This window comes from Nyctereutes procyonoides, unplaced genomic scaffold (assembly GCF_905146905.1).
Source record: "Nyctereutes procyonoides isolate TBG_1078 unplaced genomic scaffold, NYPRO_anot_genome, whole genome shotgun sequence".
NCBI classification, from domain to species: Eukaryota; Metazoa; Chordata; class Mammalia; order Carnivora; family Canidae; genus Nyctereutes; species Nyctereutes procyonoides.
The window spans coordinates 17,847,567-17,919,655 of record NW_026575021.1 but is presented as its reverse complement, the minus strand read 5'-3'; the positions used below and the strand labels follow the sequence as shown (position 1 = coordinate 17,919,655).

The 72,089-nt window shown below is 37.9% G+C and overlaps 3 protein-coding genes across 3 annotated transcripts in view; all 3 read left to right on the top strand.

Moving 5' to 3' along the window:
• Positions 1-3,243, top strand: part of ALB (albumin) — a 16,132-nt gene extending 12,889 nt beyond the window's left edge. Inside the window, exons 13-15 of the mRNA XM_055341879.1 lie at positions 1,093-1,225; positions 1,835-1,901; positions 3,074-3,243. Of these exons, the coding sequence (XP_055197854.1) occupies positions 1,093-1,225; positions 1,835-1,876 (175 nt within the window). The 3' untranslated portion in view covers positions 1,877-1,901; positions 3,074-3,243. The remainder of the gene's footprint in view (positions 1-1,092; positions 1,226-1,834; positions 1,902-3,073) is intronic.
• Positions 3,244-14,403: 11,160 nt separating this feature from the next.
• On the top strand, positions 14,404-35,389 carry LOC129520522 (alpha-fetoprotein). The gene is made up of 15 exons (XM_055341550.1): positions 14,404-14,518; positions 15,399-15,450; positions 16,604-16,736; positions 18,554-18,765; positions 19,883-20,015; positions 21,083-21,180; positions 23,827-23,956; positions 25,870-26,084; positions 27,671-27,803; positions 28,332-28,429; positions 29,011-29,149; positions 31,602-31,825; positions 33,287-33,419; positions 34,690-34,744; positions 35,256-35,389. Exons 1-14 carry the CDS (start codon positions 14,434-14,436, stop codon positions 34,732-34,734), a joined length of 1,830 nt encoding a protein of 609 aa, XP_055197525.1. The 5' UTR covers positions 14,404-14,433; the 3' UTR covers positions 34,735-34,744; positions 35,256-35,389.
• An 8,952-nt stretch (positions 35,390-44,341) lies between these two features.
• On the top strand, positions 44,342-69,198 carry AFM (afamin). Its single transcript, XM_055341437.1, has 15 exons — positions 44,342-44,515; positions 48,308-48,356; positions 48,665-48,797; positions 49,500-49,711; positions 50,679-50,811; positions 51,615-51,712; positions 52,502-52,631; positions 55,191-55,405; positions 58,995-59,127; positions 61,710-61,807; positions 62,835-62,967; positions 63,750-63,973; positions 64,809-64,941; positions 66,117-66,178; positions 66,770-69,198. Exons 1-14 carry the CDS (start codon positions 44,428-44,430, stop codon positions 66,150-66,152), a joined length of 1,815 nt encoding a protein of 604 aa, XP_055197412.1. The 5' UTR covers positions 44,342-44,427; the 3' UTR covers positions 66,153-66,178; positions 66,770-69,198.
• The last annotated feature ends 2,891 nt before the right edge of the window (positions 69,199-72,089 follow it).

Sequence of the window (72,089 nt, the reverse complement as noted above, 5' to 3'; positions counted from 1 at the left end):
TAAGTTTGTTCCATGGCAACCCACAGGCAAGGCAAATCCTCAACATATAACTTTTGAGAATTGGACTTGAGTGAAAAATATCTAGGAAAATGAGTTCTGAGGCTTGAAACCCTATTGCTGTCACAGGAGTTGGAAATGCATGAAATTTAGCACCATAAAGTTGTTATCTTGGTGCATATTAGTAAATGTTTATAGTGTTATCTTGGGGGTTCTAATCATGGCCACAGACTTATGGGTAATATTGCAAAACCCCCAACCTCTCTCTAGCACTATTATCCTTGTGGATGTCAATGAAAGAGAACCACTACCAGCTTCTGTCAGTTTGGATAGTTTTATTATCTATGGCCTCTCCCATATTAACTGAATGGGGTAAATTTTGCAGACCAAATATAAAGACTCTCAGATCATAAACTTTTAAGATGGAGTCCAACAGGATAATTAAGCTTTTAAGGATCAGTTTTAGTTCCTAAATCACGAGAAAATTCCATTCAATATGGTATAACTGCTTTTGTTCTATTTAATATTGTATAACTACTAAAATCTGAATAATGTATAAATGCAATGACATCCTTTCCAGAGACTTACTGAAAAGAGATCTATTGATTTATTAATACTACAGATGTTGAGCAATTTACATTGATTATCTCTTTTGATCCTTCCACCAACTCTGGGAGGGTGGACTTTATTCTCATTATGCAAGCGAGACTATTATGCAAGCTTAGAGTGGTAAGCCTGGGCCTCAAGCTCAGAGTTGCCAGGCTCCACGACTTATAATCTTAAACAATAATGCAACTGTCTCTACCATCTCTATTTTTCTTTTTCCCTTTTTAGAAAATTGAAGTGTAATTGACACACAAGGTCACATTAGCTTCAGGTGTACAGCATAGTGATTTGACAAGTCTATACATTATACTGTGCTCGCCACAAGTATAGCGACCATCCTTCACCGTACAACACTATTACAGTATCATTGGCGATATTCCCTCTGCTGTGCCTTTTAATCCTACGATTTACTCATTCCATTACTTTCTATACGTAGGCAAACTTTTTTCCCCTGATTTTTGCTGTTGTTTTCTTTTCATTCTAATGCAGTGCACTTGTTGAACTGCTGAAACACAAGCCCAAGGCAACAGATGAACAACTGAAAACTGTTATGGGAGATTTTGGAGCCTTTGTAGAGAAGTGCTGCGCAGCTGAAAATAAAGAGGGCTGCTTTTCTGAAGAGGTACTGGAGTTCTTCATTGCGACATGACTAATTTCCTTTCTTGTTGCATTTGATCTGGCCAGGACTTAGGGTTTTGTATGTCTGAAGGACACTGTATATTCAAGACCAGAATCTTATTCCACATACAATTATCTGACAAAATTTCTTCAATAGTTCTAATTTTTTATCTCCTGCTGCACTTGGAGCATATTAGTAAACATTTATAGTGTTTGTTCTGTTTCCAAAGTTGTGGTGTTTATAAATACAGATAGAAATATTTGTAAGGCTCAAGTTTTTGAGATGATACATTAATTTATTTAAACATATTTTTGAAAAAATGCTGGTTTGTGATTTGGTTGAATTTGAGTTTGATTTTCTAGGTTAATGGGGGAACTTTATATTTAAATGTCTGAATCATTTACTATTCCCCCTATGACTTGAGGGTAATGTTTTTATTCCTTTGGGAACAATGGATGCCAGTAACCTTCCTTGTAGAGATTCTACTACCAAAGTGGAATTAAAGAATGTGATTCGTGTAAAATTAGCTTGTAATTACAGATGGCTGTATAATTTTTTATCCTAATAGTGATGCTAATATTTTTCCCTAATCTGTCATCTCTCTGTATTCAGGGTCCAAAACTCGTTGCTGCTGCTCAAGCTGCCTTAGTCTGAAAGAACACAATAACAAACATCTCAGGTAACTATACTTCGGATTTTGGTTTTTAAAAAGTAATTATAATAGTTACTATTAAAATAGCAAAGATTGACCAATCATTTACCAAGAGCCATATAGACCAGTGCCAGTCACCGTTCTAAGACCTTTATATGTATTAACTTATTTAATTCTCAAAATAGTAGCCTGAATTGAGTGCCATTAGTTTTCCCATTTTTCAGATGAGAAAATGAAGGCACAGATAGACATAGGTTCCATAATTTACCCAAGGACCATCCGGCTCATGAGGGGTGGAGCCCCAATTCAAAATTCAGACCAATGCTTGAGAGTTAACCAGTTTCCTATTCTGACCTAATGTGACACAGTAGATAGAATCATTCAACTAAGCAATGGTTTAACAGTGGGGTGTTTAGATAGTAGGCTGGACCATATGAAAGTTTTAAGGTAAAAAACAGTTTAATAGCAATAATTTCACACGGTTCAATCTAACAGCCCAGTAACAAAGTAATTTTATTGGAGAATGTGATAGATCTACCTTATGTAAATTTGTACTTTATAGTGAGTAACTTGCTGCTAAGCCCACTTTAAAATTTAAATGCTTGAACATAAACATATTCATCCATTTTGGTTGTAATATTCTGGGGGAAATTAAAAAAATAGTATCAGCTTTCTTTTTAAAAACAAACTGTCCAACTATTTTCTAGCATGAATTATTTTCTGTCCCTACTACTAGGTTTTCACTTACTCTTTGCCCACCTGATAATACCTACATATTGTGCATTCAAGGGAGGAAGCAACTTTGTATCTTTGTAAATTCAATCTTCTTAAAATGTGATTTGTTTTCATCCTAAATGGCAAGATTTTCTTCGGAAAGTTCTAACTTTGAGAAGACACTTGTTTTGTTGGTAATTAATTTAGATAAGAAGTAGATATTAAGTAAGTGATGATGACAAGCTTGGGATTTTGAAGCCTGAGGAACTGATGACATCAGAGACAAAGAGAGGACTTTACAATACTTATTGGTGTGTCCTCTGCCCCAGCCCAATAGAAGAATTCAGAGTCTAGGACAGGCTGAATGATTTTCTTTTGTGGAAATTGCAGGAAGACAATCTAAGCAATTCAACATTGATTTGAATAGATTTCAAAGCTCAGACCATTTTACAAACAATACTTATATTTGTCTTTTTGTCTTTTAGCCTTCCCTGAGAATAAGAGAAAAAAAGAGAAATGAAGACCTAGAGCTTATTCATCTGTTTTTCTTTTCTGTTGGTGTAAAACCAACCCTCTGTCTTAAGAACACAAATTCTTTTAAACATTTTGCCTCTTTTCTCTGTGCTGCAATTAATAAAAAATGAAAAGAATCTAACATTATTGTCCAGGAGTGTTATTATTTTTCACAGATGTATTGCCGTCCTGAAAATTGTGTAAGATCTGTGAATATCCCACTGTTCTCTCTTTTCCCACTTCAGTCTAGTTCTTTAGGGGCTAACTGATGAAAAGAAGCATTAATAATCTTCTGAGTTATGGATCATAAACATTCAAATAAATATTTTAACATTATGATAACTCTGAATAAAAGAATGAAAGCTGGTATAGGCTTTTCCTTACTACCAGGACTAAGGTATGTGACAGACAAAGAGGATAGAGATGATTGTAAGAGTGGTTAATTGAACTGGAAAAAAAAACTGAAAAAAAAAAAAAAAACCTGAGCCTCAAAAAAAAAAAAAAAAAAGGTAAGGCAGTTTAAGATGACAATACATGAACAGGTGTAAGAAGTTTAAGTTCACCACCTGTTTGGAGGAGCTTTGTTGGAGGGGGGATCAAAAGATCTGAACACGGGGGCAATAGAAGAGTGAGAAAGACATATAGGACTGAGAGAGTGCAAGAGTTGAAAGGTGAAATGTAAGAATTGAGATGTTACACTCAAAATTGAGCCTCTTGTCCCTGTTCCCAGAGGTAACCACTGATATAAGACAGTTATCTATGACTTTACATGCATAATAGTCATTTATAACCTTATTAGGTTGTGTACTTTAGAATTTTTTATAGAATAGATCTCATATGTACCTGCCATCCACAATTTATCTTTTTCCCTAATGATGTTTTATAGTTTCATTTTAAGTATGATGCTTGCAAAAGATTTTTGTACCAAGTTTAGAAAGTCTCCTTTCATTTCTGGAATGTTGCATCCCACAGCCTCCCCCCCTCCATCCCTCTATCTCCACCCATTTCCACACACCACCTACGTTGGCCTCACCACTGACTATATCAAATACTTTTCCACATTGGACACAATCATCACAAAGTTGAGAGAGATCCTAGAAGGGGAAAAGTGGAGATGGTAGGCACTGGCTCATCAAAGACCCTGGAGACAGATCTAGAAAATTTTGAATAAGATGTTTTCACACAAATGGGCCCACACAGGATCAGGTCTGGGTGCCCTACCTGGATGGCATTGTCACTTGGTCAGTGAAGGAGGACTTAAAACTTTTGGAGGAAGAAGCTCCAAAACACAGAACTCCCAGAGTTCAGCTTCCCTGCTTCCTAAGGGGTAAGATTCCCCTGGGGAGCTCGGACATTTGAGGCTGAGTGATTCAGGAGCCCAAGGCCTGCTCTACTTCTGACAGGGCAGCCTAGTAAGTGCCACTTTATGCTAGTATGAATTCATGTATATTTACTTTGTACTTTGGGTTATAATTCAATGCTACGTATTTTTTTGTTGTTGTTGTTGCTCAAATTATTTCAGCTTTGGCCTTTGTGAGTTCTTTCAGTTTGGCTTCTGAGTCCCTCTTACTTGCCCCCATACTTGACTTTTTGAGCATTTCTTTACTCTCTGGCACTCGGAGATACTCCAGGCTCATTTGTTACTTTCCTTTCCTCAGACCTGGAAACAGTCATTTCTTCAAGGATCTCTGGTTCTGTTGAATACATAGTGGTGTTTAAACAATAATCTGAGCATGGGTTGTACTTGTTAATGAGGTCTCACTGCTTCTAGACTCTTTCAGGGAAGAGAGCTAAGAAATGTGGGTTTGCATATTAGCTCATTTACAAACACACCTGTAATTATTTCTGTATTATCTATCATCTATCTATCATTTATCTAGCTGTCTATCATCATCTACCTAGCTATCTACATAGATAGATAGGGTTCATACTGATGTCTCTGACTATTCCCAGAACCACAAAGTTCATTCAGACCTTCCTTTCTTGCATATTTATTACTTAGCTCTTTCATAGAAGCTTGGCTCCCATTACTTACCATGAATTTACTTATTTGTTCAACCCCAGGATACATATGAAAAGTTTCAAAATTATTGACCCATACCTCCATAGGAAACAAATTTACTGACTAGAGTACAGTGACTATATACCTTATAACCCTATTTTTCAGTTACTGAGCTCCATTTTTCTTCTACCCTCTTTAGTGAGGTTGTGACTGGTGAGTTTTGGGTGACTCACTCACATTGGACACAAGATGAACTTAGGGTTTGGGAGGTTGACTGAGTTTTGGCTTGAACTGCATCCGTGGGTCCATCCAGCAGTTTTTTTTCCTGTCTGTGTTCCAATAAGACAGCCTCTGTCTTCCGTATGCAAAGGTGGGAAGTGGTGACAGGTGTCCTTTGTGTACTTCCTTCCATTGGCACCCAGGATGGTCGTTCTAATCCTTCCACAAACTCCACATCAAGTGTCATGTAGTCTTCAGGGGTTTACATGTCTATCTATTCCAAGGGCTTTGTAGACAATTGCTTTGCAATGCCACTGGGCCTTTCCAGCTGAGGTCCTCTCTTGCTTCTGTCAGTTTGGTTATGTCACGCTCCTCTGCCAAGTATCTTAAACCCTGCCAAATACCCCTTGTTGGAATGGAATCACTCTTGCGTCATCACAGGGCCCTCACCTATCATCCCTGTTGGTGGCTGTGTGTGGAAACTAGGAGTGGAGTTAACATTGAAAGAGTTTGTATTCTAGAAATGCAGTGATTATGACCTAAAAGTTCAGTAGAAATATGGGTGGAAGATGTGCTGATCTATGTTTATGCTAAGAAAGTCATAATGATAAATTTAAAAAGACCGGAGACATTTGTGGTTATCATCAATGAGGCACAAGGATAACATTCAAGAGAATCATCGGAAGCCAGAATTTATGGTGACATGATGGTCTCCATCCTCCAATGATGTGTCATTGTGAAGAATGATGTAACCAGTGCTACTTTAAATAGGTGATAATTGAGAACCATAGAGGTAAGAAGGGATATTCTTTTGTTTCAATACAAATGCGATCACGCCATGAATAACAACAGCACTGCTACCTTGAGATTATAGATAGAAAATTAGCCAGAAATGAGATCCATTTGACAATAAAGAGGACAGTGCCGACAAAGAGAGTATTGGGACCTGAATAGGAGGATATGCTGTCTGGACATTAGGATGCATCTTCATGTGCACTTACTGGACAATAAAGCACGTAAGTATCACTTCTCTCTCTATCCATTATTTTAAATCTTAAGTAATAAATTAATGAATCTCACATGGGCCCATGCTGGTGTTGCATAAATCCAGAGGACATTATTAATATGGAATAAAATGTGAAGAGTGCCACCTGGAGTTGAACAACAGGGGCCCAGTTATTTTATTACCATTGTTAACATTTTAGGGATTTGGTTTCCAAAGGTTGTGGTTGACAGTGTGATGAACATGGTTTTATACCGGATGTGTGGGCTATGTGGACATTACGCATGGAATCACACAGTTTCCACCCTTGCTTCTCACCTGACAACTCTCTTTGCTCCTCTTCAGTCACTTTATAAAGTGATTACCTTTCTCATCTCTTTTTTCACCTCCCCTTCAAGATTCTAAGCAGTTTGAACTTCATACTATTCCTTAATACACCGTGCTTTTTTGTGCTTTCTTTTTTTTTTAAGATTTTATTTTTTGTTCACAAGGGACACACAGAGAGAGGCAGAGACACAGGCAGAGGAAGATGCAGGCTTCCTGCGGGGAGCCTGATGGGGCACTCGATCCCAGGACCCTGGGATCACGGCCTGAGCCAAAGGTGGACGCTCGACCATTGAGCCACCCAGGCGTCCCTTTTTGTGCATACGTTCTTCTTCTACTTGGAATGTCTGTCTGTCTGTCTCTTCTTCACCTACTTAATTCAACTGAAAGGTCACCTTCTTTGAGGAAATTTCCATGCATTGTTAGTCACTTCCTTCCCTGATGCCCCTTCACTTTTGAACTTGAATTATTGTGGCATTCACCCTTAATTGTAATTATGGGAGATTTTATATCCACTTTAAACATGTTAAATCCAGTTCTAGACCTGAAATTTAAACACACATGGTGCTGACTCTTGAGAGCAAGCTCATTTAATGGTATCAGTTCATTTATATATCTCTCTTCTACTAACCAGTATTACTCATCAGAAGGGACATGGAGTGGAAGCCCATGTGTCTGCACTTATCATAACCTGGTACCTGGTGCATATTCAATAAAAATTAGAGGAATAAATTTATTTATACTAAGGGCTATAAATATTCTAAACTAAAAATCACAGAATCCTGGCTTATAATAATTTCTAGAACTTCCAAAACAGTAAATATAGTAAAGGGAATTTTATGCAGATTTGTATCATGCAAGTTTATGCTTTAAGGTAATAATAATGATACATTTTATTTAAAAATGTGAAATAATGAAGATGACTTCAAATTACAATGTCTCAAGAACTGAATGTTTAAAGCTGATTGACCGAGTAATGTTCCATTTGGTGGTGTCGCTTTTGCACCAGCTCAATTGATCTAAAATTATCCAAATTATCTCTCATGTGAGTAACTGACAAGTATATGAATACTTTTTAAAAAAAGTATATGAATACTTATATGACACCAAAGAAAGTGCTTTAGTATTTTGAGATATATCTTTTGGGAAAAGTAGAATCTTTTTCTAATAAATTTTTTTTGTTTATAAAATATTACATATGATGGTTGACATATAGATAAACAGCATTTTGTCCACTTAATTCATGTGAACCTCGTGTAATTTTTTTAGCACTGGGGGATCCCTGGGGGGCGCAGCGGTTTGGCGCCTGCCTTTGGCCCAGGGCACGATCCTGGAGACCCGGGATCGAATCCCATGTCGGGCTCCCGGTGCATGGAGCCTGCTTCTCCCTCTGCCTGTGTCTCTGCCTCTCTCTCTCTCTCTCTCTCTCTCTCTCTCTCTCTCTGTGACTATCATAAATAAAAAAAAAAGAAAAGAAGCTGGGACATAGAAGTCTATTAAAAAAAATTCTTTAGCACTGGACTATTAGCAGTTGCCAGGACATCTGAGAAATACTGCGTGCAAACGAACAGATCATTTTCCCATATTTACTTTTTGTCTCCACTTAGGTCTTACTCAGTTCTGTCTGTTGCATATTTCTTCCTTTATTCACTTAGTCAATTGATATATGCACCCAAAGAGCTGGTTCCTTAAAAAGCTGATCTTAAGAATCTGGAGGGAGGGGGCACCTGGGTGGCTCAGTCAGTTAAGCATCTGCCTTCAGCTCAGGTCATGATCCTGCAGTTCTGGGATAGAGCCCTAAGTTGGGGGTCTTTGCTTGGTGGGGAACCTGCTTCTCCCTCTCCCTCTGCCTGCCACTCCACCTGCTTGTGCTCTCTCTCAGTCATATAAATAAAATGAAATCTTGAAAAAAAATCTCAAGGGAGGAATTGAATTAAAGATAGTGTCACTGGAAACTAAGGAGCAGCATCACTGGGGGTACAGTAAATGGCAGAGAGAGGAAGTCCGTCCTGTTTGGGTGAGTGGAGGCTGTCATCCACCCCTGGTAAAGTAATTGGTTTGGTGATGTGAGGAGACACACATCTGAGTATCAAGATCCACAAGGATTTCCAGTGATGGATGGAGACATCAACAAGGTGGAAGAACTCTCTGAAGTTTCAGATATGGCTAGCCCATACCTTTGGGCTTGATACTTGGGCATAAGAGCAGAGGCCACGAGGGAGCAGAGCATAGAGTTGGCTCCAGTGGCTATCAAACAGACCATGTGCCCAAATTAAGAAGACTCTGCATTCCTGGAAAGACGATCCCTTGGTTTCTATTTTTTTAAACTGCAATAAGAAAAAAATGTAGACCACCACCAAAAATATCCAGATATTTGATTCACTGCTTTCTTTTCAGTGCTGAAAGATCGTGTCTTCTGTATTCCAAATGGTCTCAGATGAGAGAGCTAGCTAGCCTCTCCAACTTTGTGATTGGGGTGGCCCACAGATTCATTGCTTGAGACAAAAAGGATTCAATGCAAGGATAATTGTGAGGTATTGAGGATGGAGATGGAGGGATACTTATTATTTTTTTTTCATGACAGAAATTTCAGGACCACAGTACAATCCACTCACAAACTCCTTGTCTCCTACACAATACTGGAAACACAGATGTTCTTATTCTGTTTTTAGGAACATCAAAAGCAAGCAGCATTGCCCTAAATAAGAGGTCTTATTTAGAAATACAACGTCGATGTTCTGGGAAGCAGCACAATTTACTTAAGAACAATAGATAATAATTCTAGGTTTTGTATTCCATATATTTTCTACGAGAAGACTATATATTTACAGGGATGTGTGTGTGTGTGTGTGTGTGTGTGTGTGTGTGTGCGCGCGTATGAGTGTGTGTGAATCTGCTTGGGCTGCCACACAAAATGCCATAACTTGGGTGGCTTAAACAGGAATTTATTTTGCTGTAGTTTTATAAAGTCCAAGATTCAGTTTCAGGTGAGCGCTTGCTTCCTGGCTTGCAGATGGCTGCCTTCTTGCAACGTCCTCACACGGCAGGAGAGAGAGAGAGAGAGAGAGAGAGAGAGAGCTCTCTTGTGTCTTTTCTTATAAATATAATCAAGCCATGGCAAATGTCCTACTCTCGTGACCTTATCTAAATCTAATTACCCCCCAAAGGCCCCATCTCCAAATACCATACATTGGGGTATGGGACTTCCACATATGAATTTCGAGAGGGCACAAACATTTAGTCTATAACAGTTATATGAAATCTCTGGACCACTTAGGGGATTGTTCTAAATTTCCTATGACGATGAGCCATTTCTCAACCTTGGCAAGGAAAGGGAGTATCCAGCAATTGCGCCAATGATGGCGTAAAGCCAAAGACTCCCTTTACTATTTTTCATAACATGCCATTGCTACAGTAGCTAGGAAGAGAGGGGTCATGAGTATTTCCTCATCAGAGAAAGTGTATGCCATGCAAAAAAAATATGTAGAAAGTGCTTTTTATGTACAAGTTATCGTTCTAAGACTTTTTGGAGATGGTCTCAAAGCATGATTGTTTCCCTCAAGTAGTTTATCATCTGTCTGAATATGTGGGCCAGTTCGGCTGTTTCAAGGACTCATAACTAGCCTAGCAGGAGCAGCAGACCCATGTAAGGAGAAATGCTCTTAATGGAACGTAGGTTTTTGTGAAATGTATTTCCAATTTACCCTTAACGGACTTTGCTCTATCTCTGCTTGACTCACACTGATGTCTTACTTCACCTTGCTGACCTTGTGACACTGTGATCCTTTCAAGTCTGGCAGGCAGATTGCCAGCCTTTTCTGACTCTGATCCCTCTCACTTTGTTCTCCGTCTAGAAGGGAAGAAAAACATGTTTTTCCCCCTTGAAAACCAGAGGCAAAATCCCTTTGATGAAGGAATGAAGGAAAATACTTTGATAGCTTCTTGGAGTGGGGGGTGGGGAGTAGGGGATGGGAGGAAGCAAATGTGAAAGGTGGCCTCCTCCTTCCAAAGCATGATTTAGACAGGCTCAAATGAAACAAAGGGAGAGATGCTATGTTCTGCCTGAAAACAGTAATAAGAAGGGGAGTAGGAGACACAAGTAGATGAGAAAAGATAAGAAAGGAGGCGGGGAGAGAGCACAAGAAAGGAGAAGGTTGGTCAGAGCTCCGTGAGGAGTCAGGGGGTATTGATACAGCTGAAAAGTCAATTTCGTGTTTGATTTCAAGTTCTTTAATACGAACTTGTGTTGGGGGCTTTTTGAAAAAGCGATTGGTGGATATGCAGCATGAGGTTTAGGGCAGGGAAGAGAGAGCATGTATAAGAGAGAAGATGAAGCACATGGAAAGAGAATTTAGCAGCACTAGAGAATAAGAACCAGAGGAGTCAGGATAAATGCATGCCATCCTCTCCTACTCTTGGATTCTTAGAAAACTGGGGAGGGTAATGGTGGTAATTCTGGTTGCTCTCTATACGTGGGATCAGCATGGGGCTAAATGCAATTAAATGTGTAGGGACAAGAGGACCTAACTGGGTGGAAGCACTTTGAAGACATTCATCCTACTGGAATGTTGGTTATGTCTGGTGTGTGGAGTTTGACTTAAGCTACAGGACTTGCAAACAGACTCATCAGCTTCCTCCCAAGACCCCAGGTATTGTCCTCTCCTCAGATCTGTCCCAGGGCCTCTAGACTCCAAATATCAGAGAAAGTAGAAATGTCAACATGAATAGGGTATTTGAGTCAAACGAAGGAGTGAGGGCAACTAGTGCATAGACCCCGACCATAACAGTCTAACTCAGTGCTATGCATTTCCTACTTACAAAGGTCCCACTTTGTGCCAGCCAGTGTGCTGGGCACTGTAGGAGTGCTGAGAGGAGTCTTTGAATCCAAGAAGTCAGCTATCTAAAAAAAAAAAAAAAAAAAAAAAAAAAAGTCAGCTATCTGGGAAGAATCGCATAAGCTTACAAACATGATATAAGCTCGAAGAAGTCTCGTGTGAAAACAGTCTAAAGGGGGTTATAAGTTGTCAAAAGGGAGAGGGTTCTTTCCTAGTTAGGGAGTAACCAGACATAATTCATGGAAAATTATTTTATACAGACTTTAAAGGACAGATAAAGTTTTTACAAGCATTGATGAGGAGGAAGAGGAAGTGACATAAAAGATAAAAATCAAACTTTCAAACAACTAGCCACTCAAAGCAACAAAGATCAAAATAGATCTCAGAAGAATAAATCATCTGGTATTGTCTGCGGTGAAGGCATTTTTCTAGAAGTCACATGGACAGCCAAACGGATTGGAATTAGAGTACATCTCACTGATAGCAATGATACTCGTGATCATAATTATTGTCATTGAAAAAAAAATGTCTTTTAGGTGTTAGATACTTTAAGTATAGTATTTCATCTATATATAAAAAACCCAGGGGAATTATTATCATTTCATTATATAGGTAAGAAAATTAAGAACCAGAGAAATCAAGTTCTTTGCCTACTCTTATACAGCTAATTATTGGCACAGCCAAGATTAGAATCTGTCCGATACCCAAATCCAGTTTACCGTGCTCTGTTGCTTTGGAGCAGTTTCATAGATTTATGAAAAAGCAAACAGAATCAGCAATGGAAAAGCGTTTGATGTGAACTGTGTACTTAGGGCTACACTTTGAGCAATGACATATGGATCAAGGGTTGTTTGTAGTGAGTAGGCAAACTGTGGGTCAAAGCTCTCCTTTTTGTTGTCTTGTAAAATCTCATGTCCCTCAGGGTACCTCTCCTCACCATGGTCTCTCTTTCTCCTCCAATCACGTGGCTACAATGACCCTCTACAAGTTGATGATTCCTGAATCTCCAACTCCAGCCTTGATCTTGTCCCAAAGGACAAGGAGCACTATTTTACTTCTCCACTTGGAGATCTTAAAGATACTTCAACATGCAAAACTGGGGTGTTCTGCTTAATAATTACACTAAGTCAACAGGCTAAAACCCTGACTGTCTGAACACACTGGCCACTGTGTCTTAAGCTCAGTATATCCCACACTGAACATGTGGTCAGTAAGTCCCTGTGGTTTCGTGTCCCTCATATCGCTTGACTCTACATACAACTCTCATTTTCCATTAGCACTACTCTCATTCAGGCCACTTCCTGGACCACTTTATTGCAAAAAACTTCCTAAGTGGCCTTCTTCACGATCTTGTTCCCTTTTATAACAAGAGAGATGGTTTCTAAACACAAATGTGATTTTTATCAGTTCCCTCTTTGGTCTGCCGTTCTCTTAGGATGAGGTGTAAACCTGATTGAAAAGGTCTCTGAGATGTAACCCTGCTAACTATGCCAGAAATTCCCTTTACAGAGTAAGTTTTCTCATGTTTGAACTTTGTATTTCATTGAAATTACATTTCTTTTAGTTCTGTAAATATGCCATCAACCTTTCATTGACCAAGTTTTGAAAGAGAAAGAGTGAGGAAGAGGAATTCACTGGTAATTTTTACTATCTAAACAGTGTTAAAACCTGGTGATCTACTATTCCTGTCATATATATATATATATGACATATATATATATATATACATATATACATATATACATATATATACATATATATACATATATATATATATATATAATTTTTTTTTTTGAGCAGAGGGAAGGACCAGAGAATTACAAAAAATGGGGTTATTTGATAACTTTTCTCCTGTTTTTTACTTAGGGACATACTATGAGCATATTTTCATATTATCAAATATTCTTCCACAAAATTATTTTAATGGCTGTATATTACCTCACTCAATGAATGCACCATGTTATTTACTTTTGCCTGTGGTTCATTTTTTTTTTTAAATCTTAACTTTGGAAGAGTGAATAATCTGACACATGGATCTCACCTCCAAAGCTTATGATTTAACAGATGTGGGGTACAGTCTAGGCAATGGGGATTTCAAAAGTTCCTCTAGCGGCTTAAGTGTGCAGCTGAAATTGAGAGCCCTTACAGGAAAGATATGAGGTGAACTGCTCCTAGAATCAGGCAGTGTTTGTAAGTGCTTCTTAGTATTAACATAATCATTTGAGTTGCTGAATGAACAGTGCAGCTGATCCATTTCAGTTTGCCATACATGTAAAATTATTTTTTACAAAATTATTATAGGGCTTGGTTCATCAAAGTTTGTACTCAAAGTTTTCTGTTAAGCCATATGCAGTATACTAAATACTTAAAAATGGATTTTATTGACATAAAATCAGATGAAGAGGATTTTTAAGCTAAACAACATAACAATCAAACAATGAATTCTTCAGTGAAGTCTGAGTTGGTCAAATACTATGTCCAGTGCCTGGCATATGATAAACATTCAATTAGTATTTTTTAAATGACCTCATGCATTTAGTTGAATTTCATAGAAAGTCTGAAGTCTTCAACTTTATGGAGCCTTTAACTTTTTAATTTGAAAGGAGTTAATTATTGTGCAATTTAGGGAAAAATATTTCTTTGAGAATACTGTAGATTGAGAAGAGTATTTGGTATATTTGCAAAATGAGATAAATTTGAAGTTTCCTCCCTCTTCCTCCAAAAGAAGTCTGTGTCCTTGAACATAAAATGCAAATAATCCCTGTGCTGTTAATTATTGACAAGTTGTCCCATTTACAACCTAAGGAAATCAAGTAACAGATAGCCCCATACACTAACAAAAGATTACTAATTAACAAGCATTGCTTGAGGAGGATATAAAAGAATTACAGCATGATTTTCAATATTCTCCCCCCCCCATCATTGCCAACAACAAAATAACTAGCAACCATGAAGTGGGTGGTATCATTTTTTTCCATTTTCCTGCTAAATTTTTCTGAATCTGGGACAATGCATAGAAATGCATATGGAATAGGTAAGATATTTTGTATTTTCTTTTTTGTCTTTTCTGTATATGAGAGTTCTTAAATTTGGATTTTTTTCATTTGTCCTGATTTATTTATACTTCCTGTTCCACATAGAGGAAAAACACTTAACGGTGAATATCTTTAAATGAATGATAAACTTGTGACTCTACAAGAGGTTTACAAAATCATGGCGGTGCTTAACATTACCTATGAATGGCTTATATATTCCACATTGAATCAATGTTTTGTACTTTATTTATTTAGTTGATATACTTATTAACTTTGAAATATCTAAATCTTTGATATATATCTATCTCTATCTATGAGGCTATAATTCTTCCTTCACATATAAAATCCTCTCAGACTGGTAAAATAAGTAATATCTTTATTCTTTACTTCAGAAAAATAAGTCATTATTTAACTAAAGAAGAAATGGTGTGACCGGGATAGAAATAGGCAAGTGAACTGTGGTATAATCATGTTCAAAAGGAGGACTGAAATGTATTTTTAATCCTTTGATTTCCAAGCCAATTAGAACATCACAGTACAAGGGGGGATCCAAACAACTGGATTTTAGTGCTAGCTCTTCCATAAATTATTCTTGTTAAATTAGCTATTCTTCAGTTTCCTAGTTTTCTCAAGTACAAAATTAAGATGTTTTGATAGATGTTCCCTAACATCTTCTCAGTTGTATGGTTCTAAAATTGTATAGTTATACCTTAAATACAAAGTTGTACAGTTCTAAATTGTTCTAAAATTATATAGTTCTAACATTAACACAAACATTTATGTATAACAATGATGATAACAGTTGAAAACAGTTATCAGTTGAAAACATCAGTTGCAGTTGAAAACATCATTTCTCATGGAGTTTATTTTGCTTTCCAGCTTCCATCTTGGATTCTTCCCAATGTTCTGCAGAAATGAATTTAGTTGACCTGTAAGTTTTGTTCATATAAATGCACTTCAAATATGAAGTAGTGATAATTTAGTTAGGTAATTAAATAGACCTGAATAGCTCTTTGAGTTCTGAAAAGTGCAAAAGCAAATTGAAGAAGTTACTCATATTGATATTGAAGAGGTTGAACTGTTGGTCATGCCTTAGATATTAAACTCTTGATTCCTTGAAATTCCATGGGAAAAACCACATCAGATTTTAGAAACTCAAGATTAATATTGGATCAACGGTAACCACCATACATAAATACAGGAATTTTCCACATCATTACCAATAGGATGATACTACAATATTCTCTTTTCTGAATACTATATAAATCCTAGTAACAGATAATAGGACGTAAAATATTCTACCTTCTATTATTTGTAGAGAGTGCATTTTTCTTTTGATGCTATTCCACACCCCTGAAGTTTCTAATAAGGAAGTTAAGGGAAGCCTGGGTAGTTCAGCAGTTGAGCATCTGCCTTTGGCTCAGGGCGTAATCCCAGGATCTGGAATGGAGTCCCACAATGGGCTCTTTGCCAAGAGCCTGCTTCTCCCTCTGCCTGCCTCTGCCTCTCTCTCTCTTTCTGTGTCTCTCATGAATAAATAAATAAAATCTTTAAAAAAAAAAGACTGTGTCAAAAAAAAAAAAAAAAGGAAGGAAGTTAAAGTAGTGGGTTACTGCTACTACTTGCACCCAGAAACCTGTTAAAACAATTATTTGGGTCCATCCATGAACACCATCTTGGATTAAATCTTTTTTTTTTTTTTTTTTTTTGGATTCAATCTTGATCAGGCTGAGAGTAGCTACAGGTAGAGGTCTAATGACTAATTCTTTGCTTAAATTTATAAGGAACCATAGAATATAGCTATAGATACACTGTAGTGGGTAAGTGACCACAAAAGCAGGAACCACTCTTATGGGAAATCTAATCTGAGTTTTTAATAGATATATGTATATTTGGAGCGGGGAGTGGCAAGGTGACTGACATTTCTTTCTGGATGGCTAGAATCTATTTTTACATAAATTTTTAGCAAAAGTCACCCCCTAAACAGGTCACATAACAGAAAACCGAAACAAACAAAAGGTACACTTTAGAACATGCAGCTTGACATGTCTGATGCTGAGCATTGGTATGTATTTTTGTTTCAGAGCTACCATATTTTTTGCTCAGTTTGTCCAAGAAGCCACTTACAAAGAAGTAAGCAAAATGGTGAAAGATATATTGACCGTAATTGAGAAATCTACTGGCAGCGAGCAGCCCGGAGGATGTTTAGAAAACCAGGTGAGTGAATAATAATAATAATAATAATAATAATGCAATCCTACTGGGGTATTTAACCAGGTTTCCCAGGCAGAAGAGCAGATACAGGCACAGCATGAGAGATACATTTAAATATTTGAAGAGCAGTTGCATGAAAGGGGAATTAGATTAATTCTGAATTGCTGAAGAAGGCGGAGAAGAGTGGGTGCCTGTTATAAAGAAACAATATATACGCGCGCGTGACGACTAAGAGCTAAGTTTCTGAAGTTAGAGTATCTGGGTGACCACGAATATGTTATTTAACTTCTCTGAAATTTAGTTTCTGTATCTGTAAAATAAGGAATAATAATAGCTTCCATCTCCATTTCAGGGTTGTTGTTCATAAAGACAGATATAATAACAGTAATAGAAGTTACTTTTTACTAATCATGCAGTGTGACAGGCATTATTCTTGGGAGTGTTCTATACCCATCGATAATAAAAATATTTTATGACACAGAACATAGCCCTGATGAATCAGATGGATGTCCAGGGAGCCAAGAGACCCTCTCTGGGGCAGAATATCCTCTTTGCCTACAATATAAATTTATTAGATCTTTACAATAATCTTAGCAGATAAATGCTATTCTCCCTGTTGAGGAAGCTGAGGCACAGAGAGGTTAAATAACTTTTTAAAGGGAGCCCAGAATTCAAACTAGGCCATCAGGCTCCAGGGCTAACACCCTGAGTGGCTTCATTACACTGTACTCTACACTACGGTGACCCTGAGGGGTGTAGCACATGCTGAGGCTGCCAGAATTAGCAAATGGGCAATAACAAAATATGAAATTCACTTAAATTTGAATTTCAGTTAAACGACAAATAGGTTTTCTTTTAGTACAAGCATATCTTAATGTAGAAGATCAATAAATGAGAGTTATTGTTGTTTATTTTATCTCAATAGGAAAAAACTAGGAACTTTATAATGATTAGAGCTGCCCAATTATAGAACGAAAGATCCAAAAAATCTTCTGTCATGGTGGGATTGATGAGTGGCCAAAAGTCAATATATCTGGAATATTGTAGAGAAGATGCCTTTTTAAAGATATAAAATACTTTCCAACTCTGAAATTGGTGATTTAATAAAACTCCATGTTTTGCATCTCTATTTTTGGCTTGTCTTGCTAATTTAAAAACATGTATAAATTAAGCAAAATACTTTCCATGTTGCAACTTTACATCCAATGAGAGGTTCACAGTAATCTTACAGGTTGGTGATTTATCATTGTAAACTTAAAGGCATGATTTTTATGTGGATTGGGAATTGAAAGTCTTACTTAAAATTTCTAGGGTTCTCTAAATTTTAGCAGTAATAAAAACTAAATAAAAATTTCCAGAGAAGAATGAAACATGTGTATTTCTTGGAGGCATTCTTAAACTATTGGTGTCATCATCCGATTTTGGTAAAATTAGGGCAATATAAATAGTGGTTTATGTATTTTTCAAAAAGCTTATAGACATCACGGGGCCAAACTGCTGATAATATAAAAGGGAAAAATAAAATATTTCAAACATTTTGGTGGAGAATTACAATATTGCATGGCTCTCTTCCCTTTAAGATAAAGTAATCTTGTCTAACAGTCATGTGTATGTCTCAAGGTGGTAAACTAAAATTCCATTGCCCAAAAGTCAGGAAAGAAAGCTCTCATCAGGCTGAAATTAAAGATATTGGGATTTGTATAGGGGATTGTTTTTTAATCTGTAGTTCTAATTTGGAATAATAGAAAACTCTTCATGTGTTTTACAGAATCTCAAAGTAAACTTAATTGTCTTTCATTAAAAACAAATCTTTCTTATAGCTACCTGCCTTTCTGGAAGAAATTTGCCATGAGAAGGAAATTTCCGAAAAGTATGGACTTGCAGATTGCTGCAGCCAAAGAGAAGAGGAAAGACATAACTGTTTCCTAGCACACAAAAAGGCAGCTCCACCATCCATCCCACCCTTCCAAGTTGCAGAACCCGTCACCAGTTGTAAGGCTTATGAAGAAAACAGGGATATGTTCATGAACAGGTAAAGATCCAATTTAAAGGTAGATTAAAACCCCCAAAGGAGAGCAGTATCAAGCAGAATCTAGTATTGCTGAGACTTACAGATGTACTCTAAAACACGGAGAAGTGGCAATAAGGTTGCACCTGCTGAGGTCCTACCTTGGAAAGTTAGGTGAGCCATGTTAAGCGCAACTTTGTGCCTGGTCGATGTGGTACAGACCAGATGTCAGACCCACCGGTTCTTCCTTTAGTCTCTTGAGATATACTTTTGTTTTTCCCCCTTTTAATCTCTCCATTTTAGCTTGCCCAAGAATATTTCAGTACCACACAAAGTGATTCCTTCCAGAGCCAAATAGTTGGTGTGTCATGTTCACCAAATTGCCTGGAAATGAAAAATTTTTTAGAAAACCAAGAAAGCTTGAGGTACATAAGCATGGCCACCAGGTACTGAGCATTCGGGATGTTGTAGGACCGTGTGTGCTTGGCACTTCTGATCAGATTAATGCTCATTACCTGCCTTTAAAGTCTCCTGTCCTCTTTCACTTCATTCTTCTTCCCGTTTTGCAGATGAGGAAACTGAAGTTTAGAAGGTTAAGATAATTCAAACTGAGGGCTGAGGGCACAGTGCTAGTACATTCCCAAGCAGGGACTTGGACTCAGGCTCTCTGTTGGGGAATCCTGTGTCTGACTCTCAGTCACGTGGGTCTGGCATGCTGCTGTCTTGCACGCCTGAGCCAGAGAAATAGAGGGCCTGTCCTCACACCATCTCTGCTATGGAGACCGGCAAGGTGGATGATTCCATTCTGTACTGATGAGGAAAAAAAGACTCCACCGTTCTGATTTACTTAGTGGAGGTCCGGATTTACTGACCCTCCAAACACGTCTGAGTGTGCTTATTGAAAAGGACACCTTGATGAGAACCATAGTCTGCATTTCTGCCTATTTGGCTCTCATGATAACACGTGGTATTGGTGGTCAGATTGTTTCTCCCCCTGCGGATCTGTAGTCAGTACAATTTTGGTCGGCACGTGGAAAAAATATGACTGTTTTCTGACTCTTTAAGCAAACTCGAGTCCAGTTCTAGTAGTAGTCCTATTTTTATATGTTTGCAACTCTTACAGCTCCTTTTCGTTTCATAGGTACATCTATGAGATAGCAAGAAGGCACCCGTTTCTGTATGCACCCACGATTCTTTCTTTGGCTGCCCACTATGGCAAAATAATTCCACCTTGCTGCAAAGCTGAAAATGCGGTCGAATGCTTCCAAACAAAGGTATTCTATTTGCACAGATATCTGAACCAATACTTTAATCTGGCTATGACTCATTAAGGCCAAATGAAGTTAAAAATGGAAATATGCTTTGCATGCAGAATACCATGTTCAGGATTGAGCGTATTTCAGCAGTCTGATATTCTTTGGGCTAAAATAGCTAGACTTGCTGTTCTGTGTTCATTTCTTTGGCCAGAACATTTTTATGACTAAGGATGTGAGTTTGGGAGGAGAGGGGATAAAAGAAGACAGGGGTATGGGTGATAACATAAAGGAAAGAGAGAGGAATAGAAGGTGAAAGAAGATGGGGTAGAAGGAGCAGGAGGAGAAAAGGAGGCATAAGGAAGAAAGAAAAAAAGAGAAAGAAACTACGACAAATACTTTATGCTTTTGATCCTTAGAACAAATGTGAGGTGTAAACATTATCTAACAAAAGGAAACTTGGGTTCAGAGAAATGAGTAGCTTTCTTCGGTTCGGAGAGCTAGAATAACATCCAGAATTAATCACTTGCCACTGGAAGTCCTTCAAGAAAAGTTTCCTAGAAACTGTGACTATTCCCACAATGTCGGACTGTGGCATTCTGCTTTTGTGACCGAGCAGACATTTAAGAAATTATCAGGTTTCAATTAATTATTTTTAAGATTTTATTTATTTATTCATGAGAAACACACAGAGAGGCAGAAACACAGGCAGAGGGGGAAGCAGGCTCCATGCGGGAAGCCCGATGTGGGACTCGATCCCGGGACCCTGGGATCATGCTCTGAGTTGAAGGCAGATGCTCAACCACTGAGCCACCCAGGTGGCCAGGTTTCAGTTAGTTTAAAAGTACAGTTGTTTACTTGTTATCCCTAGAAGAAAGTTATAATGTTCTTGTTTGAAGGTATTTTAAATAAATCTGTCTGGCATAGATATATGTATAAACCAGCCTAAAAGAGAGAACGAATGAATAAAGTTTTGTAAAAATATAACCCACTTATAATTTTAGTAAAATTTTTTATGGTTTCATGTTATACCTGTATCTGTTTTTTTATTGCATCCTCTCCTAATACCTTGTTTCTTCTGGATCTAGACATCATTGATTACAAAAGAATTAAGAGAAAGCAGTTTGTTAAATCAACATATATGTGCGGTAATGAGAAACTTTGGACCTCGCACCTTCCGAGCCATGTAAGTTTAAACTGTGTCTAGGGAAGAAGGTGAGATGTGTAAAACTCCCATTTTGCAGTTTGAGCTCATTCTCATTGTCACTGTCATAGAGGATGAAGAAGGTTCCTTTGCTGAGAGCTAACGCAATTTAGATCACGAAATCTCAGGACTGGAAGGAAGCTCACCGATAGTCTGCTGCTAAAGCACTTTTTAAAGCCTACCTAATTCACCTCTGTCTTACATTCTATCTTTGTTGTTAGGATACAGAATAACAATAATAATTTAAAAACCCAGTTAATCATCTAGTTCAACCTCTTCATTTTTGACATGTGAATAACCTGAGACCCAGAGAAATTAAAAACCATTTACTCAGGATGCCTGGGTGGCTCAGCAGTTAAGCGTCTGCCTTTGGCCCAGAGTGTGATCCTGGAGTCCCAGGATCGAGTCCCGCATCAGGCTCCCTGCACGGAGCCTGCTTCTCCCTCTGCCTGTGTTTCTGCCTCTCTGTGTGTCTCTCATGAATAAATGAATAAAATCTTAAAACAAAACCAAAAAACAACGATTTACTCAAGACCACACTGCCAGTTATCAGAGCCCAGTGTTCTAGGTTCTGATCATAATTTATTTTCCTTATACCCAGGTGCTAGGTCAGTGGTCTTGAATTGTCTGTATCCTGACAGTTGAGACTTTGGCTTTGGATGTAAAGAATCAGAATCACCAATGGTTTCAGGCCGTGCTACACGGCATGGCTACCACTAGCCACATGCAGCTCCTGAGCATTTGAAATCAGGCTGATGTGAATGCAGAATTGTGCTCCAAGTGTAAAATATACACCAGATTCTACAGACTTTGTATGAAAAAGAGACCATACCATATCTTCTTAATAGGCTTCTATGTTATTTGCACATTGAAATAATTTTTTAAAAGAATTTCTTAATTTGTGTATGGTTGACACACAATGTTATGTTAGTTTCAGGGGCACAACACAGTGATTCGACTTCTTTACACCGCACGCTGTGCTCATCACAAATGTAGCTACCGCCTGTCGACACAGGATGCTGTTACAATACCGTTGACTATCCCCCTATGCTGGCCTTTGATTCCCATGGTTTATTCATTCCAGAACCAGATGCTCATATCGTCCACTCCCCTACACCCATTTTGCTCATGCTCCAACCCCCTTTTTCTCTAGCAACCATCAGTTTGTTCTCTGTATTAATAGGTCTGATTCTGTTTTCTGTTTGTCTATTCATTTGTTTTATTTTTTTAGATTCCACATATGAATGAAGTCATATGTTGAAATGGTATTATTTTTGATATGTTGGGGGCCAAAAATACTATTAAGGTGAATTTAACTTTTTCCTTTTTACCTTGTAATGTGGCTACTAGAAAATGTTAAACTATGTAACTGGTTTAAAATGCTTTTCAACTTTTATGATGAGACATTTCTAGTGTAGGAAAATATCGGAAATGCTAATTGAAGAGTGTTAAGTACATGCACCCAAGGTTCATTTATTTGTTTGTTTGTTAAATTACACATTTAAAAATATTTTACACAGTGGAGATCTAGGTTAAGGTTTTTAATCATTAACTTAGTTTTCAAGACTGAATTTTCTTTCTTGGAATAGGTCAGATTTTGCTTTAACTACCTTACAACTCTATTAGAAACTTAGATTGAAGGCAGCCTGGGTGGCTCAGTGGTTTAGCGCTGCCTTTAGCCCAGGGCCTGATCCTGGAGACCTGGGATCGAGTCCCACATCGGGCTCCTTGCATGGAGCCTGCTTCTCCCTCTGCCTGTCTCTCTCTCTCTCTCTCTCTCTCTCTCTCTCTCTCTTTGTCTGTCTCTTATGAATGAATAAATAAAATCTTTTAAAAAAAAAAAAAGAAACTTAGATTGATTCATGAGCTGCTTTGAGTTTATCTTGCTAATAAAATATAAATTAAAATATTATAATAATGACCGTATTTATCATTTACTATACATAAGTGATTAAACTTAAATGTTAGAAATTCATAAAGAAAATCTACCCTTATCAGGAATAGTAACAATACCAGTTGCTCTAGGGAGTAGTGATCTCATCTAGACATCTCTTAAAATTTAAGGAAACAGGTAGAAGATACAAGAATTTTTACTTCTTATTTCCATTTTGGGCCACACTACATGGCTTGGCATGCTGACCAAGATGTTTAGTCTGCTCTACTCTCTTGCCTCACCTCATTTGATTTGCACATACACACCCCTCCCTGTATTCCCAGAAGTATTTTTTTTCTCCCAAGTAAGAAATGATTATTATTCTCATGAAATTTTCTATTTCTTAATTGCTTGTCCTTTTAATTTTTTCCCACCCACTCACTACGGTGTTTCCAAACACCCAGCATCACGGATGAGCAGCCAAAAAGATAGATTTTATCCCAACTCACAGGAAAGGTTTTGAAGACAAATCAATCATGTCCAACCTATTTGTGGGGACAGGTCAATCTGGAGAGCTGTTGCCTTCAAAGATTGGGCTGGAATTCACAAGACTTATAACTTTCTCTTTTTAGACAGTAAGAGCACTTCAGTTCTTTCTCTTGGGAGCAGCAACTATACTAATACCTCTAAATATTATTTAATGTTGGTAGGTAACCAGGACTGACTTCTATTTCCTCCCCCCCCCCCCCCTTTAGAACGGTTACCAAACTGAGTCAGAAGTTCTCCAAAGCCAATTTTACTGAAATTCAGAAACTGGTCCTGGATGTGGCCCACATCCATGAGGAATGTTGCAGAGGAAATGTGCTGGAGTGTCTGCAGGATGGGGTAAAGAGTCTTGCTTCCTAAAAAAGAGATAATCCCACTTCGTTTTCTCTCTTTTATACTCATTCTAAATGGGAGAAGGCTGTCTGAGCTGTTCACAGGGGAGGCACCTAGCTGGCTGAGTAAAGTCACAGACTTCTTGATAGTAAGACTGAAGCCATCTTTTGTGGACCTTTCACTTAAAAGGTGCTTCCCTTTCGTGAGACCAGTGCTGACTCATTCTCTTTTTCTGAAGGGGATTGAAAACTCCACATAGGATCTAGGGATGGGGGGGGGGGGGCGCAGACTCTTTCACTTTTAACAGATTTGTTGTTCTACCCATTTATTATTTAATTTAACAAATATATATTGACTACTCTCTGTGTGCTAGACACTGTGAAGAACACTTGTTATGAAGGCACCAGTTAAGCGCAAGGAATTTACAGTCTGATGGAGATGAGACACGTAGGGACTATGTCCTGTTTACTGTTATCTCCAAGGGCTGACAGCATGATGCCTGAGACACAGAAGGGGCTCTACTGTATGTATCATATAGAGATATCTATTATATGAATACGACAAAATAACACAAGAAACAACAAAGATAATACCAGAAGCCGTTCCACAAGGTACAAAGCTAACCATGCCAAAGAGAGCTGTGAATAAAGAGCTCTAGGAGAATTAACAACCAAAACCAAAACACCCTCCAGTACAGAATCCTCAAACATGTCATAGTCACCATTTAAGCATTGTGGCATTCATCTATTTTGGGCCAACCTTAGACTTCCTAGATACCCTTCAAGAGGCTTATCTATCCCCAGTTGCTCCCTCCCCAGTTCCTGGTGATATACTTTCTTCTCCAAGAAGGCTTAAAATCATCGCTCTTAGATATTCAAATGGCTAGAAAAATCTGGGCTTGAATGTGGTTTCCAAATTTTCCTTTTGGAAAATGCTTATTTGAGCCAGTCCCTTGGCAGTTTGGCTGAAAGAGTCCTGGAAGTCAGCCAGAAGCTGAGGCTGTAAGACAGGCCTGAGGGCGACAGTCTCTGAGCACAGGCCGAGAGCCTGATGTGAGGAGCCAAGGAAGATTCCCAAAGACAGGTTTCCTATTTCACTTCTTTTTCCCTCTAAGAAGTTTCTGCTTGCATAGTAGGGACCATAATTAGAACATTTTGTCTTTCTTTGGAGCTAGTTTTCCTGGTTTCAATTGACAATTTTACTCATTTCTATAGGCATTTAAAAATTATTTTTCAATTTTTGGAGCTCATAAATACCCTTTTCCTTTAAAGTGGAAAAATTAACTTCTGTATGGTATGTAAATTGATTTTAATGGCTGAATAATGCTTGCTATTTGTCCCTAGTCAGAATGTATAGAAGTTTTAGTCCCTTGACAGGGATGTATAAGCTCTGCTTTATTCTATCCACTAAGGGGAGCCTCCATTTCATTATCTAGAGCCTGTCCTCTGGAGGTCATAGCGAGTCACTGCAGATTGTGCTGAAAAAGGAGAGGAAAGTTCGCTCTCTATGTTAGGACATCAACACCAAATGTTGTCCAGTAGCAATTTCAACAGTAATAGAAAGATATATACCAATGTGCAGGCCATTTGGTTTGAAGAGTATATCTCTCTTTCGTTTTTAAAATCTTTCTAATCCAATGAAATAGGTTTTAGCTGACAATTATGAAAAGAAGAAATGAACAAATGGGGGTAGGTGAAAAGGAGTGAGGAAAGGCAAAGTAGGGAGGAAGCACTAAGATGGGAGACGAGGTAAAATGTCTTTTCTCCATTCCTTCCTTATCTCCCCCTTATCTTCCTCCCACCCTTGTATCCTCTCTCCGTCCCTCCTTCCCTCCTTCCTGTCCTCCCTAGAACTGGCCCTGAGGTCCTGCATTAAAAAAATAAACCTTTACAGTTATTCTTAATTTTTCCTATTAACAGGAAAAAATTATGTCCTACATATGTTCTCAACAAGATATTTTGTCAAGCAAAATAGCAGAATGCTGCAAGCTGCCCATACTTGAACTTGGCCAATGCATAATTCACGCAGAAAATGATGGCAAACCTGAAGGCTTATCTCCAAATCTAAATAGGTTTTTAGGAGAGAGAGATTTCAACCAATTTTCTTCAAGGGAAAAAGATCTTTTCATGGCAAGGTAACACACTCTGTAAATGTATGTTCACATAAGTAAAGATTAGGATGCAGCTGACAGCTTTGTGTGGCTGAAATGGGAAATGATGGCTATGGTTTTTGAGCTCAGTATGTGAGGCTGGTGCTAGAATGTTCTGAGCCCAAATTATTTAAGCAGGTAAGTAGAGATTAAGGAAATGGGATCTATCTTATACTGCCAAGGCTTTCACTATTGCCGTTATTAACTGAAGTTATATTTTATTTTGTATTGATTTCTCTGGGATCAGAAGCATTGCCATCTTTGTATGGATTGCTCATAAGAAGACCACCACTGAGCTTCCAAAAAGATATGAATATTTTGTGATAAGAAGGGTTCATGGTTAAGGATGTGCTTTTTCATTATGCATGTTTTAAGAACTTCCCCCAAAGCGTTACTCAATAGATAGTGGGAGATAGAAAGGCTTTTTTTTAGAACAGTTTGTTGGCTATTTATTTAACGTATGTTTTATTTTTGTAGAAAATCAATACATATGTAAGAGATACTTGCAGTATAGTAGTTCATTGTATCCGTATAATTGATAGGACATGTTTTCATTCTATTTGCCTTCCAGGAAAGCAAGTGGTCCAGTTAATATATTTTCCTTTATAGTGCAGTGTGTAACTACGGACACCGTCAGAGGGGGGATTTTTGCAACTCTTAGGATATTACGCTTAATGATCTGCAAGGGTCTTTATAAATGTAAGAGTCTGCTTCTAATGTAAGAATGAAAATAATGGCCTAGTTTCCTTTTTAATATTCCCTAAGGATATCACTCTACCATTGCTTCCAGGTTGGACATTCATACACTGCTTGCTCTGCTAAATAAAATTATGCACACAAGAACAAAGTCCAGATTGAAGAAACCTGCATGGAAAATTTATCGGTGGCAGAACTAAATGTGACTTACATCTTGGAAATACAATTAGAAAATCCAAGAATTATCTTTAAATTTACCCATCCACGCATCCAACACGAATTGTTTGTTTAATAGAAGCAGTTCTTTACTTAGAAAATTTCTTTGCAGTAGAAATTTTCTCAGCTGGGAATGATCCTCCCTTGGATCCTTGTGTAACTTCCTTCACCCAGGTTCTGTTCCAAAAGAGCTGCCCAAAGAGACATTTCTTAACCAAAGCTGTCAATCAGGAGTCACTTTTCCCCCTCTATCCTATCTTCCTTTATTTCTCACTGATTTATCACCACCTGAATTTGATGACCTATTTCTTATTAATGTATGCTTTTGAGAGGCCAGGCATTTTATCTTACACATATTGAATCCTTACTGCTTAAAGAAATGCTTGCATAGAGTAGGGCACTGGAAAAACATTTGTTGAATGAATGACTGGCAAGCTCATAATTGAAAAACCCAGGTGAAGAGAGCAAAAGAAAACAAAATATTGTTTTAGAACGATTGGAGGGATTGTGATTTGTGTTAATGGTTTTACCATGCATATAGTTTAAGTCATAATTTGATTTCCAGGTTTATGGATTTGAATGTTAACTTTTGCATGGCCTGTAACACAGGAATGAATTGTCTCTTATTTCATTAACATGCTTTTTTATACATATTTCAGATTTACTTATGAATATTCGAGAAGACATACAAAACTTGCTGTCCCAGTTGTTCTAAGAGTCGCTAAAGGATACCAGGAGTTATTGGAGAAGTGCTCTCAGTCTGAAAACCCTCTTGAATGCCAGGACAAAGGGGTAAACTGAAAAAGGGAGAGTCTGAAAAACTGCATGGATATTATCCATTAAAAATGTTGTTTGTTTGAAGGCAGCTAGCTATTAACTAGTCGCCAGCTAGTTATATCTAATCAGTAGTCATCTACATAGTAATTTGTTATTAACTAGTAGTTGACAACTAGTGGCCTATTTAGAAGTGAAAATGTTAACTAAACGTTCCTTGACGCATAGAAGAAAAGTAATATTCATTTTTAATAGCTCCAGAGAAGCCAGAATTCATACAGAAAGAACTGTAATCCTTTATACAAAGATTGAATTCTGTCATCAAATAACTTTGTGATTCACAAAATTTTAAATGTAATCTCCCCAAAGTCCATTTGCTTTAATTCTCACCGTTCACACTTTACTACCTTTCATATAAAAAACCTCTAAAAATTGTTTTTTTCCTAAGATTAGTATAATAGGATAATACATTATCGATTAATTTCTACACACAAGGTTTTGTGTCCAGGAAGAGAAAAAAGTACATAATAATGCTTGTATTTTCAGGAAGAAGAATTAGAGAAATACATCCAAGAAAGTCAAGCACTGGCAAAGCGAAGCTGTGGCCTCTTCCAGAAACTAGGAGAATATTACTTACAAAATGCGTATGTTTTTTAAAACAGCATTTTTAGTGATTTAAAATGATGAACTGGTGAGGGAATTATCGACCTAAACTAGTCACCCGACGCTGCTCTAATTTCAGCCCCTATTTCAGACTGAAAATCAGTGTAATCTGATCACCCAATTTTCCTTGGGTGAAAGTAGGCATCCCCATCTCCCCCATCTCCCTCTTTTCGGAAGGGAGAAGTCTGCTCTTTGGTACTGGCTGGGGTTCCCCAGATCATGTAGATTGTTGCAGGAAAGACATTTATTCTGTTACAGTGTGTCAGAGTGGAAATACCGAATTGATCAAAATTCAAATCAGTGAAGCTTCGAGTTTAGGAATGGAAGTCAGCCTACCCTCCAGGGTTTGTTTTCGTTGCGTTATGTCGATGTAATAGAAGCACGGGAGGAGGTGGTTGTCAGAGAAAACACATCTTGGAAGGTGGTCCAAGTACCATGTGGGATAAAACGAATGAGCTGACTTCATGGCTTCCAGTACCAAAAAGGGGTCTTTGAGAAGGAGTGAGGCGTCCAGAAGCTCCTAAATGACTCCGTAAGATTGGGTGAAAAATGCCTCTTTCAGGTTTCTTGTTGCTTACACAAAGAAAGCCCCTCAGCTGACCCCGCCTGAGCTGATGGCCTTCACCAGGAAAATGGCGACCGCAGCAGCCACTTGTTGCCAACTCAGTGAGGACAGACAACTGGCCTGTGGTGAGGGAGCGGTGAGTATTTTATGTAGTCCCCCTCTGTTTCTGCCCTGTTTTACTTGAAATAGTCCCTTAATTCCTGTTTGGGGGAAATGGTAAAAACCACTATGGAGATGGCTTTCCTAGACTTGCTCAATTTGGTACAGTTGGAGAGGGCATGAACTTGGCTCTGGACTGTTGGCACATGGCCAGCCTGTCCTCCTTCTAGAATGGCTGGTGGGGGCACAGCCAACGTACCTACTACAGTTTGAGCAAGCTCTGTGTATGGGAAGGATAGAATAACCAACACATCATTCATTTCACGATTTCTTCTTTTTGTTCACTAAATAATGTTAAAAAAAAAAGAAAGAAAGAAAAGAAAAGAAAAACCAAGGAGTGAGCCTGTTGTACTTCAAACTCACCCACACCTTGATGCTCTGCATCTTACCAGCCGCCTTTCCTGAACCAACGTGGAGACCATCACTTCTCCCTAATAACAACACAGCAATTGTTCAAGATTGTGCTAAAGACCCAAACTGCACTTTAAAAAAAAAAAAGTATTATCATTTAGCTATTGTAATACTCTCTCTTGAAATGCCCCATTACCATCTTCATTTTATAGATAGAGAAAATGCGGCTCCAAGAAGTTATGTTAGGACCGATGTCTTCCAGGTAGTAAATGGTAGGGTTCATATCTGAATGCATATGCTTCCCGGAGCCCAAGCTCCAGCACCCAGTGCCGTGTCTGCTTCAGAATTTCCTTGCTGGTCACACATGCCTCCCTCCACTGCCGCGGTGCTATTAGCCCATTGACTCTAGTATACACATGTGTCTCAGTTACTCCGCTCTGTACCCAGGAGCACTGAGTTTGATCTAATGGACACAGTGAAAAAAAATGTTAATTGAATTTTAAAAAATAGAAAGCTTCACTTTTGAGAGATGAAAATTAGTCATTTTATTTTCAGCCATACTAATATTTTTTGCCTTTTATCGTATAATCTTATTATATTAGGGATGTTTCCCCCCCTTTAGCAAGGTAAAGAATGTAGAACAGGCTAAGTCCTTCTGAATAATAAAATGACTTCCCAGTTATTTCAATCATCTTCACTTTCTCATGTCACTAGTCTCATACATAAGATTACAGGCTGAATTTTTTTTTCATTCTTTTTTCCCTTAAAGTCACAACAGTGAACAAAATTGTACATTTATTGTTGCCCTTTCCCTCTCTTTGATGCTGAGGGCTTCTGTGCTAGCTAGTCTTATGTCTTGGAATTTTCCACCAAGAGTTAGGAGTGAAAGAATTCCTGTGATTCAGCATCATCATTATCATTTTATATTCCACACGTTGCGAGGCAGCAGGGACACAGGATGTTGTAACAGATCAGGAATGTAGGTTCTGGAGGCCTCCTGCCTACATCCCCATCCCACTTTCACCACTTGTTAGCGGTGTCACTCTGGAAAGCTAGTTATATCTCTAGGCTTGAGCTTTTTCATCTGACATTTGGGAATAAGAATTGTACTGCCCACATAGGATGACTGTCTTAAACGAAGTAATCCTTGTAATCCTTGTAACTCATTCAGCACCAGCCTGATACACAGTATGCACACAAAACGTGCTGGCCCTTATTACAACTTATTGGTATGAATTTAAGAAATATTTCTGAGTGTGGATGGTAGGAGGGTTCTACATCAGGAAAGCCTTCAAAGACACACACATGCACACACACCCGCACACACACACATACTTTAGCCTTATTTCTTTTCTTTTTTTCTTTTTAAGAATTATTTATTTATTTTAGAAGGAGAGAGAGAGAGAGAGTAGGGAGAAGGTGAGAGGGAGAGGGAGAGAGAATCTCTAGCAGATTCCCCACTGAGCACAGAGCATGAGACCGGGCCAAGCCCACGACTGTGAGATCATGACCTGAGCCTAAATCAAGAGCTGGACACTTCACTGACTGGCCACCCAGACTCCTCGGCCTTATTTCTTTTCAATTAGGATTATATATTGGCTGTGTGCATGCACGTGTGCATGTGTGTATATATACGAACATGCTAGGCTTATGCTGCTCCAACCTTCAGAAAGTGATTCTCTGGACCCCCAAAATAAAGTGGAAAGTTCAACTAGAAATACGTGAAAATTTTAAACCATGTATTGATTTCCTAGGTCAGGGCAGATAATTTCTTCTCCTTTGAAAGTATGTATGTAAGTGGAAGAGTTTTCAAATAGCTGACACAGCTAGCTGCAAGGACTATCAACACTACCTATGGAGTATCTGCCACTAAATGGTGAGGTCTATTCCAAACAAGTGGATAAAAAGAGAATCCACAATGCAGCAACACGTGACCCTACAGAGATAGCAAATTCTTCTGTAATAGTAATGACAAATTACTGGGCATTAAAAGTCACAACAATTTTCTGGAAACCTGAATCAACTTAGTGGCTAATGCTGAATCTCCTTGCTTCCTTCTTTCTCATTCTCCTAACCAGGCTGATCTTATTATTGGACAATTATGCATCAGGCATGAGGAGACTCCTATAAATCCTGGTGTCGGCCAGTGCTGCAGTTCTTCATATGCCAACAGGAGGCCGTGTTTCAGCAGCTTAGTGGTGGATGAAACATATATCCCGTCACCCTTCTCTGCTGACAAGTTCATCTTCCATAAGGATTTGTGCCAGGCTCAGGGTGTAGCACTACAAACAATGAAGCAACAGTAAGAAATTGTTATTTTCTGGCATGGAGAACACCAGCAACACTAAATAGTAGCTGAGGTTTCTACCTTGCACCCAACAACCTTGGGCTCGTTAGTAGAATACTATTGCCCCAAAGCACTTCAAGTGGCTTTTAACATAGTTTTGTCTCGGTGTCTTCACAGCCTCATGGAACCCAGGTTTGGAAAGATACACTAGGGCAGTCAATTTTTTTGTTTGTAAAGATAGTTCCATTGTAACTATTGTTGTGTTACGTGTTGGGACCGAGGGAAAGTGGACAACCTATTTTGGAGAATTAGGATATGTCTTTGTAGTAAGTTTAAGTACTTTTTGATTCCAAAACACTGGGAAAACACCACTGAATCTTTTTTCACACTATTTACTTTTTGAAGAGAATAACCATAATTGATTCAGCCGAGAAGTGTGCGTGATATGAGGTGGAATGCACAATTCATTGTGGGAGACATTCTGTAATGGTGATGGTAATCCAAGTCAATGGAACCTATATTCTCCAAATTCCCATACATTTTAATACTCACTTGCTTTTGAAATGGTCTTCCTTCATTTCGAAAAACCTATTCCTCCCTTTTCCTCTGTCACAAGCTGTGTCGTGTTCCAAGGTACAATAAGAATACTGACTCCCTAATAGGGAATAGTTTTCCCTATTCCCCCATCAACATGAATTCCAACATGAAAGTGTTGCTAAATGAGTAGTGCAGGTGATTGGTGGGGCCAACGCGCAGGGAAGAGTGCGATGATTACGGATGGCAGGAGTTTGGAAATCTGGGCATTTGAGTATGGAGAGGACACACTTTAGAGTGGAGAACTGGAGACAATATTCTAGGCAAGTAAGACAAAGATTGTGTCTTCCAACATGTAAGTATGGTAGAACTATTTGCACTAATCCCAACCCGTGGAACATCTGTCTATTTCTAGCTTCAGCATTTCATCAGAAATGGTCTGGGAGAAGCAGGGAGCCCGATGAAAAGGGGATCGTGACCCAGCTGAAGGCAGATGCTTAACCAACTGAGCCACGGAGGCACCCAACATTCTCTAGATTTTATTGAAATTATTTAATGAGTTAGAATCTAAGCCTTAAAGGAAAAGTTGGGGTTCCCCCCTTAACAATACCAGATGAAGGATTTCTGCCTGACTTAATATGTGTTAGATGTGGTTCTTTATAAGGTTTTTCATAATGTACCAGACTGGTTTTGTTCAAGGATGCCACTTGAATATATCTGAAAATTTAACCAGAGAACATTCCAAAATAAAATCTTAATTGGAAAATTAAAAAAATTAAAAATTAAAAAAAAAAGGCCTTCTACAGAGTGTATGTTGTAAGTCTGGTGATGGGTTGATGCAGTGAGGGCTTGGGGGGAGGAGTGTGAGGGCTTTAAAAATTCTCCGCTAGGGAGGCTTTAGAAAAATACCTTTGTATAACAGACTTCTCTTTTGTTTTATAGATTTCTCATTAACCTTGTGAAGCAAAAGCCACAAATAACAGAAGAACAACTTGAGGCTGTCATTGCAGATTTCTCTGGTCTACTGGAAAAGTGCTGCCAAGGCCAAGAGCAGGAAGCCTGCTTTGAGGAAGAGGTACATGCAGCTCATTTTCACACTGAAAATCTTTGGGAGGAAACTTTCTGTAATGAAAAATGAAAAGAATATTCCACACATCTATAACTTTAAAATAATGCCAGAGAGATTTCAATGTATTCAGAAACAGATTGAAGGATTTTATGACATTTAAGAAATAATCCCAATTTTCTCACTAAATATTCGGAAGAAGAATGATTTTTTAATGTGTTAAGAGAATTAGTAAATTTATTTATTTTCTGGTAGAGGAAACTATAAAGTGAATATATAATTAATTGATGATAATTTAGACAGTTTCTGGCCTAAAACTGATCAATTTAGCTAAAAGGATTAAAAGGATTTAATAACAAATTAATTGTGCAAACAAGATATGGGAAGATATTTATAAAAACTATTCTTGAACTCCTTTAGGGGCATGCCTTAGTATTCCAACAGAGTAGTAATTAGGAATTATCTTAATCTTGTTATTTAGTAGTTTTGTAGTATTTAGTAGTTTTGTATTTAGTAGATTTGTAACTTGCTACATTTTGTAAGTCTTTAGTTTATGTAACTAGATATATTTGAATATAACGTCATTATAATTTTAAAAGATATCCTATAATTCAGTCTTTTCGCCAGGTACACAATTAATTGGTATGTGTCTGTCTTTAGTGGAAGAGGGTGGAACACAGATGAGCAAATCAGATAAAACAAAACTGATAAAATAGGTTTGATGAAAATCATTTCTGATAAATATGATACAAAAAAGATAAATGTCCCTTGATGTGAGAAGACATTCATTTAGATGTAGAGACCATTAGGGACGCCTGGTGGCTCAGCGGTTGAGCGTCTTTCTTTAGCTCAGGGCATGATTCCAGGGTTCTGGGATCAAGTCTTACATTAGGCTCCCTGCAGGGAGTCTGCTTCTCCCTTGGTCTGTGTCTCTGCCTCTTTCTCTGTGTCTCTCATGAATAAATAAATTAAAAAAAATGTAGAGACCATTAACACACAATGGCTGAACTTTCTTGCAAACCTTCCAATTTCTATGGTTGACTTGTGGAGGAAGATGAGGAATGGGCTGAAGATTGGTAACAGCTTGGAGATTGATATAAGAACAAACTATGTCTACTGTAGGTTTGAGTGGATTTTTTTTTCTCTGACTTCCATTGCCCAGCATGTTGGCATCAGAGATGTACCAGAATTCACCCCTACACAGTGGAGGGTTAACTGTATAACTGACACAGTCATCCATCTCTTCATCTAATGATTCTTACTTGTTTTTAATTTTCAGGGTCCAAAATTGATTTCAAAAACTCGTGCTGCTCTGGGAGTTTAAATTACTTCAGGTAACAAAAATTTCAGACAAGGGTAAATATAATGATCATTTTCCCAAAATAGCGATCCATCGTGAAATATGTCCTAAGACCTATCATTAAATGCTTCTCTTGGACAGCCCCGGTGGTGCAGTGGTTTGGCACCGCCTGCAGCCTGGGGTGTGATCCTGGAGACCCGGGATCGAGTCCTACATCGGGCTCCCTGCATGGAGCCTGCTTCTCCCTCTCCCTCTGCCTCTATGCATAAATAAAATCTTTTAAAAAAAAATGCTTCTCTTAAAAACAAACTACAATTCAACAAAAAGTTTATTTTAAAAACAGTAGAACAAAACTGTGCCCACAATGGTAAATCAGTGAATCAGCAACCTCAAAATTCTCTTAGGTTATTTCTAAAGTTTCAGAGAGCACCATCAGAAGTCCTTCCCATCTATTTCGTTTTTCTCTGATGTAAAATAATAGAACCAGTCACCTTCTGCACCCATTCATTGAATTACTACATAATATATTTTTGTTTGTGTTACAGGGGGAAGAAAAGAAGCCAGAACAAGTCTTTATGGTTTGGTGTGAATCTTTTCCTTTAATTCTGAGATAGTGCTTTTTGTGAATTAATGAAATGATGAAGACTTTAATGTGAGATTTCTCTATCATATAAATAAAGTATCTCCAAATGTTTCCTTTTTCTTAGCCTGCTTATTTATGAAAGTTTATAGATAACCTTTAAAAAGAGTTATGTGTACCATTGTCTGAAGCGGATTCTGATATAAAAGCACTGGGTGTTGGTTGTTGTAGGAGATTAAAGCCACTCAAGGATGGAGTCTACCCTAAAGGCTAGATCTCAGGACACCTGGGTGGCTCAGTGGTTGAGTGTCTGCCTTCGGCCCAGGGGGTGATCCTGGAGTCACAGAATTGAGTCCCACATTCGGCTCCCTGCATAGAGCCTGCTTCTCTCTCTGCCTGTGTCTCTGCCTCTCTCTCTCTCTGTGTTTCTCATGAATAAATAAATAAAATCTTTTAAAAAATTAAGGTTAGATTTCTTGGTGCACTAATAAAAGTGTTCAAGTTAAGTACTGTGATGCCAGAGTATTGTTCACTAAATGACCACTTATGTATTCTAACAGATACACTAGAGATGAAAAAAAGAAATTATTATGCTTTTATGGGATCCATCAAGAATGATGCTACTCAAAATTTAACATCTACTTTTTTTCTCAATCTTGTTCAGTTCCCTATTGGTCATAGATATTTTTAATGTAAGTGTTTATTGTAGTTTTTTTGATTAAATATAATTTACATTTTTAGCAGTTGATTTTTCTTATTTCACAAGTATTTCTTGAACACTCACTGGGTACCAGGTCCCGTTCTGGGTGCAGTCACTGTCCTCCAGGTAGAAGGAAGAGAAGGAAGCAATTAATAGCAACTCAACAAGATTATAATCACTATAGAAGTGGCAACAAATTGTGGTGCGAATCAATGGGTAGAAGAGGGCAATTCTGCCTGGGGAAATGCTCACACTGAAGAGACAGACTTTTAAGAAGAGCATCAGAAGATGAATGGGCATTCATCAATTCACATAAAGGAGAAGTCCAATTCATTAAAGAGGAAAACAGCTTTTGACCAAACATGATGAATGGTTTTAGGGCAGTACTGGGTGGGTAGGAAGGGTATAGATACAGGAGATGAAGCAAGACATGGAAACGGTAGGACTGAGAAGACTCTCATGAGTTTTATTCCAAAGGGTTTGGGCAATATTGTGTAAGTACCAGGGGACCAAAATGACATCTAAGCAGAGAAGAGTCACCATGGTTAGCTTTTAGGAAGGTAACTCATGAGATATGGGGTATGGGGAGTACATGCAAGGGAAAGCAGAGGGGCAAGGTCAGCAAGTGGTGCAAAAAGATTAGCCCGTCAGCAGGGAGGCTGTTTATCATATTAGCTTTGAATAGAAATCTAAAAATCACATTCATGGTTTGGCCTCTGCTCCAGGAGAAAACAATTGCTCCAGAGCAATAAAACGAGCTTTCCACTCTAACTCAATTGCTTTGTACTCTACATTTTTCTTACAATTCTGTTGTAACCTCTGTGGACCTTGTCTGATTTTGGTGTTACAATACCTTTAGATCAGAAATCACAGTAAGCTGAAGCAGAATTCAATTTAAAAGCATTAAACAGGAAAAAATATATTTGTTTACTATTAAGAGGAAAATTTAATGAAGATAAAACTATTAGGGAAATTTATGAGCCAGATTACATTTCACGGACATATATAAAGAAAAGAAATGATTGGAAACACAAAGCATCACAAATACAATAGCAAATTGGAAATTTTAGAGCATTTCTACTTCTTTGAAAAAACAAGTCAAACAGTAAAGTAGAAAGCTGCATGGCCAAGGTTATAATGACTTCCATGACGCAAAATGCCGTGGTCAATTCTCAGTCCTCAGTTTACCCAGCTTCTCTTAGCTTAATATGACACACTTGATCACTTCTTTCTCCTTGAAACATTTACTTACTTGGCATCTATATTTTATTCTGATCTTATTGGCTGCATCTCCTTAGTCCTCATTGCATTTCCTGCAACTCTTTGACCTCTGAATGTTGGAGTGTCCCAAAGCAACTCTCCTGAATCTAAATTCCCTCCCTAGGTGATGTCACCTAGACTTTGTGCATTAATACCATCTAGATGTTGACGTATTTATATCCCCACCCTAGATTTCTTCCTTTCCTTCCAGGCTCATGTGTTACTTTCCTCCTTGACATCTTCATGTTGAAATTGCAGAAACAACTTAAACATAACAGATTCCAAACTGAACTCTGTCCTGTCTCAAACTTGTGTCTCCTTCTGTCTTGCCATCCTTCTTGTAGCTTAAGCCAGAAGCCCTAGAGATATCTACGGTTTCTTTTTCCATATCACCCCTACATTCAACCTATGAGCAATGCCTATTGGTTCTACCTTCAGAGTAATCCAGAATTTTACTCTTTCTCCATACCCTTAGTACAAGCCAAAATAATAATACGTGGATTTTGCAATATCTTCCTAAATGGTTTCCTTTTAAGTACCCTTCACCCACCCCCAGCTCTAGTCTCAATATTAGTAACTGAAATGATCCTTTACACATAAGTACATTGCAGCACTTTTCCACTCAAAACTTCGAACGGCTTCCCTTATCTCTCAGAGTAAAATACAAAGTCTGTGCGCTGACCCTACCTAATGATATCTTCCTAGCCCCCTTTCTTTCCCCTTTCCATTGGGTCTTTTTGTTCAGGCTATTCTTCAAGTTACCAATTCATTTCCTGCTCAGAGTTTTGACCTGTGATTCTTCTTGCTTGGAAAACTACCCTTAGATATGTGGGGCTTTCTCCATCACTTCCTCTGGCTTCTATTCATTATCACCTGCTGGCTTCCTTGACTGACCTATTTTAAGTTGCATCCCTTTACCTATCTTCCCCACCATTTATTACCATCTGACATACACCAGATTTTCCTTGTTTGTTTATTTTCTGTCTATCCCCACTAGTATAAGCCCCTGAAGAGAGGGATTTTCGTCTGTTTGATTCACTTGTTATCCTCAACATACAGAACAGTGTCTGGAACATAATAATCATTCTATAAATATTTGTTGAATATGTGAATCCCACATGCCATGGGGTGTATTTTCTGTTTTAAATAACACGGTGAACTAGAGTGGTTGCTAGCTCCATCTTCTAAAGGTCACACTGAGAAGAAAGAGAAACATAGATCTGATAAATTAATATAAAAATATGAGAAACCTCTGAGGAAGTTGAAGATTCTTAAGATCTGGCGAATGTAGCAGTTTAGGGCAGCTGGCTTTAAGAGGGTGGATAGGGTGGCACCTGGGTGGCTAAGTTAGCTAAGAGTCCCGGGATCAAGCCCTGCATGGGGCTCCCTGCTCCATGGAGAGTCTACTTCCCTCTCTCCCTCTGTAGCTCTCCCTACTCATGCTCTCTTTCTCTCTCTGTCAAATAAATAAATAAATAAATAAATAAATAAATAAATAAATAAAATCTTTAAAAATAAAAAAGAGGGTGGGTAGGTGATGGCGGGGGGATGGAGGAGAGATTTTATTTATTTTCTTTACATTTTTATTGAAATTCCAGTTAGTTAACATACAGTGTAATATTAGTTCCAGGCATAGAAATTAGTGATTCAACACTTCCATACATCCCCCAGTGCTCACCACAAGTGCCTTCCCAAATCCTGACCATCATATTGTTCATTCACCACCACCCCCACTTACCCTCTGGTGACCATCAGTTTGTTCTTGATAGTTGAGTCTGCTTATCTCTTTTTTTCTCTTCATGTTCATTTGTTTTGTTTCTTAAATTCCACATATCTGTGAAACCGTGATATTTGTCTTTCTCTGATTGACTTATTTCCCTTAGCATTATACTCTTTAGCTCTACCCACGTCGTTCCAAATGGAAAGATTTCATTCTTTTTTATGGTGGAGTAATATTTCTCTATATATATATTCTATATATTAATACATATGTATTATAGCTTTTTTTACCCATTTGCCAGTCAATGAACATTTGGGCTCTTTCCATAATTGGCTATTGTTGATAACGCTGCTATAAACGTTGGGGTACATGCAACCCTTTGGATGAGTATTTATGTATCCTTTGGGTAAATACCCAGTAGTATAATTGCTGGATCATAGGGTGGTTCTATTTTTCACTTTTTTTAAAAAAAGATTTTATTTATTTATTTATTCATCACACACACACACACACACACAGAGAGAGAGAGAGAGACAGAGACAGAGAGAGGGGCAGAGACACAAGCAGGCTTCATGCAGGGAACCTGATGTGGGACTCCATGGGACTCGATGCCGGGTCTCCAGGATCATGCCCACCACTGAAGGTGGCGCTAAACCGCTGAGGCATCCGGGCTGCCCTATTTTTCACTTTTTGAGGAACCTCCACCCTGTTTTCCAGAGTGGCTGCACCAGTTTGGTTCCCATCAGCAATGTAAGAGGGTTTGGGGAGGGGATAGATTTTAACTTGTGATCTTGTCTGTACACTAAATTGCAAAGGTCATCACTTGCCCCATTACCATAAATCAGAAGCAGGTGCCCTGATTGCTTGGCGTTCACAACATTGTATCAGGATAGGACTAAACTGTTGGGATGACAAAATATTGAAAACAGGTGGATATAGACCAGCCTGAATAAGCTCTTCCAGCTTCTTCCCTGCCACTCTTCAATTGCACCAGCGCTGGTGTATTTCTTTTCCTGTTTTTTTTTTTTTAGGATTTTATTTATTTATTCATGAGAGACAGAGAGAGGGGGGAGCAAAGACCCAAGAAGAGGGAGCAGCAGGTTCCATGCAGGGAGCCCAATGTGGGACTCGATCCCGGGACTCCAGGATCACGCCCTAGGCCGAATGCAGGCTGCTGAACTGCTGGGCCACCCAGGGATCCCCTGATGGATTCCATGTAATGAATTTGTCTTCTCCCTGTGATGCCACTTCAAAGAGTTAAGGGAAATTCAAGAGAATTGCTTGATAATATGGAATTAAATTGGTAATGAGTAATAGTAAGATCTCTGGAAATCCAAAAAAAGCTCATGAACTAAATAATACACTTCTAAAGAGTTCATATATGAAAGGGGAAACAATGGGCATTTAAAAATATTTGGGGGTACCTGGTTAAACGTCTGCCTTCTGCTCAGGTCATGATCCCAGGGTTCTGGGATTGAGCCCTACATTGAGCTCTTTGTACAAGAAGGGAGCCTGTTTCTCCTTCTCCCCTGCCTGCTGCTACCCTTGCTCTCTCTGTCAAATAAATAAATAAAAAATTTTTAAAAATTTTTGAACTGAATGAAAATAAGCAACATATCAGAATTTGTGGGATATGAGTAAAACAGTGCTTACAGGAAATTTATAGCACATATATTAGAAATAAAGGAAGATCTCAAATAGTAAATCCACCTTCAGACAACAACAACAACAACAACAACAAAAAAGGAGCAAATTAAAACAAATTGGAGAAAGGACAAATAAAGGTCAAAACAGAAATCAACAAAAGAGAAAACACAAAAACATAAATGAAACCTCATGCTGGTTTTTTGAGAAGGTGAATAATATTGATAAACTTCTCGCCAGATTTTTTGGAGGTAAAAGGAGAACAGACAAATTACCTATCTCAGGAATGGGAGAGGAGATATTTCCTTAAAAATTAAAATGATAAGGGGCTATTTTGACAAATATTTTGCCAATAAATTCGACAACTTAGAGGAAGTGGGCAAATGCCATTAACCACCAAATTAATAAAGCTCAGTCAAGAAAAATGAGATAATCTGATTAGTGGTAGATCTAGTAAAGCAAAGGAAATGTAGTTAAAGTCATTCCACAGAGAAAACTTTAGGCTTCACTGGTGAATTCTACTAGACATATCAAGAAGAAATAATACTAATTCTACACAACATTTCCAGAAAATGAAGAGAAGGGAGTATTTTCCAACCCAGTCCATGAGGCCAGCATTACCCTGACACCCTCTTTCTGTAGTACGAGGATACCATGAGAAGTCAGAAGTCTGCAAGAGGCTTTCCCCAAAACCCCACCACACTGGTGCCCTGTTGCAGACCCCGGCTTCCAGAAGTGTGAGAAATAAAATTCTGTTGTTTATGGCATTTTGTATAGCAATTTGTGGCATTTTTGTTATAATAGAACTAACATTCCTTCTATCCTAGTCTCCATTTTCCCCTTTCTCATGTAGATAGCAGCTTTCCTTAATTCTCTTAATCATTCTGTTCTTTATTTTTAATATCTAAGCAAAGATGCGTAAATATATTCCTATTATACTATTCCATCTTTATTATATGAGAGGTTACATATTTCTTTTTTTATTTATTTTTTATTTTTTTATTTTTTAGGTTACATATTTCTTACATTGTTCTATACCTCGCCTTTTTCACTTAAGAATATAATCTTGGTGATAACTCCATATGATGCATAAATTCTTTCTTCAATGATTTTAAACAAGTTCATAGAATTTCTTTGCGTGGATATGCTATAGCTTATTAACTGACCTTCTATTCTGGGCATTTGAATTCTTTCCAACCTTTTGCTATTACAAATAGTGCCATTACGAATAACCTAGTGCTTCGGTCATTTAGGAATATTGGCAGTGTATTCTTAGGATAGGTGCCTTCTAGAAAGTCTATTGCCTCAGAGGACAAATGCACATATTTTTAGATACTGCCAAATTCTCCTCCATAGGCCTTATGTCACCATTTTGCATTCCCACCAGTGATGGCTGACAAGAACTATTTCCCGCACTGTTTTACCTGCACAGAATATTGCCAAACTTGTAGATTTTTTGCCAATCATATAGGTGAGAAATGCTGCTGTGGTGTTGTTTAGATGTGCATTTCTCTTATTAGGAAAATCTTATTTTATGTTTAGAACCCATGAGTTTTTTTTTTCCTCTTATGTACTATTTACTTAGATCATTTTACTATTTTTCTATCAGATTGTTGGTTTCTTTTTGCGTCCTCGAATTTCCAGAGTTCTTTGTATGATATAGATGACAGTTACCTTATTGGTTTTTCCTCTGTGTTTTCAACTTTGCCTGCAGGGGTTTTCCATGTAAAGTCTTTAAATTTCTTTCTTTCTTTCTTTCTTTCTTTCTTTCTTTCTTTCTTTCTTTCTTTCTTTCTTTCTTTCTTTCTCTTTTTTTTTAAGATTTATTTATTCATGAGAGACAGAGAGAGAGAGAGAGAGAGAGAGAGAGAGAGGCAGAGACACAGGCAGAGGGAGAAGCAGGCTCCATGCATGGATGCCTGACGTGGGACTTGATCCTGGGTCTCCGGATTACACCCTGGACTGAAGGCAGCACTAACCGCTGAGCCACCTGGGCTGCCCTAAATTTCTTTTTATGTAGTTGAACTTATGACTGTTCCTGGATTTTACATCATAGTTAGAAAAAAAAAATGTTCCCACTTCACTTGTGTTTCTTCTAGCACTTTTATGTTTGCTTGTTTTTCCTTCTTACATTAGGATGTGTCTGATCCATTTGGAATTATCTTAGCATAGGGATAGCTATTTGAAACTGTTGTATCTTCCTCTCTCCTCACTGCTCATTACATGCTCCTCCTCCTCTCTCTCTCCCTTTCTTTTGGTTTAATAGGTCTGTTTACATTACCACTTTCTACACATAACAAAAACAATTTTAGATTCTACTCTTTCTCCAAATATTATGTAGTAAATATTTCCCCGGTCATTATATATTCTTTAGATTCAGTAGTTATAGACACCAGTAGTGATCCACATAGAGACTATATCACTGTTTAGTGTATACTATGGTATTTCGAATAGTGATGCTTTGTTTCGAACTACATTTTTAGTCGGCATTCTTCTGTAGAGAAGACCTTTCCTTTCCTTACTTTTGCTTTAATTTTGGATTGGGATAGATCCAAAAACTCTCTCTCAAAAACATAGTGGGTTATAATGCATTCCTACTATTCATAATGTCAAATTGTCCTATTGGCTTTAACCACTTGGCATATGACCCCGTCAATTTTTGAGCACCTTCTTAGTTTCTGGCGACATGTTCTCAGCTCATCTTCTACCTTTCATGTCCCAATTCTGGAATTATTCATTTCTCTAAGAAGTCCAGGATCCGGGATCCCCGGGTGGTGCAGCAGTTTGGCGCCTGCCTTTGGCCCAGGACGTGATGCTGGAGACCCGGGATCGAATCCCACGTCGGGCTCCCGGGGCATGGAGCCTGCTTCTCCCTCTGCCTGTGTCTCTGCCTCTCTCTCTCTCTCTCTCTCTCTCTCTGTAACTATCATAAATAAATAAAAATTTAAAAAAAAATTCAGGATCCTTGTACTAGAGAAAACTGTTTAGAACCCAAAATGTGGGCACAAAATGTGCTCCTTACTACTGGGTTGCTATTGTTTTCAGGCCCTTTTAGTGGGCATAACTAAAAAATGGACTTCCTGTTTACCATGTACTTACAAATATTTCCATATTTAGGATCATTTCTTAGTGTAGATTCTCAGAATTTGAGTGATTGGCTCAAACAATATGAATATTTTCAAGATTATTAATCTTTATTATAAACTTTTTTATATTTTATTTTATTTATTTTATATATATATTATTTATATATATATAAATATATATATTTATTATATTTATTTATTTATTATAAACTTTTTTCCAAAAGCTTTGATAATGTGAGACTTGTTTTATTATATGCTTTCCAAAATTAGACATCTTAACTATTTTCTTTTTTTCTAATTCTGTCAGGTATATAAAAATCATACTCTTAAAAATTTAATTTCCTTTGATTTCTAATGAAAGTTAGCATCTTTCTAGTTGTACTCCCTCTTTGATGAATTATTTTAGTCCCTTTTCCTTCAGCATTTGCAATGGTTTAGGATTTTTTTTCAGTTGTCTATTTGATTAGGTATTGTGCATACTTAACCTGTGGACTTTTTTTTTCTAACTCAATAGATTTTTCCAGTAAAACACAGAGATAATTTTTTCCTAGTTAATAATTAGCAAAAAAATCTGCAGTGTGATCAAATAAAAATCAAACGTGAGGTATATGAGAAATAGGTTAGACAGGTTACTTTTTTACTAATAGTGTCAAAGAATAATATAAAAACTTGATCTTCCTCAGTTACATTACTTTCTTTTGTGAATGTGATTTCTTAAAAAAAAAAAATGAAACAGTTGAAACTTACAGGTTTTGTTATTTTCCTGTTCTTTGTGCCTGAATCTCTAACACTGCCCACACAGCCTCAAGACTTAGGTAAGAAATTTACTTGTATAATAGGTAAGGAATGACTATGTTGGGATAATTTCTAATTTTTTAATCTTGTTTTAATTCCATTTAATTTTTCACTCCCCCCCCCCATGAGTTTAAATATACTGGTCACATATGCTGAACTAACCTTCCCAGATTTTGTTTTGTGGTCATGTTACCCAATCTATAGACAGAGATAGTAGTTATAACACCCAGCAAATGATCACCAGCTTAATGGCAATTTAGAAAGTGTTGTTGCAATATATAATTTGGATTTGAAAACATTAGCATTTCTTGCAAATGTATGTGGTGTATGGTAAGAGGGGAATATTAAATGTGAGATGGGATTTTTCTATAATCTTTGGTTGTCTAATGTATCTCCCAACTAGGTGACAAACATCTTTAGTGTACGCAGGTCCTGGCTTCTTCCAACCGGACAGTTTATAAATAAATGTCCTCAAGTTTGTACACACTTGTGAATCCGGCCAAGGCAGTGTCATCCGGGGGGAAAGGGTGACATATATTTTTAATTTCCAAAGGGGGAACATTTTGAATTTCGTCTGTTTAGAAGAGATGCCTTTTTGTAATTGCTCTGGCATGGATGAAGGACTTTTTTGTAACTTGTGCAAAAGTGCCATGAGCACTGCAGCGGCCCTGAAGATGTGGATTGTGTCTGACTTAATTTCATACTCCCCACAGTGCCTGCTAGTGAGACCAGTCACCGGGCTTAAAGAATGGTCATTTCTGAGTTCTTCTCCTTTGCCCTTTGTAGTGACTTCTTCAAAAATCCTGTTGATTTTTGTCTCTTCAATATATCTTGCATCTGTGCTTTGCATTTCCAGGACTTCTGAAAAAATTCATGCCTTGCTGATTTCTTAATAGAACAATTGCAAAAGTCTCCTAATGGGCTTCTTGCTTTTCTTCTATTCAGCCATTCATTCTCCCACCTATCTATTTGACAAATAGTTATTGTCACTTTCTCTTTGTCAGGCTCTGTGTCTATGTCTAATTCCCTGCATATTAGATATACCACTACCTGGCCGGTATTTTGTAGCATATAAAATGATCATATTATGTGATACCCTATTGTGGTTTTGATTTGTGTTTCCCTGATGATTAGTGATGTTGCGCATCTTTTCATATATCTGTTTACCATATGTATGTCTTCTTTGGAAAAAATATCAATTCAGATCCTCTGTCCATTTTTTACTTGGATTGCTTGGGGTTTTTTGTTTTTTGTTTGTGTGTGTGGTTTTTTGTTTGTTTGTTTTGTTTTTGTATTGAGTTGTTTAAGCTCTTTATTTATTTTGGATATTAACTCCTTACTAAATATATCATTTGCAAATATCTTCTCCCATTCAGTAGGTTGCCTTTTAATCTTGTTGATGGTTTACTTCTCTGTGTAAAAGCTTTTTATTTTGACACAGTCTCAATAATTTATTTTTGCTTTTGCTTCCCTTGCCTCAGGAGACACATCTAGAAAAATGTTGCTAAGCCTGATGTCAAAAAGATTATTGCCTGTGTTTTCTCCTAGGGATTTTATAGTTTCAGGTCTCACCTCTAGGTCTTTAATACCTTTGAGCTTATTTTTGTGTATGGTGTTAGAAAATGGTCCAGTTTCATTTTCTTGCATGTAGCTGTCCAGTTTTTCCAGCGCCATTTATTGAAGAGATTATCTTTTCCCTATTGTATATTCTTACTTTCTTTGTCACATATTATATGTGACCATAGAAATGTGAGTTTATTTTTGGGTTTTCTATTCTGTTCCATTGATCTGTAGGTCTATTTTTGTGCCAGTATCATACTATTTTGATTTATGACTTTGTAATATATCTTGAATTCTGGATTGTGATACTTCCAGTTTTCTTCTTTCTCAAGATTGCTTTGGTGATTCAGAGTCATTTGTGGTTCATATAAGTTAGATAAGAAATGACAAGCATTGGTGAGGATGTGGATAAAAATGAACACCTGTACACTACTGATGGGAATGTAAAGTGGTGCAGCCTTGTGAAAAGCAGTATGGGGATTCCTTGAAAAATTAAAAATACCGTATGATCCAGTAATGCCGCTACTGAGGATTTACCCAAAGAAAATGAAAACACTAATTTGAAGATATATATATATCCCTATGTTTATTGCAGCATTATTTGCAATAGCCAAGATATAGAAGCAACCCAAATATCCCTCAAAAGATGAATGGAAAAAGAAGATATTATATATATATATATATATATATATATATATATATATATATAATGGAATATTACTCAGCCATAAAAAAGAATGAGATTTTGCCATTTGTAACAACATGGGTGGAACTTTAAGGTATTATCCTATGTGAAATTAGTCAGACTGAGAAAGACAAATACCATGTCATTTCACTTATATGTGGAACCTAAAATACAAAACAAACAAAAAACCCAGACTCAAATACGGAGAACAAACTGGTGGTTGCCAAAAGGAAGGTGGGCAAAGGAATGGGTGAAATAAATGGGATTAGGAGATATAAACTTCCAGTTATAAAATAAGAAGTCACGGAGATGAAAATCACAGCATAGGGAATATAGTCAATAATATTGTAATGTTATATGAATGGCAGATAGTGCCTATATTTATTGTGGTGAGCATTAAATAATGTATAGAATTATCAAATCAATATGCTGTACATCTGAAACTAATATAACACTGTATGTTAATTATACTTCCATTTAAAAAATAATCATATTTCTATCCTATATAAACATTTCCAATGGGTCTTTATGGCTTCTAATTGAAGCCCAAACTCTTAGGCTTTATATGCAAGACCTCTATAATATGAATCCAAGTGTCCAATATTTATGACCCCCGCTCTCATGAAAGGAGATTAATTGACTTTCTTCAAATACATCCCAAGATTTCTTACCTTTGTGATTTCACTTACATTATTCTTGCCACATAGAGAGATGAGCCTCCTGATTTCTCTGCTAGCTGATATCTTGTACATTTTTTTCTTCAGACTCAGTCCATATGCCACTCTTGCTATAATCCTTTTCTGATTTTCTCACCCAGGGATCATGAAGCATTCCTGCCATATACTTACTTACATTACTTTAGGATGTCACAATACATTCTAAATTGGATTATAGTCATATTTATAAGTTACTTGCACTATGAGAGTACCTAGAGACCTGAGGTTCAGGGGAGATGTCTTCATTATCACTGATTGCCTTTTATTCTCCAGCACAATACCTTACAAAAGTAAGGACTCCATACAAGTAGTCTATACAGACAAATATAAGCGTGCTGTGATTAAGATGTACTATTTGGGAGGGAATCAATGATTTTAGACTAGTCCAAAGTCCATCTAAATATCTGTGTTTGGCTAGCATTATAAATGATACCAGCTACTAGCACACTATGGCATATCTTGTCGGGCCCTGTAGTAGCATTACATCATATATCAGTTAACTTTCATATTATTTTTCTAGTAATACCTGATAAATACTTAGCATGGAAATGGTGCTTGATTTGACATTTGTGACTAAGAAGCCATCAATGGCAAATCTAAAGTCTGGTCAATTTGAAATTAATTTAAGTCAGTTCAACTTAATGAATATCTCTTGAGTACATTGTAAGCTATGATTAAGATCTCAAATTTGGTTCATATGACTTTTCTCCTTCTTGTTAAGTATGCCAAATTGTTTTCTATAATTAGTTTTCTATTTTATACTTGTAAATGTAGATGTCACATATAGTTATTTTGTGGGAAAATGTTAAAATACTGAGATACATACTAACTTAAACATCGTTGCTTTTCAGATGATGTCAGTTTCACCCAGAAATTTATAGAAGAGAATGTTGGATATATGTGAGTTTCTCTAAACTATTTTTGATGATAATGGTGTTTAAATGAGCTTATTTGATATATTCCAGAAATGTTAATGCTTCTCAAAACTAATTCAATTAAATGGAAGCTATATTTAAAAAGTAAATACAGCATTACTCATAAAATTCAGATGAGACAGCTGAATTGCCAAGAAATTGCAAAATTTATAGCCCTCACACTTTGATAATTTCCTGAGACTGGTCAGCAAGTGAATGTTTCTATGAGTTTTTGTTGGACAGAAGTGGAAATTCCACAGGTGATCATGGTGTACTCTGTGTGGACTGTTGCAGCACTATCATCGTATTTGCTCAATATGTTCAGGAGGCCTCCTTTGAAGAAGTAGAAATGTTGGTAAAAGCCATGACAGAATATAGAGATAAATGCTTGGTTGACATGACACTCCCAGTGTGTTCAAAATTAGCTGTAAGTAAATTGTTTGTGTTTCTTAAACAAATAAGCATATTTGTTAAACAGAGAATTTTTGGCTTGAAATACAAAAAAAGGAGATGTTCTATGCTCCCTCATTTTTAATTTTGCCTGAATTTGGAATTTAGGATAAGGTCCTTTCCTTGGATACATGCAATTCTGTATTATGTTGCCCCAGAGGAATTGGCTATGAGATTATGGTCCATGCCATGTGCATACAGGCAGGGACGTAGCAGATAGTCTGACAACGTGCACAGAAGGACAGAGGTACCATCCTTAGCTGCTTTCTCAATATATACTCCATTTTCACACCGCTTTTTCTTAGCCTCTGCCAAATAGCGTCACCATCTGCATTTCTTGAAGGCTGCTACTAAACATTACTGCTAATACTTTATCAACACATTCACACTCTGACCCTATCACCTTGAGAGAAAAGGATAAAAGCTGTTATATTAGGGAAATGTAAGTAGCAAAGGAGTAAAAGGTTAAAGGGCCCCAGGATAGAGTAGAAAACATTTTCCAAAGTGTGGGATGGTTGTCACAGGTGTGGGTACCAATGCTTTGTTGACAATACTGGGAAAATTAGAATCTCTTTCCCAAAGGGGGACACTCATCACTCATTGTGTTCATTGTGTCATCTCAGAAGGTTATAAAACTTTACAATGAATAAAAGATGTCTTTTACTTTTCTGTTGTCCAGAATGATGTTCTACTGGAAAATATATGTGCTCTGGAGGGACTGCCACAAAAGCATAATTTTTCACACTGCTGCAGTAAGGTTGACTTGGAAAGAAAACTTTGCTTCTTCCATAATAAGAAAGCTGATGCAGGATTTCTGCCTCCTCTTCCTACCCTGGATCCTGAAGAGAAATGCCAGACTTATAAAAGTAACAGAGAATCCTTTCTAAACAAGTAAGTTTTCTTTTAGTGCAAGAATTATCTAATTGAAGAATTATTCTTAGACTGAGTCCAAAATCTAATCCAAAGGAACATAGCTAGTTTCATTGATGGATTAATTCATGTAATGTGTATTGCGAGTCACATTCTGTGCTCAGCATTGAGGATGAACAAGGTATGAAATCGACTTTCAAGATCCTTTTAATAAAGATACATATTTATTTTCCAACCTAGAAGGCCCTAACGGTGCCAAATGGCTACTGGAGGAAATAATCTAGTTTTCCCAAAGGGAAGGTGCAGATTTTTCTTTTTTTAAAGATTTTATTTATTTATTTGAGTGAGAGAGGGAGGAGCAGACTCTGTGCTGAACAGGGAGCCTGATGATGTGGGGCTCAATCCCAGAACCCTGAGATCATGACCTGTGCCAAGAGCAGATGCTTAACCGACTGAGCCACCCAGGTGCCCTAGGAAGGTGCAGCTTTTACTGAGGGTAAACATTAAATCAATGGATGTTTACCAAAAATCTGTTTTCAGTAGTGCAGTAATTGCAGAAGCACAGACTTTTTCTGGAAAGCTGGTGTGCTCATTGAAACTTAAATTACAAGTGCATTTGAATGAAAGCAAATAAAATCCTGGAATCTCAGGTGGAGTGTGCATTGGCAGCTCTTCCTTGCATGTGGAAGGGATAGCTGCTGACCACCTGGAGCAGCCATAGTTCAGTGTTCAGGATGAAAACTGTCATCTTCACTCTGATTTGGGAGTTGGCAAGATAATTGATAAAACTCTATTAGAGAGTAGATAATCTTGCCTTATTTTGAAGGCTTCCATAATGGAAAGTCTTTTCTCCTCTGAGTTTTACAACTTGATCTTCTTGTCTTTTCCTATCTTTCCTTTCCCTGTCTTCTCACCCTTTGTCTACCATTTTCTTCCTTCTTTTCCTGTTTTTACCCTTTTCCCCTCTTCTCTCTTTTTTCTTTTATAGTTATATCTATGAAGTTTCCAGAAGGAACCCCTTTGTTTTTGCCCCTACACTTCTGACTGTTGCTGCTCGTTTTGAGGAGATGACTAAAACATGTTGTGAAGAACAAGACAAAGCTAACTGCTTTCGAACAAAGGTGAGTATTGCATTTATTTCATTAAAATGATAAGGAATCACCACAAACTGCAGATCCTTACTTAAAGTTAAATTATAGCAAAGGGTTGTTTACCATTTAGTAGTCCTTTTCTTGCCACTTTCACTGGTTTTTTCAATCCTTTGTCCACCTGCTGCTGATCTAAATTTCTTACTACCTGAGACCCTTGAAAGACAATTGCCTATTTCCAGGGTCTTTCTTCTAGCATTGTCTTCCTTGGAAATTGGAAGAAAGCCCTAGTGAGTGAATATCTAGCGTAAAGATGGCATTTTACCTTTTATTCTGGGGAAGCCCTCTTTTGGCTACCCATAAAATTTAATCGTCATCTTCCCACCAAGCATAATTCAGTCATCAGGAAGACTGGTCTAACTTCTATAATGTGCCACAAATGCATATTTCTTTTTTAAAAAATATTTTATTTATTTATTCATAACACACACACACACACACACAGAGAGAGAGAGAGAGAGAGAGAGAGAGAGAGAAACAGAGACACAGGCAGAGGGAGAAGCAGGCCCCACGCAGGGAGCCTGAGGCGGGACTCGATCCAGGGACTCCAGATTCACGGCCTGAGCCCAAGGCAGACACTCAACCGCTGAGCCACCCAGACGTCCCGCATATTTCTTTTGATATATAAACTTATTAGGATAAAAAAAAAAAAAAACAACAAAAAGACCTTCTGTTTCTGAGCAAATTTTGGAAAACTTGGTTGATACATAGTTATGAAATAAGAGAATAGTGAGATTTTGCTCTTGCTTCAATGGAATTTTCTTTTTCTCCTTCAGGCAGAACTTGTCATACAGTATTTAAAAGCATCATCTTCTTTTCAAAAAAATGTCTGTGGGGCACTTATGAAATTTGGACTGCAAGTCTTAGAATCCATGTGAGTTTCAAATATATGTCTTGTCTTTGCTTATATTTTCTCTTCTGTGTCCTGTTTTTGTTAACTTGTTGATGACTTTTTATTTTTACTTTTCTTCAGAGGTGTTCAGATGATTCCCAGCCCACTCGCGTAGCTCAGAACCGGGACATTAGGTCAGATAAGAGAAGGGCTGGGAGAGGGAGAGACCCTAGAGAGAAAGAGGGCTACTTCTGAGATACTCTTTGGTTAGTTGGGAATCTGAATTGGTCTGAGAGTTCTCAGCTAGGCTTTATTATTTTTATTTTTTTCAGCTAGGCTTAAGATGGGATGTATCCATCCATCTTTGAATTTAGTGACCAGGAAACAACTTTATAAGGACAAATTTCATCTCCAGTGCTCATCCTGACCAATTAGTAATGGTGCTATTGCAATGTCTTGAGAAAAATTCCAAAATCTCAAACAGATCAGCGGGAAAGAGTTCTGGGATGGATTATCTATGCCTGCTATGAGCTCAAAACAGGAAGCTGTGGTCCTGACAAAACATGTTTTGCTATAAAAATTATGGAAGGGAGCATATATCTCAGCCCTTCTTATCCTGTTCCTGGTCTAGGACTCAAAATATCAGCCTGGGAGTTTCTGGGTGACCCTGCAGGCTGTGCCACATATAAACAGCTGTTTGGTAAAGATATCTGTGAATAAAACAACGGTACCAATTCTTATTGCAGCTATTTAAACTGTATCAGCAAAGAATTCCCTCTTGTCTTACTTGCTGTCCAAATTGTTTTAGTGCTTTATCAATTCTTTTTCCAGAAATGTTGCTATACTTAGTCAAAAATTTCCCAAGATTGAATTTAAGGAACTTACCTCCCTCCTAGAAGATGTTTCTTCCAAGTACAATGGATGCTGTGAAGGGGATGCTGTGCAGTGCATCCGTGACAGGGTAAATATTCTCTAAAACAAGTGAAAATAGTGATTTGGGGCAGCCATTTTTTTATTCTGAAGTTGCCCTGATATGTGACTACTTTACCACATGAAATAAGAATGTTAATAAGGGGGGCTGGGTGGTTCAGTCAGCTAAGCTGCCTCCTTGGTTTTAGTTCAGATTATGATCTCAGGGTTGAGGGATCCAGGCCTGAGCTGGGTTTTGTGCTCAGCAGGGAGTCAGCTTGAGGATTCTCTCTCTCTCTCCCTCTTTCTGCCCCTCTCTCTGCTCTCTCTCTCTAAAATAAATAAATAAATATTTTAAAATGGTAATAAAATGTCAAATAATGACATACAATAAATAAAAAAATATTAACAAATAAGCTCAAATAAAACTTTGGGGTTTTTTATACATGAGATTGCTGTTAGATTACTCAACAGATTCTATTGCATATGGTAAATGTCCTTGACCTAAAATTTTAAGGATTTAGAATTTGTGAACATTCATTTAAAGCAGATTGAAGTTTTCTTTAATATTGCACATCTTCTTTTAGAGATATTAAAAATTAAATAGTCAAGCTCAGAGAATGATTTTTACCACTGTAAAGTAGTTCTTGTCAAATAAGTGATGTTAAAGTAACTCCTATGTTATTCTTTAAAGTGATTTTCTAAGGGTAAATGCTGTTAAATATATTGTTGATGGTTTAAGTTGTTAATGCATACAAAAGTAACACAATTTCATCAAAAATATCTCACTTTCCGAGGTGCCTGGGTAGCTCAGTCCGCTAACTGTTCAACTCTTTTTTTGTTGTTGTTGTTGTTTGAAAACTTATTTTTATTTATTTATGATAGACATAGAGAGAGAGAGAGTCAGCTCAGATCATGATCTCGGAGTCCTGGAATCAAGCCCCGCTTCAGGCTTCCCACTTAGTAGGGAGTGTCCTTGTCTCTCTCTCTCCCTTGGCCCCTCCCCCTGCTCTCTTTCTCTCTTAAAAAAAAAAAAAATCTTAAAAAAAAAAAAAGAAAAAATACCCTACTTTCTTAGTTGAAATGAGGATTTTTCTTAGCAACCTTTAATTAGTTTTACTATTTTAAGTTCACAGTGAAACTGTAAATTAATTAACTCGAATCTTACAATATGAAGATACATATATTTTATTTCAAGCAGTAGACAACAGATGTTCCCAAGAATTATTTTGTGCTTAATCAGACTCCAATTAAAAGCAATCTCACACGCTATTTTTTATTGTTTGATTATGGAAATGTGGGTTTATAATATTAACTATTATATAGAATAGAATAGAAATAGAAATATAGAGATAGAATATAACTGAAGATTTTTTGGTGAAGTTTGTAGCTGAAGCTAAGAGATCATATTATGTCCTTAATATGTCTTCTTTTAATGCCTTCATGGAGAAATAAGAGAAGTTAGACTGCAGTTTGTTCAAAACAGAAGTGAATCCCAGACGTTAAAGAGATGTGCTGCCAGAACAGTGATGGCTTTCAGTAAAGTGTGTATATATTTGCAAGGACTGGCTTCCTGGTTCTATATGGTTTGTTGGAAACATGGTGCCAACAACCCCAACCCCGTTTTTTTTTTTGTTTTGTTTTGTTTTGTTTGTTTTTTTTTACTTCAACCCAGAGCTTTATCCCATTCTCTGCCTTCAGTGTTCACCAGAGGAGGAGGAAGAACAGCTTGGGCAAAGTCAGAGAGGCCTGGAATAGCTTCATATTTTCTGGAACTCAGCAGAGTACACGTGAAAGTGGAACAGAAAGGAGGGAGAATGTGCAGACTCATATCGGAAAGTCTGGAGGAGAGATTAGGGGCCAGATCAACTTATTAAAAAGTATCCAACGAATGTGTAAATAAGGAAACTTCACCTTCTCCCTTATTCCCACATTTTTTTTTTATTCCCACAATTTCGTGTGGGGGTGAGAATTGAGATGAAGTGTAGAGAGCGGGTACAGTAAGGGTTTTTGTTTTGTATATTATTAGACAATTTGAACAGCTTCAAATGAACAGTAACCATAGGAAACTCATAACAATGAGTAGGATAGCTTTTTTTTTGTTTGAGAAGACTTCATCTGGAAGTTGCCATAGTAGTTCATTTGTTTATCATTTTTTCATTCACTTATCAAATACTTACTGAGTTTCTGCTGTGTGCTTGGCAATATAGTTTCAGGACATGAGAGAAGACGTCTAGGATTCTAGATATTCTAGTCACATGTCTTTGCTAGCCTTCATTGAAGGAGCATGAAACAACATTTAGAATTTAAAATTACAATGTATCAGAGAAGTACTTTAAAAATTAATATTTTACAATAAAATGTGAATTTATAAGTATCTATTTTCATAATTTATCATTTTAAATCCCCAGAAATAAAACCTGCGTTCATGTGAAAAATTCATGTGTATTACATTAATACAAAATTTAAATAAATACTATGATCAAATCATCTGATGAAGCAATTCTAGATGTGAGGGGCATGGTGGACTTTGCATGCAACCATTTAACATGTAGGAAAATCCAGCCCTGAAGAAATGAGGAAACTAATTTTTCATTCTTCTGTCATACAGAGCAAGGTTATGAACCATATTTGTTCCAAACAAGATTCCATCTCCAGCAAAATCAAAGAGTGCTGTGAAAAGAAAATGCCAGAGCGTGGCGAGTGCATCATTTCCTCAAATAAAGATGATAGACCAAAGCACTTAGGTCTAAGAGAAGCAAAATTTACTGAAAGCGAAAATGTGTGTGAAGAACGAGATGCTAATCAAACGATCTTCATGGCTGAGTAACATAAGTCTATACTGAAATTTATAAGGCAAACAGAAACTTATGATTGGATCTATTTTGGCTAATTTGGGTGAAAGGAATGGGAACCATTTAAATCATTGGGTATCACATAATTTTAAAAAATCACAGCAACAGATAATGGCATTTTCACGTGATTTTAAGAAGATGCGACTGTGTTATTAGAGGGACGGCTAACATTTATTGAGTACTTGATACGTGCCAGACAATGGGCTCAATACTTAATGTGAATGATCTGTTTTAATTCTCACAACAGTCATGTGAAACCTGTATGATTTCCCCCATTTTTTCAGATGAGTAAACAAAGGTACAGAGCAGCTAAATAACTTGTTGAAGGTTCACAGCTAAAAGCTGGCAGAGTAAGGATTTGACCAGAGGAAGTCTGGCCTAGGAAGTTGCAAGCTGAATTGCCATGCTATGCCACTCTGCAGTCGTTCAAGGAAAACTAGTGGACTTGGAGCTAAAGAGACCAGATTTGAGTCTTGGTTGCATCACTTGAACAAGTTAACCTCTCTCTGTTTTACATCATCATACATAAAATTCATATGAGAATATCCATTCATTCCCACTTTATTGGTAATGAAATGTAATCCAGGCATTATACATTAGACATGGCTTTTATCCTCAGTAAGCTTTCATCGGCAAGGGAATGTGATGTGGGAAGAGACAGACTTGGAAAATAAATGAGTGCAGGACGCGTTCTTTGATTTCTGATGGCACTGTGTAATCTATAATGTAAAGACAGAGGAGCGAGTGGTCAAGTATACCCGGGAAACCCGGAAAGGCTCGATGGGGAAGAGGTGCTTAAAGACATTTTGGTTATCCAGACAGAAGAGATAGATCATGGATAGAAGTATAAAACCACTTGATGTACTTGTGGCTTCGTATAGGGTATTTGCAGTGACAGAGGAAGGTAGTGAGAAGTGTATGTGGTCAGATCACACAGGCAGGCTAAGTAATGAGAAGCCACTGAAGGGCTTTCCCTGAAGAATAAGGAAGGACAAAATCACTTTTGTTTTTTAGAAACTTCATCTGGAATGAATCCCAGTTTGGGGCTTACTTAGGTGGTTGGGTAAGTAGTTTTCAGATTCAATGAGATGGGAAGTATGGGTCGAAGGTTTTGTGGGAAAGAGAATATGTTTGAATCTGACCACGCTGATTTTGAGATACTCATGAGCTAACTAATTGGGAAGTCACAAGACAATTCTTTTTACTTGAGTATAGTTGACACACAATGCTACATTAGTTTCAGGTGCACAGCATAACGGTTTGACAAGTTTATGCATTATAATAGGTTCTCCACCGAGTGTAGCTACCATCTGATCCCATGATCACTATCACAATACCATTCACTGTTGTGTCCCTATTGTGCGCCTTCTATTCTTGTGACTTATTCATTCCGTAACTGGAAGCCTCTATCTCCCACTCCCTTTCACTTGCTTTGCCTACCCTCCCTCCCCCCACTCTGGCAGCCGTCAGTTGGTTCTGTGTATTTATAGGCTAATTCTGCTCTTGGTTTATTCATCTGTTTGTAGTTTTTTGTTTTGGGTTTTTTTTTTTTTTTAAGATTCTACTTATAGTGGAATCATATGGTATTTGTCTTTCTCAGACTGACTTATTTCATTTGGCATGATGCCCTCCAGGTCCAACAATGTGGTCTCAAATATCACGAGACAGTTTCATATGTGAACCTGGAGCTCTGGAAGACACAGGTTATTGAAAACTTACCAAATTTTAAGTGCTTCTCATCCGCTAACCAGCTCTAACTTTCAAAACAACTCTCTCAGGTTAGAATACTTTTAATGTCCTCATTTTACAGGTGAGGAGACTGATGCACAGAGGTTAAGTAATTTGTTCCCAAGTCACACAGATAATATGTGGTGGAGCCAGGAATCAAACATGACCAGTCTGGCTGCAGACTCTTGCTCTTGTAACCATTGTGCCCTTTTGCTTCTCATGAGTTGTGGGCATTAACTCAGATTAAGCTTAACAAAGTGTTAGAGGCAGTGTGTTTCCCTCGTACCTAGCACATGTGCCCACCAAATGGAAGCAATTTATCATCGTCATCATCATCATCATCACCATCTTATTACAACATAGTGTTTGAGGAGAAATCACAGAGCATCAGTGAGCATGCTAAGCCAGAAAGGGATTTTTAAGATTCAGTCTTTCTGGGTGTAAACATTTGACATAAGACCTCAATGGATCTTCCAGGCTAGGGGAGGCTTCTAGGAATTTTTTTTTTGTTTACAGCCTTTTGATGGTGGTTTTTTTTTTTTTTTTTTGTTGTTGTTGTTGTTTTGTTTTGTTTTGTTTTTGTTGTTTTTGTTTTTTTTTTTTTTTTGGTGTGATTTTATTACTGTAGAAAGGTCCATGGCTTTCAGTAGATATTAAGAAGAGTCCTTGATTCTCTGAAGGGTAAACACTGCTGCTTTAGGGTCTAAGGATATATCCCAACAATAATATTGAGAAAGCAGGTGGAGAAGCAGAAGAGATGGTGTCAGAAAAAATGAGATTAATCAGGAGAATCGAAGGCTGCAAAACAAAAAGGGATGCAGAGTTCCCTGAAATCGAGAAACTTTTGTGAGGTATTGCTCTCACCAAACATAGAAGGCCATCTTAACTTATCTTGGATGGAATAGATAAGATTCTTTTTTACGAAGAAGACTGTAAAGAGCACAGCTGAGGTGCTTAGAGGAGACACCCCTCTCCTGCAATGAGAGTCAACTTGGCTTAGAAAAGAATGAAGTAGGCATCGTAGGAGACTCAGGTTCACATGTTACGTTTCCATTAACAGCAAGGTGCTTACCTGGTCTGGGACTTCCTTTTCTCAGCTGTAAAATAGTACTGACCTTGAGGACTAAGTGAAGTTCAATAAGAAAAGTGTTTCCAGAGGCTAGGAAGTGTTTCTGTATCTCTTATGCCCGGAGCTTGATCCAGTGCTAGCACCTACTAAGGGCTTAATAAGTGTTAGCCTCTTTCCTTTCGCTTTGCCATTTCTCCCCCACATCACACTGCCTGGACCCTTGGAGCCTCTCACTGGGGCCATGGAAACCCCTGTCAATGACCTAGAGCTCCAGGGTTACTCCTGTATTTGACAAGTAATGGGATGAAGTCATGGGCACAGCTGCTTCCCAATCTCTCACCACGGTGGCCCTGGAGTGGGGAGGAAGCCATACTTCCACCATCTCAAGTTGGAGGTCTGAATGCAGTTTCCAACAGAATTAGACTCAGTATGTATTTTCCAAATGATTGATGGCATGATGCACTATTTCTGATGTTTTACGCATCAAATCCCCTAATAATGAACTCAGAAAGACCCTAATCATTCTGTCCTCTCAAGTAAAAGCACTGTTAGTTTAAAATACACTGTGGAAGGGAACCTTTGCAAAATGATGTCCTGTAGTGACAGTACCCTCTGAAGTCACTCCCTGAGCAAACCGGAGGAAGGAGTTAGCATTTGAAAGCAGAGTCAGTATTACAACCCCTGATCACTTTAAAAGATTGCAGGATTTAATATTTTGTTCTTTCTCTAAGGTCTAATGTATGAAACATTTTACACATGACAGGTTCCTTTATGAACACTCAAGGAGACATCCAGAGCTGTCTACGCCGGAGCTTTTAAGAATTGCCGGAGTGTATGAGGAGCTTCTCAAAGAGTGTTGCCACACAGAAAACCCTCCCGACTGTTACCGCCATGCGGTGGGTTCCACCGTTCTGGGCTCACAGAACTAAACAAAACAAAGCCACACAACAGACACTTCAAAATTGATATCAAAGTTCTACTACAGTTTAGGGGGTAGAAAATGTGATTGACCCATCTGAGTCTACTTTAAATACAGTGGGGCTGATTCTTGGGCAGATTGAAATGATGTTAGGTTTCTGCACACTGTTCTGCACTAGTAATTCTGTGTGTTGATGCAAAAAACCCTCTTCCCATTCAATGTGTTACATTTAGAGCTATATTTGTGTACTCTGCGTTTTCTTGAGCCATATTGGATTTTCCATGATTATAAAATAATAAATGATTATCAAAGCTGATTAGGAAAGTGGCAAAAAAGGTACAAAGATAAAAATAAAAGCTCTGATACTGTCACTGAGAAATAGCTATAATTAAGATTGTCTTTCATCTTTTCTATGCATATATGCACATGTGTGTGTGCCTAACAATAAGATTAGATAACAATCTCTTAAGAAATTTTGGGATCTAGTTTTTAAAATGATTTATTTATTTATTTATTTATTTATTTATTTATTTATTTACAGCAGGGGGAGGGGCAGAGGGAGAAGGAGAGAGACAATCCTCAAGCAGGCACTTCGCTGAGCTGGGAGTCTGATGCCGGGCTCAATCCCAGGCCTCTGAGATCATGACCTGAACTGAAATCCAGAGTTGACTGCCTAACTGATTGAACCACATAGGTGCCTCTGGATCTATTTTTTTTAGTTACTATCATAGAGAACTTTTTATGTCATTAAACAGACTTCAAAATGTACTTTATTTTATTTTTTAAGATTTTATTTATTTATTTATGAGAGGCACAGAGAGAGAGAGAGGCAGAGACACAGGCAGAGGGAGAAACAGGCTCTATGCTGAGAGCCTGATGTGGGACTCGATCCCAGGCCCCAGGATCATGCCCTGGACTGAAGGTGGCACTAAACCGCTGAGCCACCCAGGCTGCCCTTGTACTTTATTTTAAATGATCAAATCTCATCATCATGATTTATTTAAATATTCTACTGTGTATTGGACATTGTGAACATTTAGTTAGGTTTTTAATTTTATAAGTGACCCTAAGTGAATATCTCATTCCATTCATCTCTATTAATATTTATGATTATTTTCCTAAGATTGACTTTAATAATTTCCCAGGGATATTATTAGGTCAAAGCATATAGACTTAAAAAAAAAAACAGCACTTGATACAAATGCCCAAGTTACTTTTTAGAAAGTTTTATTTGCATGAATAACAGTGCTTGAAAATACATCAGGGGCACATGCATGGCTCTGTTTGTTAAGCGTCTGCCTTCAGCTCAGGCCATGATCTCAGGGTCCTCAGATCCAGCCCCACATTGGGCTCCCTGCTCAGCAGCAAGTCTGCTTCTCCCTCTCCCCCCACCCCATTTGTGTGCTCATACGTGCTCTCTTTCTCTCATAAATAAAATCTTTAAAAAAAAGAAAAAGAAAATACTTCACCTCTGCCTTCACCACCCTAGGAAATTAACTGCTAGATTTATATGTAAAAAATAGTGACTATGTTTTAAGCATTTATTTGATTTTTAAATAAAGTTAGGTTTTTCCCATACGATTTTAGCTAGTGTACTTATAAATTTCTTGTGAACAAGTTGCTCATGCCTGTTATCCATTTTCCTATTGAAATTAGTGTGTTTTAGTATCGATTCATGTGTATTCCTTAATTATTAGAGAAATTCATTATTTGACATTTCTGATTTGTTTCTCATTCATTTGATATGTGCTGCTTTTGCTTTATTTAAAAAATTGTATCCACTTGCCATAAAAGCCAGTTTACATTCATCCATATTTGAACAGTGAAGAGGACCTGACTTCCAGTCTAGCTCCGCCACTGTCCCTGAAAGGAATCTGTTCCTGACCTTTAAATGAATCACTAAAGTGTTAGAAAATTCGTTTTTCATGTGGAGGCACAGTTTGCCTCACAGCATCCATCCACTGGTGTGTACTTTTTCTCTCTGGTGGCCACGCAGTAGATCTCCAATTTCATGCTAAAGGAGACAGTTTGTCAAATATTTCAATACAATTATTTGAGTTTTTAAGTTCCAATTCTAACTGATGAAAAAGAAGATATAAAATAAAGATGAATTACTAAATTTATTCTGTAATTAAAAGTGTTCTATAGCAATACTTCCTAGCTGGGTCATTCTAGGCAAGTCATCTGACTTCATAAGCCTGATTTCCTTTATGTAAAAATGAAAGACTGTCCTGGCACTTGAAAGTGATTATCAAGTATGATCGTTGTCAACATAACATTTGACTTGTACTTCATAATCTGGAAAGCTCTAAAAAATGTACAAGATGATGATGAAAAACTTGGATCTTCAAATTTTAGTAAGAGCCACATCTATGTTTAGAGCTGAAAAGATTTAAATTTTTACACACTCATAAAAAAAGTACTCTCAATTTAGTAAGCAATATATGTAATGGTAGTTTGAAAATACTGTGCAAATAAAAGCTATTGGACAAGTTGACATGAAGCTTATGATTAAATTTTAGATAAGATGTTCATAAATATGATTGCTCTTATTTTTAGGAATACAAATTCAATGAAACAACTGAGAAAAGCCTCAAGATCGTACAGCGAGAATGTGAACATTTCCAGAATTTGGGGAAAGATGACCTGAAATACTAGTAAGTTGTTTGCACAAGTTGCTTAACACTTGTGACCAGGATAAAATAAAGAGTGCCACAAAGTGTCAAAAATTCAGCTCTGTCCTTCAGTTATGGTAAATCTATAGACTGGGAAAGAATAAAAATACAAAAGTCAAGAATGCACATTAGGCTTGCATATTAATGGAATGCATATTCAGCCTTTAACAGGAATGAGGCTAGAAATGAAAGAAATACAAGATTCTAGGAAATTGATTCTCTAATGCCTTGGTTTTTACTTGCTTTTCTCAATCCCAAGCCAGAATCTCTGGATTCTGCCCCATTTGGAAAGGCTTGGTAGAGAGCAAAATTCAGGTCGTTATAATTTCTCAAGGTAAAGATGGTTTGCCCAGAATTTGAACTCACCTTACCAAGTTCATAGAAATAATTCTGGATTTGTTTAACACTTTGATATTTATTTTTTTTAGTGCTTTTGTGAGCATTAATGAATAATACAGTTTATTCTGGATTTTCTTAATTAATGACCAGGCTAATATAGTGTGTATTTAAACCAAACATCTTTAAATCAGAATGCAGTTTGAAAAATATGATTTCACTCTTTCTGCAATCCGGCTGGTAAAACTAAGCCTGTTAAAGATATTAGTTTTCTTTATCTCAGATTATCCTTTTCCAACATGCATCTATTAATTAAATTCCCCCTTTAAAATATTTACTAACTATGCAAGCAATTTCAAGCAGGATTTTACATACCAACTAAGGTATTGCTGCCAGGGAGCTCCTGTACCTGCAGGTAAGACAGGATGAGCAAATCTGAGAATTTCTGAGATTACCATGAAATTAGGAGGAAGCCAAAAATGCAGAATCTAGGAGGCAGGGTATGGGGAAGTAGGGAGTGAGGAAGAGTTCTCTGCCATTTCCTGAGAAAGCTGAGGTTCATGTCCTTACTTCGGCTGTTCCTAGCCTTGAAGAGTTAGGGTTTAAAGTAGCTAGACAAGGGAAAGTAGGTATCTGTTTCTGTTTAGAACCAAAGAGACAAATGTTCTTTCAGCTACATTGTCAAGCTCACAAAGATAGCCCCCCAGCTCTCCACTGAGGAACTGACCTTTCTTGGCAAAGAAATGGTGACGGCTTTGACCACCTGCTGCACATTGAGTGAAGAGTTTGCCTGCGTTGATAATTTGGTGAGTATGGCCCATGAGCCTAACTATTCCTTAAAAAAAAAAAAAAAAAAGACATCTGCCACGCTCATTGATCCATAGCAGTTATGCAGTTAAGTTATACGCCTTTCTTCATTGTTTTCCACACTGTTAAGCAAGGAATGTCAAAATTTTGGGGGGCGGGGCTCACCACATCACAATCCTAAGAAGCAAAAGAGATTGTCTTATTTTCTTGGGGTTCTCCAAATCATCTTACTTCTATTTTTTAAATATTTTATTTTATTTTATTTATTTTATTTTATTTTATTTTATTTTATTGAGAGAGAGTGAGAGAAAACAAGAGAGAGCAAGCTGGTGGAGAAGCAGAGGGAGAGGGACAAGGAGACTCCATCCTGAGTGCAGAGCCTGATGCAAGGCTCCATCCCAGTACCTTGAGATCATGATCTGAGCCAAAGTCAAGAGTCCATCACTCAATGAACTGAGCCACCTAGGCACCCCTCTTACATCTTCTTATTACTTATTTGTTATTTGTAAATTGTTAGGGCAAATGACAGAAATAGCATATTGTTTCAGAATGATTACACTAACAAGAAATTAATATATAGGGGTTTGAATTGCAATGGCTTGAAATTTTATTGTGATGCAAGTTTCTACTTTGCTTTGGATGTAGTATCACATTTACAGAAGCATGGGTTTTTCTGAGTACAGTTAACAGTTATCATAGAACAATATGTTTCTCTGGCCATATTTCAAAACCCTATTCAAGTTTTAAAGTCATATGTGAATTCCAACTTTCATTGGCACAGGTGGATTTAGTTCTTGGAGAGTTATGTGGAATAAATGAAAATCGGAGCGTCAATCCTGATGTGGACCACTGTTGTAAAACCAGCTTTGCCTTCAGAAGGCCCTGCTTTGAGGGACTGGAAGCTGATAAAACATATGTGCCTCCATCTACGTCTCAAGATTTATTTACCTTTCACACAGACTTATGTCAGGCTCATAATGAGGAGCTCCAAAGAAAGAAAGACGGGTATAAGCATTCTTTTTCATCCACCTTTCTTTCATCCTGAAGGCATGTAATGTATTAATGAGAAGATGTACTGTAATGCATATGTGATTTTGGTGTTATAATCCTGTTCCTTCCCTCAAATTGCCCAATCTCTCCAATCCAGAAAAACACTGGAGGCTATTTATTGCTGTTGTTTATAAGCCAAAACCTAGATAGTCTCTTCTTTTGCTAGGTGTGGAGTGTCTAGTACACTGTGATTTGGAAAGGTGAGTTAGGGCAACCAGCAAAAAGGCTCATAAGTAGGTTCATGATGAACTGGACTCTCTTGAGAGAATGTCATAGATATTTGCTTAATGTTTGAAAACATGAGAGACCTAAAAGGGACAAGAATTTTATTTTCATCTTCTCAATCAGGCAATGTTATAAATGCTAAAGAATAAGCCTTTTTTTTTTTTTTTTGGATTCAGGCAGTGTCTATATCGAGTAGAGTGGAAACAGCATTCAGCTACTGAGAAAAAAGGAATAGAGGTTGTTTTGAAAATAAATCTTCTAGAAAGATCAAAACTAATCACATAATCTGCAATGCTGTACATAAGGAACACCTAATATATATTAATATTTTTTACATCATTTTGTTTGCAATTATATAACCCTCCAGAGAATGTCACCATGAAATCCAGCCCACAAGTCCAATAGGAAAGCTTTAGGAGACCCCTTCAAAGTGGAATATTTTGACTTTTTATACTCCCCCAAATCAAGACCCTCAAGACATGTGATATTGTGACCAGCACTTTGGAGAAGAGGGACTTAAGAAAGAAGTCTTTAATTAATTCTGTTTGGTACCTCTGGGTCCCAGGTTTCTCGTCAATCTGGTGAAGCGAAAGCCTGAACTTACAGATGACGTGCTGCGGTCATTGCTTACAGATTTCACTAACGTGGTGGTGAGGTGCTGCAAAGCCGAGGGGCCTGAAGCCTGCTTTAACGAAGAGGTAGTTCTATTTCTTTTCCACTGAAGTTCAGCTGCTATTCCTGGTTACGTAAAATACAGCTCCTAGTAGGATCCTGCTTCCTCCCTGCAAGGTCTCTGAGGCCTCTGAGAGCACAGCTCCTACGAGGCTAACATGCAGGTGCTTCGGTGGAAGGCCCTTGGCACTGTCTACCTGGTGACAACATGGTGTGAGAGAAGATGTCAGGAGAACCCGGTTCTAATTCCAGTACTTTTGGTCATATACCTTAGTGATAATAATTATCCTTGAATATTACCGTTGGTCCTTACTCTCCATTTTGAATCACTCATTAGCTTAATAAAACGAACAGCCAAACTGATTTGCAAAGGAAATCATTATCAGCTCTAAAGGGAGGGGAGCAGGAAGGGTATCACGTATCAGTATGTGAAGTCTCTTGGTGGGTGGCTGTCTCACCTTCCAAGGCCTTGTCCCAGCATCCCTCAGGTGAGCAGACAGGTGTGCGAAGTGAGGAGTTTGGGGGTGGGGGGGGGCGCTGATGAGTGTAGCCAGGGGGAAGAGAGGAGCCACACTCCCTGCTTGTTTTCGCTCCAGTGACTGGAGTGTCTCACCAACTTGTGGTGGTCTGGGACTCTCAGGTACCCATGAGTGCCGGCCCCGACGGCTGGCTGCTTGGAAGTGCCTCCTCACTGATTCCCAACTTCCTTCCTCACTATTTCTTTCCTAGCGACTCTCACTCCATCTCAGACTCACAATTTGCACACATGCGAATTCATGCCACTCGTACCCTTCCTGCGTGGCCACAGACACGTATACTCACACACAGCTTTCGTTCTGGTCGAGAGCCCTCTACTTTTTACAAATGAGCGCTTGATCTGCGAGGAGTTGTGTGTGTGTGTGTGTGTGTGTGTTTCAAATTATTAGCTTTTAAAACATATGTTTAATGTAATTAGAGGTTATTAATCAAGATCTAGCATTTACCTGAGTGAGTGTGTACGTTGAGGCCATGGAAAGGGGAGGGATGAATCCATTGGAAGTTCATAAAAGGGACTTGAAGAGAGGGTGTTCGTTGTCTTCCTGTGCAATATAGGACTGCCTTAGTTTTTCTTTCCAAAATTCAAGGCAACATACTTCTCCAAATTCGAATAGTAATGTCTTAATTTTTCCTATGTGTTTTTGTTTCTTTTTTCCCCTCTCAGGGCCCCAAGGTGGTAGCCAAAAGCCAGGCTGCTTGAGAAGTACAAAGTAAAACCCACCAAAGGTAATACCTGCTATCTAAGTCAAATGCCAAATGAAAAACCTTTGTGGTCACCTGGGCTTTTCCGTTCTGGTGCTTCCACGTCTGTTTCTGGTTCATCCCATGTGCCTGGTGCCTCGTAGGCCCATCTTGGTCTTCTAACATCTTTGTGGTGTGTTTGTGGTAGCACTTCTCTCACTATTCAAGCAGCTTTGCTGATTAGCCAAAAGGTACCCAGTCCTCTGTCTTTCTGCTACTGAGCTCAGCTGTCTGGACCAGAATGGAGAGGCAGCTGTATCTGCAAATACCGACAGTAAGCCTGTCCTAAGAGTCTTGCTGCAGCAGTACTTACATAAATGAAAATCAATACATTTGTGATTTCACGGTTATATAAAGGATGCACTCTTCTCTTCAGCTTATGTAAGACTCATAGACAAGCTTTAGGAACAAAATGACGTTCAGTGTCTAGGAAGAGAGGCCACAGAGAGTAGGTTTGAGTCTATGAGAAGCCAGCATCCTTATCACTCACAGTTTTCTATATACAAGACTTCTCATCACCCAAATTACACTATTTCACATTCTTGTGCTGCATAAGACACTATGTTTTTTTCCCAGGTTTTAGGGAAAAAAGAGGAACCCTGACTTACCTGCTTCCTGTCTGTCCTGCGGTGGATTTTATTTTCTGAGAAGAACACAGTGAGAAGATTCTTCTGTAACCTCTATCTGAAATCATGTTATTGTAGCGAGCAATAAACAATGAAATCATAAAGTTATTTCTCAAAGACTGATGTAATGTGTCAACTCCATAACCAAATTAATCAATCAAGACACATCCATTCCGTCAGCATCCTCAGCCCACTGGCAAATGTACATGGCTCGAAGGAAGGCAGGGAACAGCAATGGTATGGGCAGGATCCTCACAGACGCTGCTCTTGCTGCTACTGGATGGAAAGGACATGTGGAGCTGAGGGCAGGCAGCCTTCCTGCTGCTGCTGCTTCGAGCAGTGTATGAAACGTTGGCCGAAGTACCTTCCATGCATTATCTCATGGAATCCTAACAACTCTATGGAATACATATCATTTTTTAAGAAGATTTATTTGTTTATTTTAGAGGGAGAATGAGAGAGCACAAGTGGGAGGGGCAGAGGGAGAGGGAGAAAGAGAATCCTCAAGCAGACTCCCCGCTGAGCACATAGCCCAACCCGAGGCTTGATCTCACAAACCTGCGGTCACCACCTAAGCCAAAACCAAGAGTCAGATGCTTAAATAAGACACTCAGGCACCCTTGAAGTAGTTATCATTTTAATTTCCACTTTGCAAACAGAGAACTTGAGTCTTGGGGAGTTAAACTAATCTGTTCAATGTCGTACAACTGGTAATTGGCAGAACCAAGGTCTTTTTTTTATTTTTTTTTTATTTTTTTATTTAAAAAAATTTTTTTTTAGAACCAAGGTTTGAATTTGAGTCCTCTAATCCCTGAACAATATTCTTGACCTCTGTACGCCCTACCTCCTAGGTGTGGCCATGTTGAATGACTTATAAAATCTGTCATTCATAGAAAGGGAGGAGCACCCAAGGCATCAGGGACAATGGCTCTTTTCTCTTACTACTCCAAGCTGTAATTGCTGCTAATGTTGGAGATGTAAGTGCTTGTCAGTGATGTCTAAGGAGAGGGAGTGTGGGGAACTGGGCAGCCAGGAAATGAAGGTTGGTCATGGGCTCGTGGCCTGATTATCCCAACTGTTCTTTAAACTTTTAAAGTTTTTAGTGTTTCAACGTCTGAAATTAAAGATGATGACCTTTAAGAAATAATACATGAGAATAGTCACAGAGTTCTTTTGGCAAAGCAATTACAGCGTAGTCTTTGGGATTTTTATTTATTTCATCAACAAGTATTTATTAGACTCCTACTGTTTGCCAGACATTGTGCATACAAACGTGAGCTGATTAGAGATGGTTCCCGTGGCAGGGGAGAAGGATAGTAAACAAGCAATCACATAGGATGTCATATGGATAGAAAAAGTCCCCTGCTGTGGCACTGCATTGATGGGCACTCAATCTAAGCTGAAGGTGTAGGAGGAGAAGAAGGGGAGGGCACCCCGTTCCTACTGCCACTAACTTGCTGTACATCCTGAGACAATTTCCCTACAATCCAAGACCTCCATATTTTTGTGTAACATGGAAGAACAATATCCACATCACATCACAACGGCTTTAGAGAACTGTATCAGATTTCTATATAAAGTACCCAATACAAGGGCCAGCAGACAATAGATGTTTATTTCGTGAAGTTGTTTTTCCTTTTGCCATTTTCCAAACTTCCATTTACTAATGAGGAGAACAGGAAGAAAGTCTTACTTAGATAATGGATAATAAGTGTAGCAAACAGAAGTGAATCAGAGCACAGTTTGCTAATTCAATTTTCTACCTGCTAGTGGATTCTGCTGTGTGTCCCATACCGTGCTAAACACAGCAGATGTGAAACCAGAGTCCCAGGAGCTTGTCATCACAAGACTCTATACTCACAGAGGAAATTGCCATACAACTCTCTGCTGTTGTGCCAGAGAACGTACTAATAAAGAGCTGGTAACTGGTGTGATGTGGGGAAAGGAGGGAGAGGAATGGTTTATTCAAAAGATGTATTTTGTCTAGAGAAGAGAGGATTTGGAATGAGGGCAAATCACATGTTCTCTGCTCAGACGGAACCCAAACCGATGACTAGAACACACCAGTACTCAGTGCATGAAGAATTTTCTAGTACTAGAGGTGATTCTAAGTGGGATAAGCCTCATGGTACAACAATGAGTACCCAGACTGCAAGCAATCCTCACCCAGGTTTTCTGTGGGATCTGGAGATCCAGTCCTGGTCTTTCTAAGGTTCCTTCGAACTCTTGTTTCTATGACTCATATAAGAATTAGGTTTACTGTGAAATAATATTTATTAAAAATTGTCACTGTCTCTTGTATGCTTTCCATTTTTAATCTTAAAAGTCAGTATGACTGGGTGACAGGCACTAAGGGGCGGGGGCACTTGACGGGATGAGCACTGGGTGTTATGCTGTATGTTGGCAATTGAACTCCAATAAAAAAATATACAAAAAAATGTCAGTGTAAACATCTCACTCTCTTATGGAACAAATTCTGTGCTATCTTTCAAGTCTTATCACAAAACTCATCCCCTTGCTTTTGTTTAGATAATCCTCGCTGCTTGTTTTTCCTCTGGCCTGAAATTCCATTAGTCACTGATAAAGGACCTAACGCGATCTTTTGTTTTCAGAATCTCTTACTCTGAGATGAGAATTCAAATAAGATGTAAATTTTGTCCGATTTTTTTTCTTTATAAAAAAAGAGGAATTAGTTTAACACACATGCAACAGTTTTTCTGTTTTTTGTTTGTTTGTTTTTTTAAGTGTCAGCCCCGATCAATTAATACTGGTTCTCTTGTGGCACTGCACAGTGAATGCTAAAGCTGAGCCAAGGTTCAGAGAGAAGGAGGGCAGTGATCAGTTAGTCACTGTCTGCAGTAGGTGACATTCTGGGGCACTCACCCAAAGGATTAGCCATTCCTAGTGTAATAATAGGTCCGGTTCTGATGGTTCCATAAGGCTCGGAGGAAGATCTCAGGGGCACAGCAGAAGAGATGCTGAGTATTAGCGCTCTTTAGAAGACCCTGAGAAGGATGATGAAACCTGCCAAAGAGAATTTTTCCTTTGCTGACTCTAGTTTTCCACACACACCATCCATATTCTTTATCATTAGCCGACGTGTCCCAAACCTAAATAAGAACAGATTTGTGGTTATTATTATTATTATTATTCTCTAGGAAACCAGAAATAAGAACACATGCATAGTATAATCAAGTGATGGACTGCCAGTCTTAGATATTATTTGGTCCAAATCCTCCAGATATAAACAAGGAAACTCAGGACAGGACTTGTTTTTTTTATTTTTTTATTTATTTATGATAGTCACAGAGAGAGAGAGAGAGAGAGAGAGAGAGAGAGAGAGAGGCAGGGACACAGGCAGAGGGAGAAGCAGGCTCCATGCACCGGGAGCCCGACGTGGGATTCGATTCCGGGTCTCCAGGATCGCGCCCTGGGCCAAAGGCAGGCGCCAAACCGCTGCGCCACCCAGGGATCCCAGGACAGGACTTGTTAAAGTAGTAACTGGTGATCTTCCATTTCCAAAACTTTTGGACTTCACATTTTTCTTAGACTTTCTATTTGACCAGTAAGTACCTGTTTCCTCCCCTAAACCCCCAATCTGGATGTTAGGCAAAGGTGACAATAGTTCAGGAATGTCGACAGCTTCGTTTTCAATACTAGCTCTTGGATGGTGTGGGCTCCAAAGTCAGACAGACCTGAATTTCTACCTGTGAGTCTATGAGCAAATTACACGCTCCTGAGTCTATTGTTGCTATTGACCTTTTTTTTTTTTAATTAAGCTTTTTGTTTTAATTCCAGTATTGCTAACATGCAGTGTTATATTAGTTTCAGGTATACAATATAGTGATTCAGCAATTCTATACATTACTCTATGCTTATTGTACACAGCTTATTGTCCAGTAGTGTGCTCTTAATCCCCTTCACCTATTTCATGCATCCCTCACCCACCTCCCCTCTGTTAACTGTTTGTCCTCTAAACTCTGTTTCTTGCTATGTCTCTTCCTCTTCTTTTTTCTTTGCTGTTGTTTTGTTAATTTAATTCCACATGAAGTGAAATTATATGTTATTTGTATTACTCTGACTTATTTTGCTCAGCATTATACTCCTTAGCTCCATCCATGTGGTAAGATTTCATTCTTTTTGTGGCTGAATATTCCATTGCATAGGTATGCCATTTCTTCTCTATCCATTCATCAGTCCATGGAACTTGGGCTGCTTCCATAATTTGGCTATTGTAAATAATGCTCCAGTAAACAGAGGGATGCATATATCCCTTTGAATTAGTGTTTTTGTACTTTTTGAGTGCATACTCAATTGTGTGATTACTGGAGCGCAGTGTATTTCTATGTTTAATTTTTTGAGGAACCTCCATACCATTGTCCACAGTGGTTGCACCAGTTTGCATTCCCGCCAGCAGTATATGAGTTTGTCTTTCTCTACATCCTCACCAATATCTGTTGTTTCTTGTGTTTTTTATTTTAGCTATTCTGACAGATATAAGGTGAGATCTCATTGTGGTTTTGATTTTTATTTCCCTGATGATGAGTGATATTGAGCATCTTTTCATGTGTCTATTGGCCATCAGGATATCTTCTTTAAAGAAATGTCTGTTTATGTCTTCTGCTCATTTTTAAATTGGATTGTTTGTTTTAGTGGGTGTCGAGTTGCATCAGTTCTTTACATATTTTGGACACTAACCCTTTATCAGATATGTCATTTGCAAATATCTTCTTCCAGTCAGTAGGTTTCCTTTTAGTTCTATTGATTGCTTCCTTCACTGTGCCAAAGCTTTTCATTGTGATGTAGTCCCAATAGTTTACTTTTGCTTTTATTTCCCTTGCCTCAGGAGACATACCTAGTAAAATATTGCTATGGCCAATGTCAAAGAAATTACTGCCTGTGCTCTCTTCTAGGATTTTTATGGTTTCGGATCTCACATTTAGATCTATAATCCATTTTGAGTTTATTTTTGTGTATAAAGTAAGAGAGTTGTCTAGTTTCATTCTTTTGCATCTATCTGTCCAGTTTTCCCAACATCATTTGTTAAAGAGACTCTTTTTTTTCCTATTGCATAATTTTTCCTCCTTTGTAGAAGATTAATTGACCACACAATTATGGGTTTATTTTTGGATTTTCTATTATGTTCCATTGAACATTGTGTCTATTTTTTGCCAGTACCACACTGCTTTTATCGCTACAGTTTTGTAAAACAGAGAGAGAGAGCGCGCAAGAGAGAGAGAGACAGAGACCATGAGCCAAGGGGAGAAGCA

What these genes read in the sequence shown, in the direction of transcription:
- LOC129520522 (XM_055341550.1), top strand. Translation starts at nt 14,434, where the DNA reads ATGAAGTGGGTGGTATCATTTTTTTCCATTTTCCTGCTAAATTTTTCT. An exon ending in TGGAGTGTCTGCAGGATGGG is followed by an intron (nt 23,957 to 25,869) that starts GTAAAGAGTCTT and finishes TCCTATTAACAG; the next exon opens with GAAAAAATTATGTCCTACAT. An exon ending in TTGAATGCCAGGACAAAGGG is followed by an intron (nt 27,804 to 28,331) that starts GTAAACTGAAAA and finishes TTGTATTTTCAG; the next exon opens with GAAGAAGAATTAGAGAAATA.
- AFM (XM_055341437.1), top strand. Translation starts at nt 44,428, where the DNA reads ATGAAACAGTTGAAACTTACAGGTTTTGTTATTTTCCTGTTCTTTGTG. An exon ending in AGAGAATCCTTTCTAAACAA is followed by an intron (nt 49,712 to 50,678) that starts GTAAGTTTTCTT and finishes TTTCTTTTATAG; the next exon opens with TTATATCTATGAAGTTTCCA. An exon ending in TGCAGTGCATCCGTGACAGG is followed by an intron (nt 52,632 to 55,190) that starts GTAAATATTCTC and finishes TCTGTCATACAG; the next exon opens with AGCAAGGTTATGAACCATAT.